This window comes from Camellia sinensis, chromosome 2 (assembly GCF_055761805.1).
Source record: "Camellia sinensis isolate YWXY chromosome 2, ASM5576180v1, whole genome shotgun sequence".
NCBI classification, from domain to species: Eukaryota; Viridiplantae; Streptophyta; class Magnoliopsida; order Ericales; family Theaceae; genus Camellia; species Camellia sinensis.
Window position 1 is genome coordinate 38,320,542 of NC_138962.1, and position 66,304 is coordinate 38,386,845.

Consider the following 66,304-nt stretch of genomic DNA (forward strand, 5'->3'; position numbering starts at 1 on the left):
CTTTCGATAGAAACTACGCCAGAACAGCTAGTAGGCTTAGTTTTTCCGGGAGGAGCTACCCCGATGTTGACTTTTTCTGACAAAGAACTGCCACCAGAGGGTGCGAACCACAACAAGCCACTCTACATCTTCGTGGAGTGCAGAAACAAATGGGTACCAGTGGTGCTTGTCGACACAGGGTCCGCCATCAATGTATGTCCAGCAAGGACTGCCTATGCAATTGGCTTGAAGACCGCGGACTTTGTGCCAACAGCCCAGGTGATTCGGGCATATGATAACACAAGTAGAGAGGTCATGGGGATGCTGAAAATTCAGACTAAAGTTGGGCCAGGACAGCATGAGATAGATTTCCATGTCTTAGAGGTGCCGGCAACTTTCAACCTGCTTTTGGGGAGGCCGTGGCTGCATCGAGTGAAGGCCGTCTCGTCCACTCTGCATCAGATGGTGAAATACCCCTATGAAAAGGGAGTAGCCATTGTTTTCGAAAATTCATCGATCCACCCACCTCCAGAAGTATCTACACCAGTCTTAGAAATTGAACACGGCATGGAGGACGTGTTTATGTCAGGTTTCACCCTTGCTGAGGCTCGGGTTGTACAAAACATCATGGCTGCTAACGAGGGGGTATATGTCAGTGCTCAAGCGGTATACCTCATGAACAAGCTTCAACATATCCTCGGGATGGGATTGGGAAAGAGCGGCTGGAAGGGTGTCGCAGCATTGGCCGAAGTGCTACATAACCCTCATACCTTTGGCCTGGGTTATCTGCCCACCAAGGAGGATTGGGTAAGGAAAGGAAAGGAAATGGCTGGAAGAGTCAGAGCGAAACAGATGGGGAAGCCTTTTGACTTAATGCACCAGCCTATTCAAGGTACCCTAAACGGACGCTTCATCCGAGAGGGGAAAGATTTTCCATTCTGTGGTTTTCCGGAGCCGTGGCTGAACGCGGAGAGGAAGAGCGTACCAGGGTTCGAGATTTTCTTTGACCTACAATTATCTGGGGACGATGTTGCCGAAGAGCAGACAGACCCGACAGTCGAGACTGAGCATAGTGGGGAAATGGAATCTGAGGACACCGAACTTGAAATGGGGGTAGCACTGACATGTCTACTTTCAGATCCTCCGATCGAACAGAAGTGCTTGGGGGATAACTTCTCGGTGTCCATGATCGGGAATAAAACGGCTGCGGGCCTACCATCAACTATTTTGGATGCATCCATCGCACCCTCTCTCGTTTGGCAATATGAAGAGGGATTTTTATCAAGCAGCACCGGGTCAGGTAGTGAGCCGGAATCTGATTCCATCGAGTCTTGTGAGTCGGAATCAAGTTCCAGCTCGACTGAGTCTGAGTCCGGTATTCCTGGGGTGACAACCCGGATGCCACAGTCCTATCCAGGTCTCCTTTTTCTTTCTCCTTTGAGTCTATTGTAACAGAAGAATCGGATGGTTTGGAAGTACTTAATGAGAATAAAGTGGATGTGGTTCCGAGTATTTTTCTGTGCCTCTGATATATTGCTTAAATCAGGACTTTCAAAATTTTGACGAAAACGATGAGGAAGAAATTCCTCCGGTTTTGCAACTATTAATTGATCAAGAGCGGGAAAGATTTGTAAAACCTTTAGTTGATGAAATCACTACTGTGAATATTGGTACTGAGAAGGACCCGCGGCTGGTCCAGATCGGGTCCACATTGTCTTCGGAGGAATGCAAGCGCTTAGTTGCTTTATTAAAAGATTTCAAAGATGTTTTCGCGTGGTCCTACGAAGACATGTCTGGAATCGATCCTGAGATTGTACAGCACTGGATCTCTCTTGACCCCGAGGCCCGACCTGTCAAACAGAAACTCAGAAGGATTCGTCCAGACTAGGCCATCAAGATTAAGGAAGAGGTCACCAAACAAATCGATGCAGGCTTTCTGCTGGTATCCGAATACCCGACTTGGTTGGCCAACATTGTTCCAGTGCCGAAGAAAGATGGCAGAATCCGAGTATGCGTGGATTTTAGGGATTTAAACAGAGCTAGTCCAAAGGACGACTTCCCCCTGCAACATATTGATAAGTTGGTGGATTTCACGGCAGGGTATGCTCTGCTTTCGTTTATGGATGGCTTCTCGGGTTACAATCAGATAGTGATGGCACCTGAAGACAGGGAAAAGACTGCCTTCACCACCCCGTGGGGGACATACTGCTACAGAGTGATGCCGTTTGGGTTGAAGAATGCCGGAGCTACATATCAACGGGCCGCGACCACAATATTGCATGACATGATCCACAAAGAGGTTGAGGTGTACGTGGACGACATGATTGTCCAGTCCAAAGAAAGGGAGGGCCACTACACCGCCTTGCAAAAGTTCTTTCAAAGGATCACAGAATTCCGATTGCGGCTGAATCCTCAGAAGTGTACGTTTGGTGTCACAGTAGGGAAAATGTTGGGATTTCTTATTACACAGAGAGGTATCGAAGTCGACCCTTCCAAAATCAAGGCTATCCTAGAAATGCCACCACCAAGGACTGAAAAGGAGGTGTGAGGCTTTCTGGGTAAAGTGTAATTCATAAGACGGTTTGTCTCAAAATTAACCTTGACTTGTGAACCACTTTTTGGTCTCCTGAAGAAAGGAAAGAAATTCCAATGGGATGGCCGATGCCAGGCTGCTTTTGAACAGATCAAGGAATACTTACAGAACCCGCCTGTGTTGTCACCACCAGAGCTGGGGAGACCATTGATATTATACCTTTTAGTGACTGAGACTACAATGGGCTGCATGCTCGCGCAAGAATCAGAGGACAAGGTGGAAAGAGCCATCTACTATCTGAGCAAGAAGATGCTAGAATATGAGACTCGCTACACACCGTTGGAGAAGGCCTGCTTAGCTTTGGTATGGGCTACCAGGAAGCTGCGGCACTACCTGTTAGCTCACTCCGTAATGTTGGTTTCACGACTCGATCCCATCAAATATCTTTTCGAGAAACCGGCACTTACGGGTAGACTAGCTCGTTGGTTGCTGTTGCTTTCCGAATTCGATCTAAAATATGTGACGCGCAAGTCAGTCAAAGGAAGAGCAGTGGCAGAGTTCTTTGCCGATCATCCAGTGGAAGGGGGTGAAGCAGTTGAGTTCTTATTCCCAGATGAGGCCATTTGGCACATCGAAGATGAAACTTGGACGATATACTTTGACGGAGCGTCAAACCAGTACGGGTATGGGATAGGGGTGTTGCTAATAGCACCCGATAACTCCCGTATCCCTCTAGCATTCAAACTCCGATTCAAAATCTCGAACAACGAAACAGAATATGAGGCATGCATTGCCGGTCTAGAAGCAGCCCTGGAACTAGGGGCAAGACGGTTGGACGTCATCGGGGACTCGAACCTTGTTGTGTCTCAAGCAAAAGGAGACTGGAAAGTCAAAGAAGAAAAGATGATGATGTATCACCGGACCTTGGACTTGTTAATTCCTCAGTTTGAGAAGCTAAATTTTGCTCATCTACTAAGAGAGAACAACAGGTTTGCAGATTCTTTAGCAACTCTATCTTCCATGATAGACATCTCATCCGGAGTCCGGATGCGTCCTGTCATCATTGACCAGAAATTTGCGCCAGCCTACTAGTCAATTGCTGCTATAGATGAGGTTCAAGACGAAAACCCCTGGTATTACGACATTTGGAATTTCCTGGAGAAGGAAGCATACCCGCCAGGGGTAAATGCCAAGGATAAAAGGGGAAATTTTCAGTACCATAACCTTCAAAGTTCAAATTAATCTTTTTACAACTAAGACCATCTCTAGACCAAAACGGAAAATTTTCAGTACCATAACCTTCAAAGTTCATTGATTTCAGTACAGAGTCCTCCTGCTCTTGCATACAAATTAAAGCTGCTGTTTATTACATTCATAAGGAACTTGAAAGTACTAATAAAGCAATAAATCCGGGGCATAGCCAAGTCAGGTGTTCCTGTGCCCCCTCCCAGAGCTGGTCGAAACCCTCGGTGCCAAGCTGGGCCCGATCTGTGCCTCCTCATTAAGCCAATCTATGCACTCATCAGATAAAGTACAACTGAAAGTAGGAGCGGGGGCCAGGAGTTCTCTTGTCCTCCACGCTGTGGCCTGCCGAACAAGCTGCGCACCTCAAAACGGAAAGGCAGCTGGATACTCTATCCCCTCTGGCGGGCAAATCTGGTCGTGGCCAAACTGGCGTTGGAATTGGAACGGAAAGTAGAACACACAGTGAGTCAGACCAATCAATTGAATCCCAATTTATTGGGACATGCTGTAGCCCATTGCCGGTAGATTGAGCCAAGGGCACCGCCAAGCAATGCGGTCTGCGGACAGGCTGCACATCCAATCAAACCACCATCCCTCGTCAAGGGCATTGACTAGACGTTGCCTGAAGAAGTAGCCGCGAGCTGAGTATGCTGGGCAAGAGTCCACAACCTGCAACTTATCCATCAACCACACCTGGGAAGGGATGAAAAATGAGAGAATAAAGAATAGAGAGAAGTACGATGAGAGAAAAGTGAGAAAAGGGATTTTGTGAGAAAAACCGAGCTTGAGGGTCGAGTGATGTGAGCAATACATATGTAAGATTGGGTGGGAAACATTACCTGCAGCAGTAGTGGACTCCCCGCAAATCTGGTCATCTCTTGATGATAAAAGGCGTCTAAGCCCATCAACGTCTCTGCCAAAGTCATGGCAATGCAGCTCTTGCCCTCCTTTAAGCCTAGGGCAACCTCGATCAATTGGACGCTAGATCCCCTGGAGCCTGAGGAAAACAGAAAATGAGATAACATGCATAAACAGAGGGCATGTCGCCGGAAGCCTTGCCAATGATGGTCGCCGCGGTCACTGGTATCCGAAAACCGATGAATCAAACTCGGAATATCTAGCATTCCGTCACAAATCAGAGATCGAGCGTCATACATAGTGAGTCCACACATTCGCCCTAAGGTCTGAACATGACCAAAGTTAAGCTGGGGTAAGATCTCCTCGTCACGCTCGAATTCCATTAAAGCTTGAAAATCTTTGAAGGTAGGGCATACTTCTTGCCCGCTAAAGCTAAAGACATGAGTCACCGGGTTCCAAAACCTCGCTGCGGCATGAAGAAACGGAAAGTGCAGCGAAGTGCGACTCAGAGTGAATAGTGCATTTATGCCGAAACCCCGAAAATTTAGTTTTTCCGAGCCATCCAAGTTGTTAATCCAGGACGAGAGATTCTGGGTAAGAAATCCCTCCATTTCGAGCAAATCAGTGTTGAATTGAGTAGAATTACGAAGCTGGGGCCTTTTGTAGGAGGATAAGATTGAGTGGAGGACAGGTGTCAACATTCTGGTGATTCTTTCATTAATGGCCGGCCGGCCAAATATAGTGCCGACCGACCACCACTTTTGGCCGATCGATCAAAGATTCTGGCCAATGGACGTTTCTTGAGGCCGGTGGCTTTCTCTCGTGGCCGGTGGTCTTCCTGTTTGTTCCCTAATCTGTTTATATGTTGAAACATGCTGGGAATTTGGAGAATGCCACCACTTCCAAGGCCCTCCGATGATGGATTCTGCGGCGTCACGCCCATTTGCTTATCGAGTTGTTGTAAATTTGCTTATCGAGTTGTATTTCACTCTTTTCAAGTCTTTGTTGCTTGTCGAGTTATACTCGCACTTGGCTAGCTTATTGAGTTTCCTTGCTTTGCTTATCGAGTTGTAAGTCAGTTCATTACCTGATTATTACGATGTGAATGCTCAATTTTCAAACCAAGTTCAATTTCATTCACATTGTTATGTGATACCATGCGATGCGATGCATAGGAAGCACAAATGCAACATCATTTTGAATAAAATGGTTGTTTCATTTCCCTCATGTGTTTTGCAAAATACACATTTTTGAAAAGGTAAAACCTGCCTAAGGCAGTGCAATGTGTTTAAACTACTAGTAAAAAGGAAAGTAAAGCAAAAAGAAGAACGGGGCAGCAAAGTATCAGAATTGATACTGGTAACCTCCCCTTGTGGTCAATGCACCTCCCGTGCCCTTGTTCGGGTCAACTATGTGGTTTGGCGCCTTCATTACTCGAGACAGTGCAAGAAAGTGCATTTTCGGAACATTAGTAGGCCTTCGAGTTGACCTCAAGAGCGATGCTCGGTACGCGTAAGGAACGTCCCTTCCCGTATCCTTTTCGTATCTTGTGAATTCCACAAATCACTTCAATTATACCATGTTACAGTGCTTGGCATTTCAACATCATGAATAACTGGTCCTTATCATATTTCAAGTTCTTTTTATACGCATTGCTTGCGTAGACCGCATGTTTTACTTACATGTGTTCAATTTCAAGTTCCTTTTATACACATTGCATGCGTTGCCGCGTTATGCTTTACTTACATGTGTTCAAGTTCCTTTTATACACATTGCTTGCGTAGACCGCATGCTTTACTTACATGTGTTCAATTTCAAGTTCCTTTTATACACATTGCTTGCGTAGACCGCATGCTTTACTTACATGTGTTCAATTTCAAGTTTCTATACACATTGCATGCGTTGTTGCGTTATGCTTTACTTACATGTGTTCAATTTCAAGTTTCTATACACATTGCATGCGTTGTCGTGTTATGCTTTACTTACATGTGTTCAAGTTCCTTTTATACACATTGCTTGCGTAGACCGCATGCTTTACTTACATGTGTTCAATTTCAAGTTCCTTTTATACACATTGCATGCGTTGTTGCATTATGCTTTACTTATATGTGTTCAAGTTCCTTTTATATACATTGCTTGCGTAGACTGCATGCTTTACTTACATGTGTTCAATTTCAAGTTCCTTTTATACACATTGCTTGCGTAGACCGCATGCTTTACTTACATGTGTTCAATTTCAAGTTCCTTGTATACACATTGCATGCGTTGTCGCGTTATGCTTTACTTACATGTGTTCAAGTTCCTTTTATACACATTGCTTGCGTAGACCGCATGCTTTACTTACATGTGTTCAATTTCAAGTTCCTTTTATACACATTGCTTGCGTAGACCGCATGCTTTACTTACATGTGTTCAATTTCAAGTTCCTTGTATACACATTGCATGCGTTGTTGCGTTATGCTTTACTTACATGTGTTCAAGTTCCTTTTATACACATTGCTTGCGTAGACCGCATGCTTTACTTACATGTGTTCAATTTCAAGTTCATTTTATACACATTGCTTGCGTAGACCGCATGCTTTACTTACATGTGTTCAATTTCAAGTTTTTATACACATTGCATGCGTTGTTGCGTTATGCTTTACTTACATGTGTTCAATTTCAAGTTTCAATACACATTGCATGCGTTGTCGCGTTATGCTTTACTTACATGTGTTCAAGTTCCTTTTATACACATTGCTTGCGTAGACCGCATGCTTTACTTACATGTGTTCAATTTCAAGTTCCTTTTTATACACATTGCTTGCGTAGACCGCATGCTTTACTTACATGTGTTCAATTTCAAGTTCCTTTTTATACACATTGCTTGCGTAGACCGCATGCTTTACTTACATGTGTTCAATTTCAAGTTTCTATACACATTGCATGCGCTGTCGCGTTATGCTTTGCTTACATGTGTTCAATTTCAAGTTTCTATACACATTGCTTGCGTAGACCGCCTGCTTTACTTACATGTGTTCAATTTCAAGTTTCTATACACATTGCTTGTGTAGACCGCCTGCTTTACTTACATGTGTTCAATTTCAAGTTTCTATACACATTGCTTGCGTAGACCGCATACTTTGCTTACATGTGTTCAAATCTCTTTATACACATTGTGCACGTTGTCACGTGTTCTTTACTTACATGTGTTTGTACCTTCACAGCATTGTTATGCGTCCCACTCAACTTGCGTTGTCACGCACTTTCGATTGCATGTTATACATATTGCTAACGATATCTGTACCTGTTAAGTTTTCTTTCTCTTTCAGGCACGATATTGTATGTATGGTTCATTTGAAGCTGGTGCAACCAGACGAACCGCGCAAGTATTGTATTCTTCGAGTGAGACGTATCGAGAATTACATAATTCTCTTACATCCTTTCTGCATTGTAGTGCAGTTTGGTGTATACTAGCTTAAAACTGTCGCACGTTATGTTTCGTTACAGCTTTCTTCACATGATCATAAGTTATGTTCAGCTTGCATCTTTTGCATTTTGCCCCAGTCTGCGGGCGAATACCTTTGCCGTTTTGTATGTTTGTCTATGTCTTCGGCCTTTTCAAAAATGGGTCGTCTCCGGGCTTTGACATTCACTCCCGTCATCTTATGACTTTCGAGTTCTGTCAAAGAGGGGCAATTGTAGACACCCCATTTTTGACCGTCCTCAAGACTTGGACGTCACCGTTTGAACACTCGGTGATCCTCCTTGTTTGTGTTCATCTTGAGTTCCCGGAGGCCTCGGCTGCGCGCCTTGCCTCAGAATCTCTCTGCTCGACTGCTTTGTGTCTGGTTTTACACCAAGAGCTTGTGGATGTGTTCCTGAGCGAAGGGGGGGCCTGTCGACCAAGTCTCCTGCCCACCAGCCGCCTTGATTTTCAATCGGCCAAATGTGATGGCCGGCCGGCCAAGTGTGGTTTTCAACAGATATTTCTGTAGACAGCTGGCAGCTGTCATTCCAGGCCATACCCCAGCCCATGCCTGGACGTGGGAGTTCTGAGGGGGGCTGCAGATTGATATATCTATATCAATCAAGCTCTCTCAAAAGAAAACACAAGGAGAAGAAAAAGCGAGATACAACTTGAAAGAAAAAAAACATTTTCCTCTCTAAAATTCTCAACTCTTTCCCTATCTCTCTCTTCCAAACCCTTTAAACCTTAAGGTTCTCCCCCCCTTTTTACACTACCACTCATAGCCTACAACCTCCATACTCCATTCCAATAACTTGAGGCTGATTTCCAGAGGCTAGAAGCTCATTTCCTTGGACCAAAAGCTGCTGTGTTGTTGTTCTACAAGGGTAAGCTCCTATGTTCCCCTTTTTTGTACTATTTTGCTCTATATTTTAGCTCATTTTGCTTACATTTTTGGGCTTTGACCCGAACTAGAAATAGTCATATTTTGAGCTCATCTTCATGTTTGATTAAGGGTTTTTCTCTGTTTGAAGCCACCTGCTACCCCTTTCCCTTTATCCCTCTTTTGTGGCTATTTCTTGCATGATATGTTAGCCCTGTTTGTAAGCATTTCTGGGCTTTGAGATGAACTGTAAAGTACCTTATTTTGAGCCCTTCTTAAACTTTGTTGAAGGGCTCTTCACTGTTTGAGGCCAGATTCTGTCCCTTGTCTCTATTCTCTCTTTTAGGGCCATCTTTGCATGATAGTTTAGCCCTATTTGTGTTTGTTTTTGAGATTTGTTATAAACTAGAAAAAGGTTTTTTTTGAGGCCCTCTTGATGTTTGATTAAGGTCATTTTCTTGTTTGAGGTCATCTCCTTCCTTGCCTGCCTTATTTCTTCATGTTTTGAGCCATACATGTGAGCATTTGCATTGGCCTTGTTTTGGCCTTCTAGCCACTGAAATCCAATGGATTTTCAGTGGCTGGAACACTATTTGAGAGCCAAGATTAGAGGGGGGTGACCCCCTCTCTTCTTCTCTTGTTTGGTGGCCTTTTTGGCCTTCCAAAGAGACCCTACCTTGCATGCTTCGAAGTCACTTTCCAGGGTCAATTTGGTGAGTTTTGGGACTATCATATTTGATTTTCAGAGTTGATTTGGCTATGCTAAGTGTCCATCTTGTATGTGCTTAAGAATCCCTTGCATAACCCTCTAAAGGAGCTCATCATTTTTGCATGTGTTGGCTTTATTTCAGTGGTTATTTGGGCCTATTTTCACATGTTTTGTTCACTGATTTTTGCTGTTTTGGTGAGACTCCATATGCTTCACACACTTTCCATGTAAACCACGTTTGCTAGTCAAAGTTGCATACTATTTTAGTCCACCATGCTAGCATCTTTTGGCCATGCTTTGAACTGAAAATGTTCATATTTTGGGACTGCCTTGGTTCTGTCTTCATGCTTCATGATCAAATAATGCATGCTTTGTATAGCTATAAGTCATTCCGCGTGCCTAGTTTCGAGTTTCGAGGTTCATTTCATGCATCGGGTGCCATTTTTTCATGTTTCGAGGCTGTTTAGCATCATACTTCAGTGCTGGAACATATGCCATTGTATGCCATAATTCATCCTTTCAATGCCTTTGTGGAGTTGTGTTTTGTGCCTTAGACTCGGGGCCATTGCATTGTGCATGTTTGCATACATCTTGGTTGCCTCATTTTCATCACATGGCCACTGATTTTGGCATGCTTGCGAGCTATCCATATTAGTTTAAGTCCATCATCGCATGTTGTTGCATGCCATGCTTGCTTACATGTTTAGGTTGCTTTCCTAGTATACATTGCTCATTTGCATGTTCATGTTGCATACTTAGCCTCCATGCCTAGGTTGCATTTCATTGAGCATGCATCCCTTGCCTCTTGATCAACCATGATAAGGGTTGGGGCCCTCATGCATTGAAATGCGTGATTGATGGCCCGAGGGTCGAGGGCTATGCTCCCTCGAGTCCATTGCATGATAGGGGATGCGGCCATGCATATATTTGCCTGAAAATTCCATGCCACACACTGCTTGCCCTCTGCTGCTGCCAGCTGCAGGTTTCAGCAGGAAGAATTGGCCAGCCGACAGAGTTGGGTGCCGACCGGCAAAACATGTTTGGCCGATAGCTAATTCAGTGGCCGGTGATCATCTCCTCCGGCCGGTGGCGTTTCTACTTGGTCGGTGATACCCCCCAGCATCCAAAGAGCATATCCTTGGACTTTGGCAGTCCTCGGAGGAGCAAGGCAATGTTAACAGAGGCAACAGTAGCATGGTACGGATTTTCGGACAAGACGAGTCAAGCATGCATCATTCACGCATCCCGAGGCGGGGCTGTGGCCACCTTCTTTCTGCTTTTAATTTGTTAATTAATTAGAAATTCTGTAATAATTAATTTAGCATTATTTATTCGTACTGTATTATTCTTTCGGACCCTCCGAGCGAGGGCAATTGTGTAATAAGTGTGCGTGTGTGTGTGTATGTCTTCCAACCACACGTCTTTCTTCCCTTTTATTTTACCCACTTATGATGGTAGACTAGGGCATATTTAAATTAGCATACCTTATGTTATGCATGTGTGCATTCATACATTTGTCTTGCATGCACCAGGCTCGGCACATCATGCTAACTGCATTGTGTTTCAATTCCAAATTGAATACGTGTTAGTTGTAGCATTTCACATGCCATGTTTAGAACAGCCGAGCCCATTCCTAGTTGCATTTCGCATGTGTTGCATTAGCCATTTTAAACTAGGATCATGCATATGATTACTAACTAGTTTCTGTTTTGGCTTGGAGTACTCGGTAAACATTTATGCTTTAGCATACCGCATGCGTGTGAGTGTTGCCATAACAGCATGATTACCATGAGGCTAGCTGCTTATGTGATATAACTGCTTGAATGCCTATGGATGGAGGTTGAATTACTTAAATTGGGATAATGCATTAAAACTGTGAGTTTTAAGCCCACTAGATAGTGGCAAAACCATCTTTTCTAAAGCCCACTCGAGGGTGGCAAAACCTACATTTCAGCCTACTTGCGAGTAGCAAACCACTTTCAAAACAAGCATGAAATGTTTTGTTCCAATTTAGGCAATTTGGTCTATACTTGTTTGTTGCGCGCATAACATAGTAATTCTAAGCTAATAAATGGAATAAGAACACATAATGTTTTCAAAACTGGATATCATGGTTAGTAGAGGCCGATCTTCGGATCGGGCGAGAGGGGGTGCTCATAGCTGACCTTTCCCAATCGTACCCAAGTCCCAAGCCGAGATAACTTTGGTGATGACGGACACGTGGCCTTTGGCACTGAGTCAAGGTTTCCTAAATTCTCCCATAAAAAATATTTAGGTGGCGACTCTGTATCTGGAAAAGCAGTCCATGTTTGGCACTTCTTTTCAAAAATCTGTTTCTCAAAACGATTTGCTAGATTTGGACTCTTTGGTTCAGATTAAGGACCGTGACAATTTGAGAGTCCTGAACTGTAGTAGACTCGCAAAACGAACAGAACGGGACTCATCCTCCCGGGGCGTTCGGGGACGTCTACAAGGCCCTAGAAAAATGTTTTCCTCTGTCAAAGGTAGTACTAGAGATCATGGAGGACATGTCGCAAGTTTGTGTGAAGTGCTGGAGAAAGATGAAGAAGCAGTTGTAGCAGTTGGGAAAGAATTGGCCAGCAAATTTCAAGGCCCTGTCAGCAGGTGGTCCAGTCAATTGAAGACACGTGGCTAAGTCTAGGTTGGATAGTTGGCATCAAAAAACAAGGGTCATCAGGGTTTGTGCCTATGTGTTAATATTTGATGGTGGAGCAGTTACTAGCAGTGTTTATACACTTAATAGGCAGTCCTTCAAGAGGAAGTATGAACAAAGTGGGAGTCTTTCTCTGTCGAGGAAAGGTTAGAAGGGCTTGTAGGCAAATGATAACTTGAAGAAGGGGCAGTTCGACAAACAGAGTGAATGTCTAATGTGATTGGAAGGCTTAGAAGTCAGGAAGCAGTTATAGCAGTTACACAGCAGCAGTTGCAGATTGAGGAGATCATGGGAGCGTAGAAAAGAAGATGTATAAAGACTAGAAATTTGCAAAGAGGGGACATTAACAACAATATAACAACTTAGCTTTTAGACTTAGTGTTGGTGAAAATACCAGAATTTTTTTTTATTATTGATAAATGATGCAAAGAAAATGAGATACAAATAGATCAAGCTGAGACACAGATATCTCGTTTTGTTTAAGGAGATCAAGCCCACTGTGGTACGAAGAACCCCAATACCGATGCAGTAGTCACAAAACTATGACTTGTCCCCTCCAGGATACAATAGCCCGACCACTTGTCGTATAGTTCAGGCCAACTCTGCACAAGATGGTGAACCCAAAGCTCCACCAATAAAACACCCTTCTTTGCTAGTAATCTCTTGTATAGAAAATAGTTGATGTGTTAGTGGTGTAGAAAAGAGTAGATGAGAGAGACTATTTATAGGCCACTAGGACCTTATAGTTACACCAAAAAATAATGACCATTAAATAAGAGAAAATGGTTACACCAAAATAATGACCATTAACCAAGTTCATGAATTCTATTTAACCTCTATTTATGACCAAGAGGTTACCAAAGTAATGAGATCTCATTTATGAAAAAGATAAATCAATAAATAAATATAAGATATTAAAATAATCCCCCACTCATTTTAATATCAAAAAATAAAAATAAGAGAGATTACCAAACAAAGGTAGACTAGTATGCATCATGAAGGTGTGCTCTGCATTGAACCTTCATTAGTGAAACAGCAACCTCTACTCCAGAGTCAGTAGTGGTCTCAGACTTGAACTATGACTGCTTAGGGGAAATAAAGTATTACTGCTCACACATAATAATCCAAGTGTTGACATAAGCTTTAATAGCCAACACATTACGGCCTTGTGCTAATCCTAGTTTTCATGAGCATATTTGAGAATAAGCTTTGTTCTCATAGAAAGCGGCCCCACTTTCATGCTCATATAGGTGAAATCTGTCAAGGATGTTCCTATAATTTACACACCCCACTCAACAAGAGCAACAGAATTTCATTAAGAGTATAAAAACTCAACCCTCTAACATTACAGGACAAATGCACTTACATCATAGGGATGGATAACAAAATATTAAAGAGTGCATTTTTTACAACCACCATATGATTCGTTCTTCCCATTGAACCTAGTTACAGGATCTCTGGTCCCTAGGTTGGGTATCCTCATACATGGTTTATGATTTTATAGGCTTCAAACCCATCCCCCTCGATGTATTCCAGACCCTATCTCTCGCCAAGGCCTTGGTTAACGGATTCGCAAGATTATCACAAGATCTTACATAATTCACAGTTATGATGCCATTACTAAAATAGGATCTCACATTATTGTGTTTCCTTCGAATAGGTCTGGATTTCCCATTATAAAAATGATTGTTCACTCTACCAATAACAACAGTGCTATCACAACGAATTAACACAGGAGGAATTGATTTTTCCCAAAAAGGAATTTCATGTAACAAATCTCTTAACCAATTCGCTTCCTCACATGCTGAAGCTAACGCTATAAGCTCAGCTTCCATTGTAGAATTAGCAATTATCGTCTGTTTTTTAGACTTCCAGCATATAGCACCACCACCCAAGGTAAAAATAAAACCTGAGGTAGAGAGAGAATCACCTAACAAAGTGTTCCAATCGGTATCACTTTATCCCTCAAGTACCGCAGGATACTTATTATAAAACAAACCATAATTTTTTGTTCCAGATAAATATCTCATAATTCTTCCCATGGCTAGCCAATGATCTCGACTTGGCTTGCTAGTAAACCTGCTAAGTACTCCAACAGCATATGTAATGTTAGGTCTAGTACAGTCAGTAGCATATCTCAAACTACCAATCATGCTAGCATATTCCTTTTGATTAATCACTTCTTTTTCATTTGTTACAATAGACAAATGTATAATTGCATCAAAAGGAGTAGCAACATGTTTATAGTCTAGAAAATTATATTTCCTTAACATTTTCTCAACATAATGCGACTGATCAAGAAAAATACCATCATTAGTCTTGGTAATTTTAATTCCCAAAATAAATTTGGCTTCACCAAGATCTTTCATATCAAAATGGCTATTGAGCATATTTTTAGTCTCATTTATAATATGCAAATTAGAACCAAAGATAAGTAAATCATCCACATATAGGCTAATAATCATATGTGCATTTTCACAAGTTTTATAATATATGCACTTATCACATTCATTCGTCTTATAGCCATTCTCAAGCATGCAGGAATCAAATTTCTCATGCCACTGTTTAGGAGCTTGTTTTAAACCATAAAGGGATTTAGTTAGCTTACACACCTTGCTTTCTTGGCCAGGCTCCACAAAGCCTTCGGGTTGGTCCATGTAAATCTCCTCATCTAGATCTCCATTTAAAAATGCTGTTTTTACATCTATTTGATGAATTTTTAAATCATGAATTGCAGCCACTGCAATCAACAGTCTAATGGATGTAACTCTAGTAACTGGAGAAAAAGTATCAAAGAAATCAAGATTAACTTGTTGCTTAAAACCTTTAGCGACAAGCCTCACTTTATATTTATCTATAGTTCCATCCGGTTTATGTTTTTTACGAAGGACCCATTTACACCCAATAGTTTTACAACCTGGAGGTAAATCCACTAGCTTCCATGTTTTATTTGAAAGTAGTGAGTCTATCTCGTCATTTACAGCCTCTCTCCAGAAAATAGCATCAGGTGATGATAAAACTTCTTGCACCGTAAGAGGAATTTCTTCCACATTGTAAAGATAATAGTCAGGGCCAAATTTTTTTTCAACTCTAGCTCGTTTACTTCTTCTTGGTTGGATTTGAAAATTTTCTTTTTCTTGAAAAACTTGAGAAGAAGTAGAAGAGCTAGGCATAGATAAAATATTTTCAGAAATTATTTGACTCCCACTATTTTTAGATTTGAAAGGAAATTTATTTTCATGAAAAATAGCATCACCTGATTCAAAAATAATATTATTTTCCATATCAAAAAATCTATAAGTTGTACTATGCAATGCATACCCAAGAAAAGCACAGGTGGTAGCTCGTTCACCAAATTTAGGTCGTTTAGGATCTGCAAGCCTCACAAAAGCTAAACAACCCCAAACCCTCAAATAACCTAGATTTGGTTTATGTCCCCGCCACAACTCATAAGGTACAATTTTAGTCTTTTTGTGTGGCACTCTATTTATCACATGGCAAGCTGTCAAAATAGTCTCGCCCCAAAGATTTGAGGGAGCACCTGAATCAATAAGCATAGCATTCGTCAAGTCAATTAACGTTCTATTTTTCCTTTCAGCTACGCCATTAGATGAAGGTGAATATGGTGGAGTAGTCTCATGAATAATTCCCAAAGACTGAACAAAAGAGTTGAATCCAAGAGATTCATACTCTCGGCCTCTATCACTTCTAATTCTTTTAATCTTTTTAAAGAATTGATTTTCCACTTCAAGAAGGAATTCTTTAAATTTCTCAAAAGCATCACTTTTATTTTTTAATAAATATACGTTTGTGTATTTTGAAAAATCATCAATAAAAGTGATAAAATATCGGTTACCACCCCGAGTTAAAATTCCTTCAAACTCACACAAATCAGTATGAAATAATTTTAACAATTCGGTATTTTTTTCAACACTTTTATGAGGCCTCTTGGTAATTTTTTCTTTACTACAAACTTCACATTTCTCAAAATTTTTTGTCACTTTAGGAATTAATCATAAACTACTCATGATTCCCACATATTTATTATTAATATGACACAAGCGAGCATGCCAAAAATTAATAAAAGACAACATGTAAACCGAATTGGTAGATGGTTTATTCATCTCAACATTCAATTTGAACATCCCATCACAAGCATAACCCTTACCCACAAAAATACCCTTCTTGGTAATCACATATTGATTAGATTCCATAGTTTGCTTAAAACCAGCCTTATTCAACAAATAACTTCATATCAAATTTTTCCTCATGGACGGTGTATAAAGCACATCTTTTAAAGTACGCAGCCTTAAGGTCAACCTCACCACTCCTAAGTATCTTGGTTTGACTAGAGTCACCAAGCATAATTGTTTTCTCATCATCAAAGGGAGTATACACTTTGAACCAAATTTGATCATAACATACATGTCTATTAGCACCAGAATCTGTCCACCAACCGTCCACATAATTAACCATGAAATGTCTGTAATCATTGTCACAAATGGCTCCTCGATAACGTTAGCCTTTGGGACAGGTGCACGTTTTCGGAATTTGCAAGTTTGAGCAATATGCCCACTTTTGCCATAGACAAAGCATGTAAAATTTTGTGAAGGTGATGGACCTTGGTTCTTATCTGGATTAATCCATTTATTGTGAGGTTTACCATAACTCTTCATATTCTTTTTATAAGGCTTCAAATAAGCATTCTTGGAATTGTGACCTTTGGGTAAGTTATTATTTGCTGAAACAAAGTTTACCTTTGTGGTAGAATTGCCATTACCCGCTTATGTTATTAATGCATCTTGGCCTCTAGCCTCCTCTTCTACTCGCACTATAAGAAAATCCAGCTTTGGCGACTAAAAAATGAATTTTCGTCGCTGAAAGTAGGACAATCGGCGACTAAAATGCAATTAGTCGCCAAAAGTATTCACTTTTGGCGACTAAGACAATTTAGTAGCCAAATGCATAGTTATTGGCGACTAAAATCAATTTCGTAGCCAAAAGTAGGGGTTTTGGCGACTAAAATTCAGTTTAGTCGCCAAAAGTGCAGATTTTTTGCTACTACAAAAATTAGTAGCTAAAAAGGAGGGGTTTTGCCGACTAAACCCGACTTTAGTCGCCAAAAGTGCTGTTTTTGGCTACTAAAAAAAAATTAGTAGCTAAAAGGAGGGGTTTTGCCGACTAAACCTGACTTTAGTCGCCAAAAGTGCTGTTTTTGGCTACTAAAAAAAAATTAGTAGCTAAAAGGAGGAGTTTTGGCTACTAAACCTGACTTTAGTCGCCAAAAGTGGCTGTTTTTGGCTACTAAAAAAAAATTAGTAGCTAAAAGTAGGGGTTTTGCCGACTAAAACTGACTTTAGTCGCCAAAAGTGGCCTAAATTTTTTTTAGTAAATAATTTATTTTTTAAATAATTATATTGAATTAAAATAATTATATTTGTATATATTATTATTTTGTATTAATCCGGTTAATATACTATATAAATAATATATATTGCATATATATTCATGTGAAGTTGTAGTGGCATAGTGGAGGGAGTGTTGTGCAAAAAGGCTGGGAATATGGGATGGTTAGGGTTCGAAACTCAGGAAAAGCAAAAAAAAAGTCGGTTTTTTTTTTTCGCTGGAAACACCTTTGGCGACTAAAATTTTAGTCGCCAAAAGTCTTTATTTTGGCTACTAAACCGTTTAGTCGGCGATTTAGTGACTATTGGCGACTAAATATTTAGTCGGTAAATGTATTATTTCCAAAAGTGAAAAACACTATTGGCGACTAATTTATTAGTCGGTAAACACCTATTTTTGGCGACTAAAAAAGGTTTAGTCGCCAATACCGTCCGCGACCACAGATACGCGACAAATGTGGCGACTAAAAAATTTTGTCGGGAAAAGTCAAAAACTGACTTTCGGCGACTAAAAACAGACTTTTGGCGACTAAAAATTTAGTCGCCAAAAGTGATTTTTTTTGTAGTGTCAGATGCGAGTGATCAACGCCTCTAAGGAAGTCTCCTTTTGTTTGTGGCGCATGCTCTTTTGGAATTCTCTCCAGGATGGCGGTAGTTTGTCAACAAGTCCTGCAACTACCAAGTTGTCACCAATCTTGATGCCTTCAGATCTTACTTCTGCAACTATCATTTGGAAATCTTGTGCTTGCTCCACAACAGATTTTCCATCCACCATTTGGAAGCGAAAAAAACGGCTAGCTGCATACTTTTTTGCTCCTGCCTCTTTAGTATCATATTTAGGCCTCGTTTGGCAACCGAACTTTTTAGCAAAAAAGTTAAAAAGCTACTAAATTAGCCAAAAAGCCAACAATCCATACCAAAAAGTCAAATATTCTCTTTTCTCTCTACTTTTTGCATATTTTTTCATAAAAAGTCAAAAACTCATCCCAAACATACTAGTTTTTTTTAGCTCATATTTTAGCCAAATAGCCAAAAAGTTACTAAATTAGCCTGTTCCCAAACGAGGCCTTAGTCTGCAAAGCTTTCCAAATTTTCTTTGTGGAAGTGTAAGTGGTGTCATACAAATCATAAAATTGATCAGCAAGGCAATTTAAGAGATAAAAGAGACATTTGTACTCATCTGTATTATAGGAAGCCACTTTTGCTTCATGTGCCTCGTAGTCTTCATCATTCATCTCCTCGGTTGGGATTTTGTTTGGATTCTTTTCGGTAAGAACATATGCAACTTTCAAAAGGCTAAGGTAAAAAAGAACTTTTCCTTTCCACCTCTTAAAATGAACTCCCTTGAACTTGAAAGGCTTATTGAGATCTCCAATTCCATCATTGATTTTTTCTGGTACTTGTTCCATGTTTGATCTCCTTAAAATTGTTGGTGAAAATACCAGAAAAAATTATATTTTATTGATAAATGATGCAAAAAAAAATGAGATACAAATAGATCAGGCTGAGGTACGGATATCTCGTTTTCTTTAAGGAGATCAAGCCCACTGCGGTAGGAAGAACCCAATACCGATGCAGCAGTTACAAAACTATGACTTGTCCCCTCCAGGATACAACAGCCCAACCACTTGTCGTATGGTTTAGGCCAACTCTGCACAAGATGGTGAACCTAAAGCTCCACCAATAAAACACCCTTCTTTGCTAGTAATCTCTCTTGTATAGAAAATAGTTGATGTGTTAGTGGTGTAGAAAAGAGTAGATGCGAGGGACTATTTATAGGCCACTAGGACCTTACAGTTACACCAAAAAATAATGACCATTAAATAAGAGAAAATGGTTACACCAAAATAATGACCATTAACCAAGTTCATGAATTCTATTTAACCTCCATTTATGACCAAGAGGTTACCAAAGTAATGAAATCCCATTTATGAAAAAGATAAATCAATAAATAAATATAAGATATTAAAATGGTCCAACACTTAGGAGTAGTTCAGGTTGTAACTTAGGAGTAGTTTCTTTCATTGTAATTCGTACTTGTTGAATGAACATAGGTGATTTCAAATTGAAATTGCTTTTTCTGTTTGTTTAATCTACCTTGTTACTATCAGTTGATATAAAACAGTTTGTTTTTCTCTGATTTACTTTGTTACCATTAGTTGATCCAAAGAAGTTTTCATTCTTTTGAGGCATTAGAACCAAAATCACAATTGCTTGATTTTTTCCTATTTAAGTTGTTCAGTTTGAATTAATGCTTGATTGCTGTCGATGTAGACCCAGCATAATTTTTATTAACAATATCATATATGCATATGTGTGTTTTTGTGTATGTGGTGATTTTTTTTATTTTTTTTGGCTCTTCCGATAATGAAATCTTAGTTCCGTCCCTGTGTATACATAAAATCCTCCTATGGGTGAAGTGAAAAGAGAAAGAAATTAAAGAAGAACGAAAATATATATTCAATCAAATAATAAGGATCTGAACTTGAAAATCTTAGCTAACAAAAAGGAGCACTATATATAGAAATTAGCTACCAACCTAATGACTATATGAAGTATTGAATTACATGAAATAAATGAATATATATTTAAAATAAAAATTAAAAAAACAGATTATTTTCATGGCTGCTTTTTCTGGGTGTATATATAATCAACATGGGCTGCTAGTGTTCTTCTCATCAAGCACTCTTCTTCTCCAACTCCTTCACAACTCTCTTCCATCTGATCAACTCTAGCATCCTTTGAAAAAAAAAAAAAAAACATAAATAAAATTAGCAAAAGATCAATTTAAGAGAAACCCACACATATTTTAGTATAAAAACCGATAAATATGAGTAGTTTAGGAAATTAGCGTACCCTATGTTGTGTTTTCATCGGAGTAATGTGGTGAAATGCAGGCTCTGGCCGAGCGGTGCATGTTAGCGTGAAGAAGAGGAGGAGGGCTAATATGCAAAATGTGCTGACCTTTGACATCTTGTTTGATCTCATGAAATGGTTTTAGAAGAGAGAGACATGGACGAGGATGGAGTGTGTGTATTTATATAGCCAATTGCCATTGAGAGGGGCAAATATGGAATTATAACATAGTTTTATCACTTTTGCACAAATAATAAAAAATGCTAGAAAAATAATCAGACGGGCTCATAAGTTGGGTTACTCTTCTTGGGACATCCTTGTCGTTGAAAATTATGAAAATCTTCTAGAAATGTCATTGCAATGGATTTGTCCAGTTGACTAGAATTTTTTTAAGGACGTCAAATGTTACACTCCTCTGTGTTATAAGGGCCATGAGGGACCTCCCTAGTCAGCAATTGCCTTGGTGAGGTTTTCTCGTTTACACTCCTCTCTCTCTCTCACTTCTAGAATTATATATATATATATATATATATGTATTATACCCAAAAAAGCAAAAAGTATATATATATATTAGAAGTATTATCAGATAAATAAGATTGTGAAATATTAATAAATAAATAAAAAAGATATGAAATATATGATTGAATTCAAAATTTAAAAACTAAAATTTTTTATAAATCTTGAATTTATAACTAACCACGTAACTGACGCAAAAAAAATAAAATAAATAAATAAATAAAAATAAAACAAAACAAAACTAAATGTAGCAATTGGGGTATTTGAAAAAATTAAAAATATAAGACATAAACACCAATAAAAGACTTCTTTTTATAATAATATAGATATATTATTTCTTTCTAATGTATCAAAAAAAAAAAAAAATGCTAATGACCCACAAAAATGTAGTAATCAAAAGTGAAGAGGATTTTTTTATGAGTCTCAAATATTTTCAGTAAATATAAATTGACAAAAGGTTCAAGTTAAGTGTGCATCATATTGTTTATTGTTAATAATTATAGAATAGAAAAGGAAAAAAGAAACGTAAATGATGAATTCCATTAGAAGGCATTTGTATCACCATGATGATTTTGTTGTCATGCTTATAGGTCCATATACAAATTAAATGAATTATGAAGGACCACAGGCAGGCATGATAATAATGCACGGGACAGGTTCATGAAAATTGAATGAGACTTGTATTCAATGATACACCTTCTCTTTGGATGAGTAGTGAAATAATCATGATATATTATTCTGAGAATAATCGTCCATAACTCATCAAATTTATATTTATATTATACACTTCACTTTTAAAATAATTTTTGAAATAAAAAATCATGATAAAACCCTATTGTTTCAAATATTCACAATAGCTTCTTCTTCTTCTTCTTCCTTAAGGACAACTGTGCCCATTATATCGTCATCTTTAGAAATGCAGTTGAGGATTTGTTGGGCCTGTAACTACTCCATAATCGCTCATGGGTGGTCACGTATGTAAATTTTATTAGTTTAATTGTTAGATTAGTCCGTGCTCCCGTGTGTAAATTTTATTAGTTTGATTGTTAGATTAGTCCATAAACGCATGTAGATTTTTCACATAATGAAATACAAATATGTAACAAAGGATAGATTTCATATAAAATGGATTCCACATATAATACTCACTTTTGAAATTATTCACTACTAGCCATAGATAAATCTGGGTCATTTATTTATGTGCAGCAAATTTGTCCCTAGTTGATTGGTCAAAGTGGGACATTACCTAAGTTTGGGATAATTAAATAATTCGTATCCTTCGATTATTTTTCTCCATTCATGTAATGGTTAGGAATAATCATTCAAATTTTATTTTTTTATGAATAATATATATTCCCATTAATTATCAACAAAAAAAACCCTCCACTTTTTTTTTTTTTTTGGGATAGTTTTATTCACAAGTAATTGATTTTTCGCAATTGTGACTTGTGAGATATGTATACTAGGTGAAGGTTGATTACAAAGAAATTGGTAGTTAGGAGGTGCCCCTACTTTCTTCAAAAACATTACTCTAAACATTGTGGTTTGGATCATTAGCAAAATAAATTGCTTCAACAAATAAACAGATTCAAATAATGCATCCTGGGTATTGACCGACCTAAAGATTCTTCCATTGTGAATTGATGATGTTGAACAATCTCAAAAGTCAATAATCCCAAATGGCAAACAATAGTACAACATTAAGATGATCAGCTAGTGTCTATTCAAAGTCAAAATAGTAGTTAATTCTTATCTCATTGCTAGTGTCGATCCTCTTTGTATTATCTCATTCCCCTGCTAACTCTATTAATATATAAGTAACTAGACCTAATTTAGTTGGTCATCACGATTTTTTTAAACATTTAGTCTCAAGAGAAGGTCATCGGTTCAACTCTTCTTAAGTAGAAGTTGAATTAATGAGACAAGTATTTGGTACTTTGCAAGGGTGAAAAGGTTAACTCCCACAATGACCTCTAATGAGATAGAAGAGACAGATAGAGAGAGGATGATAAGGAGTGTGGTATCTCCTTTCACATGGTCTATTTCATATCATTAGAAGTGAGTTGAGTAGGGGTGGTCGCGATTCGGTTTTGGACGGTTTGTGGATCGGTTTGGACCCGCCTGAGTGTATGCAATTTCGGAAAAATTTAACCCACAACCGCCCGCAGTGTAGGTTATGATTTGTGCGATAGGATTCGTGGATGTGCGAGCGGTTATGAACGATTTGCAAATTAGACTTTGTTCCTTAAAAATTTATTTTGAAACTTTTTTTTTCTCATTTTGTAAATATTTATCTTGGGCCCTTTTTCCTCCATCTTCTAAAATACTCGAACATTAATAATTAATGAATTAAAACTTATAAAATTAAAAACACAACAAAATTAATTCCAAATACAAACAAATCATTCAAAATCCTAATCTTTTAAATTAATTCATAAACTAACATAAGCATATCTTTCAAAATCCTAAATTAGATCAACAATCTCATGCACTATCTACTACCCAACAATACAATTAAAGTAAAATCATTCAGAATTCTAAGCTTACTTACAAGTAATTCTTCATTAACTTTTACATTCATTCAAAATGTAATAATAAAATAACAACGAACCGAGTTTTTTTTTTTTTTTTGAAGTTTAAGTACGGGCTGGTTCTTGCAGAAGCAGGTTAAACCCGCAATCCGCAATCATATCATATTCCAAACTGTATTTGCTCGCATTGTGTCTGTGAAATTGTCTATTTGTATGCGGGTTGATTCAGGTTAGGCGGTTCGGATAATCTTATAGCCAGGCCTAGAATTGAGGATGCTCAATTAGAACTCCCAAATATTTTTCTTTAAAAATTTATATATAAAAAAAAAAAAAAAACTCTACTAATGTATACAGAATGACAAAAAAAATTAAAAAAAATCCATATTGGATCTTTCCTGCAATGGAAATAAATTAGTCTTTTACAAAGGAGTAAGGCTTTTCTAGTACATCATCATATAAGAGGTCTAATTCAGTTCACTGTGCGCCCATTTAGACGATCCATCAGTGAAAAAAATTAAAGGGTTGTTTAAGATGATTTAAATTAGTGTATTTTTTAATTTTTAATATATATATATATATATATGAATAATATAATTTAAATAAATGTATTTATCTAAATACGTGTATTAAGATGTTAAATAAAAAAGAGTTATGTTAGGGATTCCAAATAAATTACCAAATATATTACCAAAACTGTGAGACTCACACAAATCACATGTGTGTGGGTCCTATAGAGGTTTGATAATTTATTTGGGGTCTATAGCATTTTTCAACAAAAAAATTGATGAAATATCGAAAATGGATACTGAATATCCCACATGGTCCCACAATAAACTAGAGAGAAAGCTTGTTATTTACGAAATTTACTTAGTTTTCGTTTAGCATTGGCTTTTTTAATTGATTTTTTTGCATTAGGACTATTTTAGTCTAATTTTTTTAGTCTCGTTTAGTTAGATTTTTTTAATTTTTTTTGATTTTTGTGAGAGAAAAAGTGTAATAATTATGATTTAAATATGATATTTTGTCTTATTAATTTATGTAACTAATTTTATCTTTTTATACTTTTTAACCAAAAATTTAAACCAAACGAAGCTTTAATTGGGCTTCAGTTGCAACAAGTAAGGCACCATTAACCTCGGGGATTGTAGGGGTGTTCTATTCGAATTAAAAAAATATCTCAGTAGGTTTAATTTAAAATTTAGGATAAATTATAAACATACCCTTAAGGTTTACTTAAATTACAAATTATTTTTTATAATTTTAGAAATTATATTATGTTCCTTAATGTTTCTAATTTCATAACAAATACGTCATTTTATTAATAAATCATCAAGTTAATTAATAGTTTTTAATAATATTAAATTTTTATGTCAGTTAATAATTCAGATAATTTTATAATTGTCTAGGTAAATAATTAGAAATTTCACTTTTTTAATTAATTCTATTAAATAAAAAATTCTGACAGGAAGGTATTTGTAATTTTCCAAACTACAAAGGCAATTCGTATTTTAAGAAAACCTCAGGGGTGTATTTGTAATTTATCCTAAAATTTAAAATTTTAATTTTTATTATATTTTAATGTGAATTTACTAATAAAGACAACACATTTTAAATCTTAAAATAATTTTTTTATCATAGTACACCCTAATCAATTATACGTATTCTTCCTATTCAAATCTCTGCTTATTCTTCCCTAAATCAAAATTATTTTCTCTTCTTTTTCTTCCTCCTCACTCCAAAACTCTAATCCATCCCACCAAAACTCACCATTATTATCAACACCATTGTTTTTTATTATTTTGAGACCCTAATTCCTAAAAGAAAGTTTGAACAACATCAAACAATGGATGAGAGTAATAATCAAAATAATTTTTTAAAACAACCTATCAAACATGAGATAAGTATTCAGACAAAAATTAAAATACAATTATTAATTTCTATAAATTTTTTTACATGTCCCACTAGTCACATTAGCCTTCATTGGCGTTACATGTGAATATCCTTCATAAAAGAAACACATGTATAATTATAAAAAGTAACAACATATAGCATTAAATCTAACTAATTATACAGTAGAGATGCATTGATGAATTTGAATGACTGGTAATATAACTTAGAGACTAAGTGCTGTTTTGGGAACAAAATAAAAAGTCACGTTTTTGGATAAAATATCCAAAAATGTAAGTGTAAAATTACAAATTATGGCTTATGACAAAAAAATAAAAAAAATAAATTTCTTATGTTAGGTAAGGGTATTTTGGTCATTTTAATTTGATTTGACGCCATAAATAAATATTAAACTAAAAAGTCAAAAGCTAACTTTTTACCAACTTCCCAAATTACTTTCCAAAAAGCTAAAAAAACTTAGTAAAAAGTCAAAAGTTAATTTTTTACCAACTTCCCAAAACACTCCTAAGATAAACAAGGAACTTGGAGTTCTGCTTAACTTTATGTTCTTTCTACGCACACGCGCACAAAAAAAAAAAAAAAAAAACTTTGTCTTCTTTCTATTATTTTCTTCAGCATTGATAGAGACCCTCTCCAATCACTACCCCCACCACCCCATACACACGTGGTGGGTGGTGATTGAAAAAAAAAAAAAAAAAAAAAAAAAATAGGAAGGAAAAGGGGTCAAAAGAGGTGAAAACATTTTTCTATTTTCTTATTGCGTATTCCTCCATTATTTTCTTTTGCGGCAAATGTTTTCATTCACCAAAGATTCATTTCCGCTCTCCGTTTCCATCTACCATTGATAACGGAAAGTAAAGGTATATTTTTCAAATTATATTGATACAATTAAATATTGAAGACAAAAATAAAACAAGAAAAATGCTTGGGAGCACTAATTAGTGCTCCCACTAATTAGGTGGCAGTGGGTCTCGCCATTAATGATGTGATGTTTTGGTCTTGGAGTTGTGTTTTTTTTTTTTTTTTTTACTTTTTTAATGCATTAGTGCTATTAGTGGTGATGTTTTTAGTGGGATGAATCATTGTTGATAAAACAAATCACCTACTTTTGATTTTTTTATTTTTTCATTTTTCTAATATGTAAATGTGATTTGATGAGAATATTTTTACTATATAAAGACTATTTAATAATGAAATTAATAAGTTAGGAACTAAATTAACATACTTGAAACATTAAATAAGGACTAAAATGACACGTAATGAACCTTTGTGACTATGGCCAAGAAATGCAAACTTGAGCAGCTTGGTTCCATTTTTTTAAAAACACTTTTCAAAAAATTTTACGTTCTTATTTTTTATATTTTTTTTTAATTTTTACTAAATTTTTTAAATATTGTCAGTAATTTTTTTTTATTTTTTAGACACACCTAACATAAATACACCTAAAAAGTAAAAAAAAAAGTATAAAAAAAATCTTTTAAAAATTCCCTAAATATCAAAATAAAAAAAAAACAAGAATTCAGGACATTTTTTAAATATTTTTATGTATTTATTAATTTTTTAAAATATTTTTTCATAATTTTTACTTTTTAGATACATCTAAGTGAAGTGTATCTAAAAAAGTAAAAAAAAAAAAAATTAAAATTTAAAAAATATTCACTAAAAAAAAAATACAAAAATCTGAAAACTCAATTTTTAAAAAACTTAATCCAGTTATTGATTACATCAAAATATCTTTAATTATTAATAAACACTTTATTCATTTTAACTATTAATTTGTACAAATTGACCCATTCAACTGTGAAGAAGTGAAAAGAACACATTTTTCTAGTTGACAGGGTTAAAATATATAAATTTATAAATGAAAAAATAAAGTAACCAATAGTTGAAAAGATGTTGGTAACTGATATTTTTTTAAGAGAGATTTATGTGTAGGTCTTAATAGGTGGACTTATTATTCAATAAGGCCTATGATAATTAATGATATTTTTTATTAAACACTATTAAAAAAGGTCACTAATTGTTAATTTTCAGCGACTACTTGAAAATTGTCACAAAATATGCCACCAATCATAAGTTTTAGTGATAGTTTAAAAAATCATCACACAAAAATGTCACTAATTTTTAATTTTCAAAGACAGTTTGAAAAATCCATCACGAAAAAAGTCACTAATTGCAAGTTTTAGCGATAATTTATAAAACTACAACAAAAAAAAAGTCGTTAATTGTTAATTTTTAGCGACATATAAAAAATAATCATAAAAAATTATTTTTAATGACGATTTGGCTAAAATTTATTTTCAATAAAATTTAATAAAAATTAAATTTAACTATTAGGATTGATTAGTAATTTATTATTTTTTTAAAACACATCAAAGAGAATGGTAGAAAGATAATGATAGAAGAACTGTAAATTGTAATAATGTTAGTCACACACCCACTTCACTCACAATTAAACAAGTTAGCCAAAACATTGGACCCACCCACATGCATAAATTCTAGCAATGTATGACACCAAAATTGATTATATGGTGTCGTATGGAAAGGGACATAGAAGGGTCATAAGCATACAAACTTTCTAGATGCATGCATATTTTTAGGAATATGACATGTATATCCAGTATCGATACATAATTCATGACTCTCCCAACCATACAATCTCATCCAAATAAACATGTACAACATTTAATTTGCTTTCTAATCCCATTAGGGTTGTCATGTACATTTTTCAACACACAGACAATAAAATTGAGGGGACCATATATGACATGATAGAAACTTTCAAGATAATATGTATGATATGACCACCAGGGGTGGTGACATATTGATAAGGTGTGTTACATAGATTCTTATATTTACACTAGGTATTTTGTTTATTAGATATAATATAATTAAGAATGTTAGATATAACTTGATTGTTGCCTCGGTTAGTTTGAGGTGATTTGTTTACTAAATGAGAATCTAATTAATCATTTTAACAGTCTTCGATTGTTATATATGAGTATCTAAAATAAGAACGAAGTGGGTGTTTGTTGTTCTAATCATTTGGGATCGTCTGATATTTTGGATACTTAGACCTTCTAATTTTATATGATATTCAACGAAAAAATGCACATTTTCACTAATAAAGAAACCTTTCACACTTCTCACATGAATGGAGTATATGTAATGGATATAATTGTTTAAGGCATTTTTCTATACTCGTATCTAACTTTTGAATTCATATGTTATATCTTAATATTTTGATTTAAAAATATCTAACTTTTGATACTCATACCTAAGTCCATATAATATGACAACGGCTTAGGAGGACACATGTTTTAATCTCTAAGACAACACTTGGGGTGAATGGACCACCAGCTTTGCCAATATGCATGCCCTCGATGGATTCATAATTTGTTTTTATCGAGCGCCTGCAAATTCGCAGCATAGGCCATCCTGTATAACTCCCCGTGGTAGGTTGGTTGTGTACAGTCAATTACAAGATTGCCTGGACAAAAATTTGCCTTCGCAAATATTTTATTTGTACCCTCCAACATTCTTAGATTCGTTCCCAACTTTAAGCTGTCTTCTATCATTTATAAGATTGCCTGCACACAAGGGTGATATCTACTCTCTCTCTCTCTCTCTCTCTACAAGCGTTCAAACTTCTATCAGCTAGCTCAAATTGCCAGATGTGTAGTTACTATTCCATTTATTACTATTGCAACTCTGCAAACCTCATCTCTTCCTTGTTTGAGCTTGCAACCATATATGCTCAATCCCTTAATCTCTTAAGCTCCAATCCAGACGTTGTTTTTAGATTTGATGACTGCTCTTTCTAAATCAAAACCAGTGGTGTCTATGGCACGGCTTGCTCAACTTCTTGAAGAGCGACAAGAGCCTTTTAAACTTGAAGTTTACCTCTCAGAAAGGAGATACACGAAGAAGAGCTTCGACAGAATAGGTAGTCGTAAGGTTAAGTGGAGAATTGCAATCCCAAATGGCTCAAAGATCCTGAAATCGGCTATCAACAAGCTCGTTTCCTACAAAAATTGCCAGAAAAGTGTGCATTGCAAAGATAGAGGCATACCAGCTTTTGGGAGGGGAAATAAACAGCAGCATAATTCAGTGAGAAATTTCGCATCCTTGGGTTTTCCTTTGCCTTGTCAGAGCACTTTTCTAGCCTCGAAACTCCACAACCTGAGAGAATTAGAGGTAGAAAACAGAACTTACTTTGAATTTACATGGTTGGTCACCAAGAAAACAAAACATTTCAAGTTTTACTTGATTTCTAGCTTTAAATAGTTCAAATCTACTTAAATATACTTGTATGAAGCTAGCTACAACAATGTTTAACAGGTAGCTACAAATACAAAAGACAGCAAACAGCTCAGTCCAGTGTCTGTACTAGAAGAACTGTCATCCAATGAAGGTTCTCCAGTTAATTTCTTATTTCAATGAATGTTAATTTTTTTTTTTTTTTTTTTTTTTTTTTTTTTTTTTTTTTTTTTAAATCTGAAATTTCTTCATTATGTAAAATGAAACCCTTCTTTCTGATAAAACAGCTCAACACTTTCTTGCAGCAAAAAAAGAAGAAATCAAACCAATTTCTGGTTTCAATTATCCAAGAAAAGCTAAATCAACATACCTCTGCGAATTCCTTATACAATCATTGACTGAGAAGCACAATTGTGTTAGCAAAACAGAATTACAAGATGTCAAGTACAGTTCAGATCAGCACTTGAAGCCCAAACAGGTCTCAATGCAAACGAAGCAGCTTTTGTTCAACTGTGTGACGGAAGCGATGGACACTTATGGAAAGCAAGGAAGAAGGCAGAGGAGTGGTAGAGAAGGCTTAGGACCGGAGGAGTTTGGAAAAGTAATTTGTGAGCAAATTTCCTTATTGGAAGAGCAATACGGAGATGTTAAATATATAAACCAATTGATAGATTTGAATGGCACGACAGAGGAATGGAGAAATTTCCAACGATGGAACAAGGAAATTGGAAAAGTTATAGCCGATGCTGTGTTGGATGATATTATCACAGAAACAATTAACTTTGAGGTATATGATAATTGAGCTATTCAGAGAGTCAGATTTACCTATTCTGTCCAATGATTTGTTTTGTCTTCTCTCTTGTTCTACACTATCATGAATTAAAAAGAAAAAAAGAGATCTATAAACTACCAAAATTTCCAATTTTCCAAATTAATGCATTAGTTTAACAGCTTCATCAAGTTCAGCAAAGTTAATTAAATTTTAAAAGTGAATTGACATTAAATTTTTGAGACATAGTTCAAACCCATGACTGTGAGGTCATTCACGCCAAAATCAAGGTCTGCAAAATTCAGCTAGTGTGCCGTTTTACTACGTTTCTTATGCAAAAATTATATAAGTTTGATATGTGCACAGCGGAACTAAAAATAACTGCCATAATGCCTTTAGCTACAAACATAATCAGGCACACCAATACTATACTGTATTTATCACCAAGAGAGGAGAAAAATAATCATAGCTTTATTCTTTAGCAGTGTCAAACCAAAAAGACAAAAATAATTGTTAAAGGCTAATAGCCCAAGAAACACAAACCATTGTTCACACGTAAACAAGAAGAAATAACCCAGAGAGTCGGCCCAGGTGCTGAAGCGGCTTGCCTTGGGATAAACTGTAAATCTGGACATCCTAATTCAACTCCTCATGTTGCGCCCATCTTAATTGATATACATAGTTTGCATGAGACGGCTGGCAATCGGGATTTACTCTGAAAGGGTGAATCAATAGCTTGAGAGTTCCTCCTCCGAACATAAAAATAAACAAGAAGAAATTGTTCACATACAAACAAGGAGAAATCAAGAGACTGACCTTTCTCATTTTCATCAGTGTACCCAAAGCATGAAACAGTTGTATGAGGGAAAAAAATTATGTAAAAATATTTGTGTAAAACAAATATGGATTAAATATTTTTGTTTTGTTGCTAACTTGAGAAAAACAGACTTCTGACAAGGCGACCAAAAAGCCCAATACTCCAATTTTGACACAAACATTCACACAGGCATTTCATCAAACATTTGTGAGCATATTTTCCATCAGACTCAAACCAAGGATCTATAACAAGAAACCAACCATACTGATTTTTGGCTCAAAGTCCCCTAGATTTATGTGATTTTTTTATGTCATCCAATAAATTTCACTGTTTTTTTTTTTTTTTTTTTTCAATTCATATAACATAGTACTTGCAAATTTATACATACAAATGTAAACACGAGCAAAAGATAGGCACCACAAAATTTAGGATTGGGATTTTCTTGTGGGGTTATATTAATCTCTTGTCCGTATTTCCACAACCAAATCCACCTGTAAAACTTCTACAAATTTCTAGATCAGTCTCCCACTTTCTCTCTTCTCAATTAAAATTCACTCCTACTGCTGTAACCCATCATGCTCTCCCTCAACTTCAATCCAATTCTTCATCTACTCCTTCAATGGCCACCCTTTTCACTACTTCTTGTTCATTCTCTTCTTCTCCCTCATGGGTTCTCAAGAAAAACCCAAGCCCATCTTGTCTGCCTTCTCTTTCCAAACACCCATTTGGCCAAAACACTCAACTCTTATTTTCTCTCTTCTCCACCCCCAATTCCAAAAGACTTGTCAAGTTTTTGGTCAAAGCTGAGCAAGAAAATGAACCCTCTTCTTCTTCTTCCTCATCATCATCATCCTCTGTTGCTGTAGTTTCAGAAAAGCCTGAAATTGAGGATACCCAAAAGGGAGGTGTGTCTGGAGAGGATGAATTGAGGGAGTCAGAGGCTGAGGAGAGAGAGAAACAGCAAGAACTGGACTGGAAGACTGACGAGGAGTTCAAGAAATTCATGGGTAATCCTTCGATTGAGGCCGCGATTAAGCTTGAGAAGAAGAGGGCAGATAGGAAGCTCAAAGAGCTTGACAGAGAAAGCAGTGATAACCCAATTGTGGGGTTGTTTAACAAACTGGTTCGTGACAATTTGGCCAGAGAGAAAGAAATGTTGGAGCAAGCAGAGGAAACTTTCAAGGCTCTTGATCTTAACAAGGTGTTTGTTTCTCTCAATTGGGTTTATTGTTAATATATGACATGTATATCTGCATATGAGTGTGTACACATGTATGTATTTGTTTAAATGAGAAAAGCTAGAAAAATGTGTAATTCTTGTGAGGATTTTGAAATGGCAGTTGAGAAGCTGTTTCGGGTTTGATACATTTTTCGCAACAGATGTGAGGAGATTTGGAGATGGGGGAATTTTCATTGGAAATTTGAGGAAACCAGTTGAAGAAGCCATACCCAAATTGGAGCGAAAACTATCAGAAGCAGCAGGGACGGAGGTTGTGTTATGGCTCATGGAGGAAAAATCTAATGACATTACAAAACAGGTAATTGAAGATTAGGACATATCTAATTGTGTTATTTTTTTTGAAGATTGGAAATTGAAATGTGTTTGTATATGTGTTTTTTTATTTATTTAGTTGGAAATCACAACCTAATTTAAGTGATTCATTTCCTATAGACTGCACTTGTATCTCTATAATTTGTCCTTGATGACTAATATTACTAGCATCACAGAACTTCAAAAAAGTTTAAACAATTTATTGCATAGGCTAGAAGGATTAAAATCCAAGGGCCTATTTGGTTGTGATTCAGTTTTTTGTTTTCTGTTTTCAATTTCTGTATAACACAAAAAACTTGTTGGGGAATTGTTTCTGAAAACGATTTTCAGGGAAATTTTATGAAAACAATCCACTTTTAGGAAACACTGAGGTTGTTTTCAAATTATTGAGAACTATTTACTCACAAAAATGAAAAGGAGATGAAAGTGATGGGTGATTTTGAACTTTTGATTGTTTTGTTTTGTTTTCAAAAACATGAAAAATGAAGAGGGAAAAACTAAAACAGAACCATACAGGAGTAGTGTTGAAGGTTATTTTCTTGTAGTTTGGAACTATTCCCATGTAATTTTCAGATTATGACATCCTTTTTCTGTGTTTTATTTTATTGAAATTCATCTTTTATGATCCTATCATTTATAAATATTGTTTTTGAAGGTTTGTATGGTGCAACCCAAAGCAGAGATGGATCTCCAGTTTGAATCGACAAAGTTGAGCACTCCTTGGGGTTATGTTAGTGCAATAACTTTATGTGTTGCAACTTTTGGGACAATAGCTTTGATGAGTGGTTTCTTCCTCAAGCCTAATGCTACATTTGATGATTACGTATCTGACGTTGTGCCTCTCTTTGGCGGCTTCCTTTCCATCTTAGGAGTTTCTGAGGTATGCACATTTGCATTAGGTGGAGTTTGGCGATTGGTTTTTTAGTTTTTTTTAGAATCTTAAAAAGCTGATGCACTTGGTAGTTGCTAAAAAAGTTTTTTTTTTTGTCATTAGTGGGAAGTCAATTTTTTTATACTTTTTTAGTTGCTTTTTTAGCTCAAGACAAACAGGCTTTTGCGTTTTGCCTTAATAAGCAGCTTTTTAGCCCATGCTAAACAGGGCCTAAGTATGTCAAACTTGTCAGCTCACGAGTAGAAACTAGTTCTAAAGTCCTGAGGATAATTTTTATTACTCTATATAAGGTAAAGATGGGCGTGCGTATGAATATTGCAAAGCTATTACATAAGCAAGGACTTGGCCAAAAACTTGTCAATTTGTGTCATAATGCTTTCAAGCAACTCGCATCCTTCGCATAATGAGTACTGGAAGTTTGTCTCTCGTGTTCTGAAGGTTTGTTATCATTTATGTTTTGCAGATAGCAACAAGGGTCACAGCAGCTCGATATGGTGTTAAACTCAGCCCATCTTTTCTTGTGCCGTCTAATTGGACAGGATGCTTGGGAGTGATGAATAACTACGAGTCTCTGCTGCCAAATAAAAAGGCACTTTTTGATATTCCCGTGGCACGCACGGCTAGTTCATATCTAACATCTCTAGTACTTGCAATTGCTGCGTTTGTGGCCGATGGAAGCTTTAATGGTGGTGACAATGCCTTGTAAGTTTTCTTCAATGCCTTGTGAGATCAAAGTACTTCTTGCTAAAAACAACGCCCAATTAGTACACACTAATGTGTATTTGAGAGGAGAAAAAATACAATCATTGGTCTCTAGAAAGAGAATAGACGTAAAACCAATAATATAATGCTAATCTAAGAAGCACAGACACGGTCACGATGACACGGAAATTTTTCAAAAAATATAACACATCATGTGGTGGACACATTCAAAATATATAATTTTATATATTTATTATATCATGTCATGCATATGAATATTTAACTCATATATAATAACCTATGAAGCATGGACACGGCAGATTTCATGCCGTGGCAGTGTCTGACACGGGGACACGTCGGGGACACGGGGACACGTATGGGACACGCCGGGTGGCGTGTCCCTTTAATTTAATTATTTTTTTGCAGGGGACACGGTGGAGACACGGCGGAGACACGCGTGTCCACCAAATCTGGACACAGAGAGCAAAAAAGAAGAGTAAAGGGGAAGAGTAAAAGTCTTGAAACAAACCTGGACTTCGATCCAGTCCAGTCGACTCGCCGGTGACCTCCATCCCCTTCGACTTCGACGATCCAGTCGCCCTTCGACTTCGACGAGCTCTCTCTCTCACCTTCTCTCCCTCGCGATCGCGATCGATTGCTTCTTCCTCTCTCTCTCTCAGTCGCATCTTTATCTTCTTTAATCTGCTGGATTCATATATGTATATAATATATAACTATTATTATTACATTATAATAATAAATGAAGGTATTATTATTATAATAGTTATAAAGGATGCCGCCAGTTATTATTATATAACTATTATATTATATATACTTATACATATTAATAAAAATAAATAAACATGTATATAAAATAAAATAAAAAAATTAATTAGAACATATTACTTAAAAAATATAATAAATAAATAAAATAATTAATATGTATTAAAATAAAAATATTTATAAAAAAATTAAAAAATATGCCGTGTCCCCTGCCGTGTCTGTGTCCCCATTTTTTAAAAATTGGCGTGTCCCGTGTCCGTGTCCGTGTCCGTATGCGTGTCCGTGTCCGTGCTTCATAGATAATAACTTTTTGGAATCTAGAGGAGAATATATATAAATTTACATTGTTTTTATTTTATCATTGAATTCTAATGTTTTTTTATTCAAAATTGGAATATATTTCTTGTGTGGCCAAATGTTGAAAGTGTTCAACAAATGCCCTATTGGACATGACACGTTAGAAGTGTCCGTACTTTTTAGATGCCAACGTATGTGGATAATATGCACATTTGCGTGTTTGTTTGTGTGCTTATTGATTTGATTAAGACAAGTAATGTAATTTCTGGCGTTTGCACTTCAGAGCTATTCGGTTGTTGTTTAATTTTCATTTCTTGTTTTGCAGGTATATAAGGCCTCAATTCTTTTACAATAACCCACTGCTTTCTTTCGTACAATATGTCATTGGACCATATGCAGATGATCTTGGGAATGTATTGCCTTACGCAGTTGAAGGTGTGGGAGTCCCTGTTGACCCCCTTGCTTTTGCTGGACTCTTAGGTGAGTTTGCCGATTGTATAAAATGAATAAAATGTCTTTTTAACGTATAGCACTATTTTATCACGCAATAGATTAAAAATATAGAAATATGGCCATTTCTTGTTGAGCCGGTGTACCTGTAAATTTGAGGTTTGATGGATCCGACCTTTAGATATGCACCCACACCCAATATCCGTATTTGAGTTCATGTGACATAACTTGTAAGTATCTTTCTCTGTAAAATAAAAAAAATAAAAAGAGGACAAAAGCATCAAGTAGCTAAGACGAGATTCTTGATTGCCTCAATCTCACTTTTCTGCAGGAATGGTGGTGACATCCTTGAACTTGCTGCCATGTGGAAGGCTTGAAGGAGGTCGCATTGCGCAAGCTATGTTTGGTAGAAGCACTGCAACTTTGCTATCTTTTGCGACCTCACTTCTTCTAGGTATCGGAGGCTTGAGTGGTAGTGTCCTCTGTTTGGCATGGGGACTTTTCGCAACCTTCTTCAGAGGTGGAGAGGAAGTACCTGCAAAGGACGAGATCACCCCATTGGGAGACGACAGGTATGCTTGGGGTTTCATACTCGGCCTCATTTGTTTCCTTACTCTTTTCCCGAATGGTGGGGGAATGTTCTCTAGTTCGTTCTTCAGTGATCCATTTTTCAGGGGTGATTTGTAAATAGACCTTTTTCTGTGTAGGCAATACTTTGTGTTCTTATGTATAAAACTTTAAATTTTACTTAGAAAAACATTATAATGATGTGTACTGTATTTCATGTAGCTGGAGCTTGGTGTATCTAGGGGTGGCTAATTTCGTGTGGGTATTTCATTTTTATGATATTTCTTCCATTCCATATTCTAGTTTTGTTGCAAACAAACATAGGCTTTCGAGATTTGATTCTTCGCTTTAGCTGATGTTTTGACGGTGGATTTAGAGTATCTCCAATAAGGATAGTCAAAATAGCTATTTAAAATTTTACTTTATTATTTTAGCTTAGTCATTTTTTTAATATACACTACTATCTACTTTAGTTATCTTCTATTAAAATATTCTTATACTTTAAATACTTTTTTTTTCCATCTAAAAATGAAATAAAAAATAAAAAACTTCTTTCAAATTATTATTTTTTTCATTCTTTTAAATATAATTATATTTTTTTGAAAGTTACATTTTTCTACTGTCGTATTTTTCAAATAGTCATATTTTTCTGTAGTCATTTTTTTTTTAATATAAATTTTATGTATAAAAATTGTATTTTAAAGTTATTTTATGAGAAAGAGCTGAGAGATTTCAAATTAAGAAAACAAATAGAATGGAGAAAGAGTGTGCCATAAAAAGAGAGACAAAAGTTTGAATTAAAAAAAGATAAAAATAAATAAAAACTAGTGTACATTATCTCGTCTTTCCTGGCGAGATACTGTAACAAAATGTTAGTTTAGCTTCACATTAGTTAGGCTCTTGAAGAAGAAATTTAAGCTTTTGACTTGCTATTGGAGAATTTTTGGTGAAATAGAGAGGTTGCTGGATATGCTCTTATAAACACTTTCCGTGAGTAAACTGTCTTTCTTTCTTGGGTTGAAAACTCTCTTGTGCTTCTTTCTGAGTCTTTCATGTACCATGTAAAATTTTGTTTTAGGTGGAAAAAAGTCAAAGTAGGGTAAATTACACCGGCTTTTTTGAAATTTAAAAAAAAAAAAACAAAAAATATACAGTAAATTTTATGATTTTAATATAATTATACTAACTTTTTTTTTTAGCAATGTTAAAAAATTTAATATAATTATATTAATTTTTTTAATAACATTAAACGAGAGCAAAATTAGTGCAGATAGTATGAATACATGAATATATATAAGGGAAAATATACATTTTAATATAAAAAAATAATAACACTATGTTTTCATTCATACAATTAACGAATTTTTAATAAAAATAAGATTAGGTGTTGTTTGGGAAGTGGGTTGGCTTTTTGGCTTTTTAGTTTTTTTGACTATTTTAGCCTGGGCTAAAAAGTTTGGTTTGGGAAGGATTTTTTGACTTTTTGGCTTTTTTAACTTTTTTTGTGGGAGAAGAGTGTAATGATTATGGGTTGAATGTGATGTTTTGTTTGTTGTGGCTAAAATAACATATTTTGTCTTTTATGGTTAAAATAGCCAAAAAAAACTTCCAACCCACCTTTCCAAACGGTGCCTAAGAGTTATATGAATTAAAATTTTGAAAAAGGTCAAATAATTATTGTAATTTTTGTGAAATGCCATGGGTGTCAATGTAATTCATCAAAAAACCAATTATTTCCCCGCTGTGTGCAATATTTGAAATTTTGAAGCTTTCATGAAGAGTTCTCTGTACAAGGGTTTGTTAAAAACTTGACAATCAAGTGGCTACTTTAAATCCAGATCCAAAAAAAAAAAAAAAAGTGCACCTTTAAGAAAATTAAGACCCTGCTTGGTTTTTTTTTTTAGAAAAAAAATAGAAACTAATTTGATAAAAATAAATGAGAAATTTATTTATAAATCTCATTTAGACGACTTATAGTCCAATAACTTCACAAAGTATTCATGTGTTCCATCTAATTTCATACATTAGAACTTTGGAAAAAAAATTTTAAGGTCCCTAATAATAGTAATTTAAAGGATAGAGGATACCAAAAAGAGAGGTGATGCATCAGGTCCCTCAACTATACTGCGCGCATTTTTAATTATTTTATGGATCAAAATACCCTTCACAAATCAATACAGAAACTAAACTGGATTTTAACGACTGAGTTCCATTCCAAACATCCAACCATCTTCACGAGCAAGAGAATAGCATAATTAGGGTTTCAATATCATCATCATCATCGACATTAGAGTTTCATTATCTTCTGTAAAAATCTTTCACATTCCTTTCTCACAAATTTCACTAACCCCGTTTTCACTATTCATCGTCATCTCAGTTCATCTTTGTCACATTGCATCTTCATCTCAGGGCATATCAGTTCGTAATCAACATTTCATCCTAACTCTGGTAAGTTTTTCTACAATTCAACGAGTTTTTCTCTGAAAACACAGTTAATTGCATTTTATATTAACCTTCCATTAATTAGGGTTTCAATTTCGTAATAAAAAGCTACATGAATTTGAAAAAAAGTTATTTCTCTGTGTTTTGAACTTATTCTTGAACATGTTTGTGTGATTTTATCTATAAATTTCTTTGGCATTTGAATTTCTCTGGTATTTGCTCGATGTATGTTTCTTCTTTGAATTTTCTCTGGCATGTTTATTTTGAAAAAAAGTTATTTCTCTGTGTTTTGATCTTATTCTTGAACATGTTTGTGTGATTTTATCTATAAATTTCTCTGCTCTGTAAATTTCTCTAGTATGTCTATTTTTCTTTGGAATGTTTAATTTTCTCAAGCATTTCATTTTATGTACCTGCTAAATTTATGTTTCCTTTTTGAATTTTCTCTGGCTATATTTTACATTTATATGTAATATTACTCTCTTGTCTATGTCTAAGTTTCTCTGGTATTTATAATTTTCTCTGGCCACATCATTTTTTACCCTTGTGTGTCTCTATCATGTTTAATTTTCTCTGGTTATGTATGTAAATTTCTATGGCATTTTAATATTACGGACTGGAAATTTTCTCTAGAATGTGTAATTTTCTCTAGCATTTTCATTTTCTGTGCTTGCTAGGTTTATGTTTCTTTCTTGAATTTTCTTTGGCTATATTTTACATCTATATGTAATTTGTAACAATTTTTGAAAATTTCTCTGTCATGTTTATGTTGCTTTGGTTATTTTCTCTGGGAATGAAAATTAGTTGTGGCCACATGTATTTCACACGAAAACACCTATATTGTTAGTGTCTAAGTTTCTCTGGAATTTATAATTTTCTCTGGCCACATTAGTTTTCTCCCTTGTGTCTGTTTGCCATGTTCAATTTTCTCTGGTTGTGTCTGTAAATTTATCTGGCATTTTAATATTATGTGGCTTGCTAGATTTATGTTTCTTTTTTGCAAATTTCTCTGGTATGTTTATTCTGTTCAATTCTTGGTTTCAATATTGTGTAATTTTCTGTGTCATGTTTACGTTGCTTTGTTTATTTTATCCTGCTAATTGTGGAATGGAAATTTTCTCTAACTTGCCATGTTTACTTTTCTCTGTCATATTCATTTTTTGTGCTTGCTAGATATATGTTTTTTTTTTTGAATTTTCTCTGGCTATATTTTACTTCTATATGTAATTTTAACAATTATTGAAAATTTCGTTAGCATGTTTATATAGCTTTGTTGATTTCTCAAGGAATAGAAATTTTCTGTGGTTAGATATATTTCACAAGAAAACAATTAGTACTCTGACATTTAATTTCCAGTGTCTAACTTTCTCTGACATTTATAATTTTACTTGGCCACCTTAGTTTTCTCCCTTATGCGTAATTTTCTCTGACATGTTCAATTTTCTCTAGCATGTTCAATTTTCTCTAGGATTTAATGTTGACATTTTTATGTTTTCATCATTGTCTATAAATGGTAAAACGTAAAAGCAGCAAAACACCAAAAACACCGAGCAAGAAATAGAAACTCTCTTAGTTTTCTTATGATCTTAGATCAAAAAGCAGCAAAACACCACAAACTCCTCACCAAAACACACAAGTCCAAGGTAATGAAGCAACTAAAATCAAGATGAATATCCCAACTTCAAAAGACTCCAGCTCAAGGGGGAAAAAACTTGTTAAGCTCCAAAGAAAGAGAGCTCATTACAACATTCAATATCGATCCAACCTCTCATTTGTTGTCTCTTTTTTTCAAACACTTAAATTCAATTCAAACCAACTTAAAGAGCTTCAGAAGACCTCATTCTGGCATTTGATCCAAGCTCTAACCACTGGAAGGATGGATCCAAGGAAGTCTAGGAAATTTGATGATGATGTAGTTGCAATAATCCAACGTTACAATGAAAAAATGAAAGCATTCACAGTTGGTAAAAAGAACTTGACCTTTACAACCAATGGCATGACCTTGATTTTTGGTTTGCAAAGAGGTAAAGGAGCCATGTCATTAAGATACTCAAAAAAACCAAAAACTACATTCCTAAGGAGAAGATTCCTAAAGGACACAAGGTTCACTGGTCATGTTCTTAAAAATGCCTTGGTCAAAGTAATGAAAGGCAAACAACTAACTGACTTCAAAGATGTAATAATCATTGATACCTTGTACTTGTGTCTCATCTTATTTTTTGCAACAAGTGAGAATTTAATATGGTGGGTTTTTATAAAGTACGTGAAACCTCTTGAATCAATGAAGCTGTATGATTGGCCAGAAGCAATCATATCAACATTAATCGATTTTATCACAACATTGCACAAAACTCCAGAAAAAGTTACGAGGTGTGTCATTACATTGCTGATAAATATAATTTCCATTCAAATTTACAATTATGATACTTACAAATTTGTGTGTTTAGCAAAATTTAATTACTTTAATTTCCATCACAGTATTGGCTATGTGAACATGCAAATATCATTGACTCGGAAGACAGTAACACAACTGACTTCCCAAGATGTGCCAAATGGAACCTACAAAGCTTGACCAAACAGCTGTAGAAGACACCAGTCCACTCTCTTGCACCTCGACAGGTTATATTTCTATCGCCACTGAAATCTTAGTAAAATTCCAAAATTTCTCTGACCACTAGTTTGTTTCCCTCCTTGTGCCTTGATTGATTGAGATCAATTTTCTCTGAACTTTCAATTTATGTTTCTTCTTTGATTACCACTGGTTTATTTCTGCCCTTGTAATGAATTTTCTCTAGAATCCAAATTTCTCTGACCACAATTGTAACACATTAACTTATATGTCCTGATTGATTTTCTCTGATATCTGAATTATGTTAGTTGTTTCATAATTTTTTCTGGCCCATAAAATTATTTCTCCTTGTGTGTAATTTTCTCTGGCCCATAACTTATGTGCCTTGACTGATTGAGATCAATTTTCTCTGAAATTTCAATTTATGTTACTTCTTTGATTAACATTGTTTATTTCTGCCCTTGTAATGAATTTTCTCTGGAATCCAAATTTCTCTAATCACAATTATAGTGACATTAACTTATCTGCTTTGATTGATTTTCCTCTGATATCTAAATTATGTTACTTGTTTCATAATTTTCTCTGACCCATAAAATTAATTGTCCTTGTGTGTAATTTTCTCTAGTCCATAAAATTTTCTCTGAAATTTGTATCCCATTAGTATGATTTAGATGAATTTTATCTGGCCCATAACTTATGTTCTTTGACTGATTGAGATCAATTTTCTTTGAAATTTCAATTTATGTTGCTTTGATTACCACTGTTTATTTCTGCCCTTGTAATGAATTTTCTCTGAAATCCAAATTTCTCTGACACAATTATAGTAACATTAACTTATATGCCCTGATTGATTTTCTCTAATATCTAAATTATGTTACTTGTTTCATAATTTTCTCTGACTCATAAATTATCTTCTTGTCCGTAATTTTCTTTGGCCCATACAATTTTCTCTGAAGTTTGTTTCCCATTAGTATGATTTAGATGAATTTTATTTGCCTTATTTGAATTTTTTCTCTCAATTAATTTTTAACATTTCTCTAATAAAAGAGCCTCCTATTACAGATAGATAACAAGGAGCTAGTTAAAAACCCATCAGAGGAGTTTTTGTCTTGGTAAAAAAAAGAAGAAATAATCAAAAAAGGCAATTGTCAAATTCAAGGAGACATTAGAAGATTCATCTGAAGAAGAATGAGGGAATGTAACACAGAAGAACAAGAAGTAAGCAGTGGAGAAGAAGATCAAGTAAGCAGTACAGAAGCGAAAGTCAAAAAAGAAAATGAAGAAGTAGAAGTAGAAGACAAAAAAGAAAATGAACAAAAAGAAGAAGACAATAAAGAAAAAGATAAAGGCACTGAATCTAAAGAGGAAGAAGAAAACAATGAGGAAAGTGATGAAGAAGAACATAATGAGCCGATGGACCAACATCATGATAGGATTTGTGGCTCAGCAATGCATCAGCCTCAAGAATCTGAAGAATCAAAGGATGCTCAAATTGCTGATCTACATCAAAGACTAAAGGCACTTTCTAAATCCAAAATAGAAAAAGAGAAAAATTGGAATGAATTACTTGCAGAAAAAGACATTGCAATAAGAACCTTGGCATCAAATAACTCAGAATTTCAAGAAAGAGATAGCACAAACCAAATGAAACAAGGATGTTAGAGGTTTAAAAACAAGATGATACAAAACAATTCAACAGTTAAGGTATTCAGTTTCAGAGCTTGAAACTAAAATGCTGGATTGCATGAACAAATTAAAGAACTATCCGTCCAACTAGCAACACAACCTTACCGAACACCAACACAAGTTTAACCCCAAGGTCAGTGAAAATCTTGAGCCACAAAAATTTTTGTCCCTGTGTCAACATAACTCAGAGAAATTTCTATTTATTATAATTTTCTCTGGAAGTTAAATTTCTTTGTCCACATTAGTTTGGCCAGTTTGATTTTCTCTGTCTATTTGCTTATTTGATTTTTGGGGCTTGTTTGATTTTCACTGTGTATAGTTGGAATATAAGTAGAACAATAACCAGCAACCCAGCAAGAACAAGGGGCACACAAACAACAACCAAAGCAAAAGATAAAAGTCTATGGTAATTGGAAAATACTGAATCAAACATATTGAAATATGATCTGTTACTTCAGAGAAATTTAACTTTTATTGATATTTTCACTGTCTACAATGAAAAAAGATCCTACATTAATGATAAAGAATTTAAAGGCAAAAGAAAGGAAAGAAAAGCAGCAAGATCCAGAATTTTAATATCCCAAAGTTGCGAAAGTGACTAGAGGTTCAAAGTAAGCTGCAAAGCAAACAGAGCAAACCACCAAAGACAAAGAAGTACTTGATGCCAATGAGTACGTCTTGCCTCAACCAACAAGCATCAGAAAATCTTGGGTTTTTCCACAACCTCTACCGGTTTCAAAATTGGTAAAAGAACATGTAAAAGACATCTTGCAGCACAAATCAAATGTGTCTGAACTCAAATAAGTACAACAAATAAAATAGAAGATAACAAACAACAATTTACTAACTTATATTGCATTAACAACTGTTAAATCCCTTCTTTGTCATCTTGTAGGGCTTTAATCTGGACAAGTGAGTTAAATCTCATTACCTTTGAAGATATTGGAAACCTAATAAAGGAAAAAAAATTTGCCAACAATGTAAGTCTTTCATCAAAATTTCTCTGTAATGTTTCATTAGCCTTTATAAACCAATATTACAATTATAAATGATATTTTTTAGGTCATTGATGGCTATGGAGAGATCCTATTTGCTGATCAAAGGAGAAAAGGACAACAACCAACTTCATTTTTTTTCACATGCACGAGCTTGGTATGTTACTACTCTTTTATTTGATTTTCTCTAGAATTTATTTACTACTTTCTCTTGTTAAAATACTTCTTGAAACCAATTGTGTCACTAGTCTAATTTTCTCTAGCTAATTGTGTGCATTTAAAATTTCTCTGTGTGTATATTTCTTAAATTCCTGTCATTTCAACTTTCTCATAACCATTTTTTGATTTTCTCTTAACGCAGAACTTCATCAAGATAATGGAAAATCAAACTTTCCGAGTCTCATTATTTGACAAGCATCTTGAAACAACATGGAGAAACTACAGGTTCCTCCATTTCCTAATAAAGACCAGAGGCAATGAGAAGCCAACAGATGGAAATCATTAAACCTTGCTAGTCTTGGACAAACAACACAAGTTATGGAGGTACTACAACTCACTAAGGCCAAGGAGGGATGATGCACAAGACAAATATATCAAAGATGCAAAACAATTGGTAACGAGTGTAAATTTCTCTAATCCATGATAATATTTATGTGACGATAATTTTCATAAAATCCCATTAATTTGTGTGTAAATTTCTCTGTTATTTAAAAATTATTTTTTTGCAGCAAGATTATGTGGAGAATTTTTTGAAAGCTTGCCTTGAAAAAGAGACACAATCACAACCCTCTTTCAAATTGATAGACTCACAAAACACAAATTATGACTTTGAATATGTCAACAATGCTCCACAACAAGACAGTAACTCGCAAGTTTCATACAGCATCTATAAATAAGATAATCTAATTTGAATGTTTCTTAAAACTAACTATACCTATAATTTGTATGCAGTGTGGATTGTGGCCTCTTTGTATGCTACATAATGAGACAATATAGCAACCATGAACCTATTAGCTCGAAATTGTCAACACGAGACTTAAGGTTGATGAGGGCAGAAATCATAGAGAGATTTGTGACCGAAGTTGGCCGGTCATGGACAGAACTAATTCAAATATCACCAGAAGAAAAACCAAAAGTCTAATAGTGAAAGCACACTAGCGAAAAGAAGACAATGCGCACAATATAATTAGAAATAACCCTTCAATTTGTTTTTTCATACATTGAAGGAATGATGATGTTTAACATATATGTATATATCTTTTTTTGACTAATGTAAATTTCATACCTATCAATAGTTAAATATATATATATATATATATATATATATTTTATAATGCATGCTAATTGGTGATTATCAACACAATCCACATAGAGAAAATTGTCTGCAGAAATTTCTCTAGTGTGATGTTATCAAAAATTCACAGAGAAATTTAACTCGTATCGTGCCAAGAGGGTGCCTATATGATCATGTAATTTGTAATGCACTGTGTTGGTACAAAACAATCATAAAATTTAAAAAACACAAAACTCACAGTAATTTTCTCTTCTATTGGCAAATTTCTTTGGATGAATTTGAAGCTTCAAAACATAATGCACAGAGAATTTTCTCTGCTAATGGCAAATTTCTCTAGATGAATTTGACTGGTATTATAAAAACACTACTTATAGTATGTTTCAACAAACACGATGCACACTGTAATTTTCTATGCTATTGGCAAATTTCTCTAGATGAATTTGACCTCACAAAACACAATGTACATTTCAACAAACATAATACCCATAGTAAATTTCTCTTCTATTGGCAAATTTCTTTGGATGAATTTGACTGGTATGAAGTTATCAGAAATTCATAGAGAAATTTAAATCGTATCGTGCCAAGAGGGTACCTATATGATCATGTAATCTGCAATGTACTATATGGTACAAAACAATCATCAAATTCAAAAAACACAATGCACACAGTAATTTTCTCTGCTATTGGCAAATTTCTCTAGATGAATTTAACCTCACAAAACACAATGCACAGAGAATTTTCTCTGCTAGCGGAAAATTTCTTTGGATGAATTTGACTGGTATTATAAATACACTGCCTATAGTATGTTTCAACAAACACAATGCACACAGTAATTTTCTCTACTATTGGCAAATTTCTCTAGATGAATTTGACTTCAAAAACACAATGCACATTTCAACAAAAACAATGTCCATAGTAAATTTCTCTACTTTTGGAAAATTTCTCTGAATGAATTTGACTGGTATTATAAAGGCACTCCCAAAGTATGTTTCTAAAAACACAATACAAAAAGTAAATTTCACTGCTATTGAAAAATTTCTCTAAATGAATTTGATTGGTATTATTATATACACACTGTCCAAAAAATACATTTCACAAAACAAAATACACAAAGTAATCATCAAATGTATTATTCAATCAATAAAGTGTATTATCCTCAACTATTTAACAAAGGTTTCTTGCATGTCCTCTTATTATGGAGACCAATACTCTCACATCGACTACACTTCATCACCCTTTTAAACTCTCAAGTAGAAGCAATTCTGTTCTTCTTTGGTCTCCCAACTGGTATCTTACTCAATGGAGGTAAAATCATAGCATCATCAATGCTACACGCAGGTTTTTCAACAGTTGGAACTGGGCCAATCGAAAACGGGTATGCTTGACGATACATATCAGCATGAAAAAATAGTTCAACAAATGAATTCAAATTCTTTCCACTCCTAAAAATTGTAGCAATAGCATGTTGACATGGATACCCATTTATTTCCTATTTTCGACATAAACAAGTTCTCAACCCAAGATCAACCATAACCGAAGGAAAACAATGCACTTCAAACACATTATCAGATGATAAACTCACATTCCATGTCTTCCCATCCATGAAAGCATTCTCCAATTGTAACGCCCCAAATTTCTAACCCAAATGATAATACAACAATCATGGCTCTCTTAAAGGAAAACCAAATATAACTTCCCATAATTGCATTACATAATAATGATAGTTCCTCATGCGATATTACATTGATTCAACAACAAATAAATAACCAAATAAGCACCCCCAAAGGTTTACAATCTTCCAAGGTGAAAGCCCGGTTACACAAAATGGTTATTCAAACCCACACATACATAGCCCTTGGTTTACAAATAGGATCACAGCAAATGAGAACTTTAGTGCTTTCAACACATACATTTCCACGCCCTCAATTAGGCGGATTCACCACGTCTTTTCCTGCACAAAAATCTGGTAGGGTGAGCATAAAGCCCAGTAGGAAATCCTTAACAAAGTATATACATTTTATACACGTCTCAAGAGATGAATGCACATGCCATGCCTTTTGAAAATAAAACACATCTTCATCTTTTGAAAACTATCATGCTCAATGATGTTATGCAACTTCAATTGTTCAAAATTTATTAATTTAATTCAAGGGGTGGTAAATACAACTCTGGTAATCCCTCAATCGGTGTCTGCAAGTAGACTATACGAGTACTACCAATTGTCATTTTTACCGGTATTAACCGGAAGGCTCGACACCTATCCGCGTGACTTTCTGGTCTTTCACCAAGGACACTCGGCCAACTTAAACAATTTCATCTACACCACCTATTAAGACTTACCACCGTATTTACTGCAAAAGCATTTCATGAAAACCCATTTCCCAACATTCTTTTTTCAATGCAAATTTCCAAAGCGTAACATAGTCCAATGAATTGATATGCCAATGTATGATTAATAATGCAATGCAACATTACTTCCATATTCAATTGTTCCACACAATATACCATTGTGATCAAAATTCCCAATCCTCCTTTCAACGCAATTCCACAAGATGGATATATATATATATATATATATATATACTTTTATATCCAATTCATGCAAGAGAATAACATAATTTCCACATTTCGAGCAATCTCAACAATTTAGTTAATTCAAGACTAAATCAACATTTTGACAACAATTTCCAAAATAAACAACATTTCTCATTTTTTTCACAAAACTCGTTATTTATATATAAATAAACAATTTTCAAACATCTATTTATTTTGGTACACAAAATAAATATGACAACATCTTTCAAAAAAGACCCAATTTCTAGGTTTTCTTACCAAAACCATTCATCTCAAAAATATTTAAAAGGATCACCCCAAAATCATCTTTCTTCAATCAATATGGTTCAAAACCCTCAATTTCTATTTTAAAAGGAAAAGAAAATAAACTCTCTTTCAAAATCACTCATCTTCTTGAAATCAACAATCAATTTCTCAAAGCTAGTCAAATGATGATTTTGAAAATCATCTAGATCTTGCAAAAACATATATATAACTCAAAGCAAATCTCTACCTCAAGTTTAAAGAAGAAACGAGTTGAAAACCCCAAAATCAATGACGATGAAATTCGATCTCCACCGCACACAATGTAGCCCTCGCCTAGATAACCGACTTTGATGAGGAACTTGGATCTAAATCCCAATGGATTTGGAGAAATCAAGGATCTTGTGAGGTTTTTGGTAGGAAATGTAGAGAGAAGAAAGAGGAAATATTTTTAGAGAGAGAGAGAGACATACAAAAAGTGACACTCAATCAGCCCAAAGATGAGAAAATACAACATTTTCAGATCCACCTACCTCTGTACGTGCGGAGCCTCTTCCCGCACGTGCAGAGTGTGCCTCCCACACGTGTGGCCTTTATCCCCACGTGCGGCCCCTTCCCTGCACCTCACTTCTGCACATGCATTTTTAGCAGTGTACTGGTTGTTTCCCTCCCTGAATTCCGCACATACAGCTAAACCTCCTGCACGTATGGCCCAAGGCCCCGCATGTGCGGCCTTGGTCCTCAGCTCGGAAATGTCTCGGCTCAATTCCCAATACTCCGGACTGACCTTGGACCCTCCGTAACAAACGAAACTCCACGCCGGAATAAATAAGAACAAGAATTTTTTAGAAGAACTTCCGAACATAACAAACTCAAATGATTAACAAGACTCCAAGTCTAAACTGTCACTCTAACAAGGTAAGTCCAAAGGTAACAAGGAGAAACAAGACGAAAGACAAACCCGGTCATCACACTAATACACTATCCATATGAGGACTGAGAACTTTGAACTTTATTCCATTTACTAGAGAGCAACCTCCTATCAGACCTCATATTCATGATTTGCAACCGTATCATGTCTACCAAATTTGTTATTGGCAAGTGTCGAGCTTCTCGTATCCACAAATTAAATTACTCAGCAATATTTGAATACATCTCACTATAACGTTTCCCCTCAAAATATGCATCACTCCAATTTTCATATGGTGAACTTCTCAAGAAAACACTCACAATGTCTCCTCCCTTACTTTTTAATTTATTTAACTTGAAATGGAATGTGTAGACACCCCATTTTTTACTGTTCTCAAGGCTTGGACGTCATCATTTGTGCACTCATGATTGTGTTTGTTTATGTTCATTTTGAGCGCCCGAAGTCCTCAGCGGAATGCCTTGTGTAGACACCCCATTTTTGACCGTCCTAAAGACTTGGATGTCATCGATTGAGTGCTCGATGATTGCGCATGTTCACGCTCGTTTGGAGTCCCTGAGGTTTTCAGCTGTGCGCTTTGCCTCTGAGTCTCTGAACTTTCTTGGTTTTGTGCTTGTTTTAAGCTAACCCTTGGTCCCCTCCCTTTTGCCTAGGGAGAGAAACAGTGGTGTAGACCAGTTTTCTCCCATGCCAGCCAGTTTTCTCCCCTGTAGACCACTTTTCTTCCCTGTAGACCACTTTTGGTGGTCAGTCAGCTAGGGTGGGTGGTCGGTCAACCAGCCTAAGTGGTCTGCAGCCTACCACCACCTTCTTCTCTCTTTGTAGTCCCTGTTTCTCCCCTGCCAGCCAGTTGTTTTCCCTTATCGACCACCTGAGGTGGTCGGTCGACTAGGGGGGGTGGTTGGTCGACCACTTTAAGTGATCTACGGCCTTTTTTCTGCTTTTGCAGATATTTTTGGTGCCAGTTGTTAGGCACATAATGCATCCTCCCTAGGGAGGGATTCAAGCAAGCTTTAGCTTGCATATTCTATATAAGGGGAGTTCTCTTCCCCTTCCAAGGGGTTCAGAATTTTGAGAAGCCAAAAATATCTACTATTTCTCTAGATTTCTCTCTCTATATATTGTTGTGCCTTATAGTGCTTAGAATTGCATTTTCTTCACACTTTTGCACACAACCTCTTAGCCAAACACTCCTACTTTGTTGCTGAAGTGCTGGAGGGTCTTAAGGGAGCTTCAAAACTCAAGAAGTTGCTGTTCTTGTTGTTCTTCAAGGGTGAGTCCTATTCCCTCTTTAAAGCTTTGTTTTGGTTGCATATTTGGCCACCTTTACATGCTACTTTTGGCTTAACTCTCAACTACAAAAACCTTTGTTTTGAAGTGTTTAAAATGTTTGTTTAAGGCCTAGTTTGAGTTAGGGGTGGTTTACCCCCTTTGATGGCTTGTTTTGTTTTGCTTTGCTTTGCTTTGTGCCATCCCTTAAGGCCTTCGGGACCATCTCTTTTTGGCCTTCTTACCACTGAAACTTAGAGGAATTTTAGTGGTAGAAATGTGGTTTTGAGGTCCCAAATGGGTGGGGGTTGTCCCCCCTTCTCTTCTCTTATTTGCATGTGTTGATGGCCCATCAAAAGAGCATGTGTTTCTACTTCTTAGTGGCTTTGTTTAGGCTCATTTTTGTGACTTTTCAGACCTACCATAACTCTGTTTTTGGCTGTCTTGGTCACCTCTTGCATGCTTATTGCACTTGTAGTGTAATCCTACTTATAGCCTTGCAAAGTGGCATGTCTTTGTACCTTGAATTTTCTTAGTTCAAGTATGTTTTTAGCCATTATTTGCCATGTCATAACTCTATTTTGGGTTGGTTCGGTTGCCTCTTGCATGCTCCTTGCACTTATAGTGCAATTTGGTTCACTAGCCTAGTGTATTTGGTGTTTTAGCCCATTGATCTAACATGTGTATCCTCTACTCCAGAATATTTTTGGCTATGTTTTAGCATTCTCTAGGTTTGATTTGAGTGGTTTTGGTCATGCATGCTTGGCTTTGCATAGCTATAGTGTATTTGGCTTTGCTAGCCTTGCACTTTAAGACCTCTAACATGTCATATTTGAGCTTTTTGCATAGCATAGCATCATTTGGCATGTTATTTTAGACCATGTACCTCTACCATATTCTTGCATTTATCATCCCTTTGTTGTGTTTGAGGGTTGAGCCTTATGCTTCACTTATGAGCCAATATGTATGCATGCTTGCCTAAGCTTTTGGGCTACCATCTCAGCATATTTTTGGTGTTATTTTACCATGTTACAACTCTGATTTTTGTGGGTGAAGTCACCTCATGCTTGGTTTTGGTATGTGTAGTGTAATCCCACTCATTGGCCTTCCATGCGTCATGCTTTATGCCTCCCATTCTAGCATGTGTTAGCTCTACTCCATGCATGTTTTGGCATTGTTTTGACCTGCCTTGGGACTGTTTTAAGTCATCTTGGCCCTTTGGGGCTTGCTTGATATGGCTATGGTGCAAGTACCTTAGCTAGTCTTGAGTTTTGAGCACCCTACTATGCTATATTTGTGATGGTTGCATGTTTGGGTATCATTTAACATGTTATTTCAGAGCATGTACGTGTGTCATGTTCTCACTTCTTTCATTCCTTGAGAGCTTTTGAGAGTTATGTCTTTGTGCATTGTTAATGAGCCATCAAATGAGCATGTTCTCCTTGTGTTGTATGCCTTGATCTTAACATATTTCAACCACTGTTTTGGCATGTTTGACCTCTGTCTGGGGTTGGTTTGACTATTTGAGATTGATAGTGCATGCTTCATGTGTAATATGTTTCATTAGCTTTGATGCCTTAGCTTTTAAACGTGCCATGCATGCATTGCTTACATGATAAAGTCTTGTGCATGTCACTTTAGCATTGAAGGTTGATCATCTTGTTTGCGTTGCATGTGTTTGGATTGGACGTTAATCCAAACATGAGGAATGTCGCACGTTTCATACTCAAAGTGATGAAACGTGTAGCATTTCTTAGTCGCCGACCTTCTTGATCAATCATGATAGAGGTGGAGGCCCTTATGTGTTATTTGTGCATTCATTGACATTGACTTGTACAAATTGGCTTCTCGGTCATCGTGCATTGCGATGCTTGGTTGGTGGCCCGAGAGCGAGTACCTCACTCCCTTGAGCTTGAGAAATGATAGGAAGGGTGGTTGTGCACACATATCTTGCAAATACACTGTTATACCCCTTGTTGTTCTCTGTTGTAGCAAAACTAGAGCTTGGCAAATCAACTGGTCGATCGACCAGTAGGGGTGGTCGACTGACCACTTTTTCTGGTCTACAGCCCCCTTTTCTAGTCGGCAGCCCACTAGGGGGTCCCCATGTTGGAGCAGAAGCAATCTGGAAGTTAGTGCACTTTTCAGAGATCAAATCAAATGCAAACAAAGGCAATTCTGGGCATAGCAATGGATTTCCGAGTGAGGCGATCGAGCATGCATGCACCCCTCGTCCCGAGGACCTCTTTTAACTGTTTTAGCTGTTTTACTTAGTTAGCTAATTTGTCGGTTTTGTACTTAATTAGTTAATGTGCTTAATTAATCGATTTGTTTTGTAACAATTAGTTAACTAGGAATAGTTAATTAATTTTGGTTTGTTATAATTAGTTTAATTAGCGTAGCTAGTTAGCTTATTATTCGGACCCTCCTTCGAGAGAGCACAATGTTGTAATAAGTGTGTGTGTGTGTGATGCATATCTTCCAACCCCATTTCTTTCTCCCTTTTACTTATCCACTTTCGATGGTTAGTTTAGGGCATATCTCAATTAGCATACCTTATGCTATGCATGCGTGCACCATTCATCTATCTTGCATGCACCGGGCTCGGCGCATCATACAAACCGCATTGTATTTCAATATACTTACTTGAATACGTGTTTCAAAGCATGTTATCGAGTGTTGCATTCATATGCCATCTTAGAATAGTCGAGCCTTTTAGCTGCATTTTTGCATGTGTTGCATTAGGCATCTTAACATAGCTAGGATCATGCATTGATTTCTAACTTGCTTCTTTTTTTGCTCGGAGTACACTATGAGTGTTTATGCTTTAGCATCCTTGCATAAGTGTGAGTGTTGCCATGACAGCATGCTTGCCATGAGGCTATTTGCTTAACTGATATAACTGCATGAATGCCTGTGGATGAAGGTTTCATCGCTTGAATTGGAACAATTCATCAAAATGTGAGGTTTAAGCCCACTTGAAGTGGCAAATCATCATGTTTTAAGCCCACCTTGTTTGGTGGCAAATCCGCGCTTTAGCTTACTTGCGAGTAGCACTTTCAAACCATTTCCCAAAAACAAACATGAGATGTTTTGTTTCAAATCGAGTGATTTAATCCATACTTGTATGCTGTGCGCATCACATAGTAAGTTTAGCTAATAAACCGGAATAAGAACACATGTGTTTCCAAAAACAACATATCATGTTAGTAAAGGCCGATCTTTGATCGGGTGAGCGGGGGTGCTCATTTCAGGACCTTCCTCTCTCGTACCCAAGTTCCCGAGCTGAGGCAACTTTGGTGATGACGGACATGTGGCCTTAGGCATGAGTCAGGGTTTCGTAAATTTCCTAAAACAAAATATTTAGGTGGCGACTCTGAAATCTGGCAAAGCAGTCCATGTTTGGCACTTCTTGATTAAAATCGATTTTCCAAAATGATTTGCCGGATTTGGACTATTTGGTGATTTATCAGTCTTACATTGCACGTTGTGAGATTAGATTCAAAACCATGACAGGAGTCCGAACTGTAGTAGCTAGAACCCAATTTGCGCCCTCGCGCATGAAGAGAGTTCGGGCAGTCTATACCTTGTCTTTAAGCCTCTAAACCTTATCTGTTTTGTGCATGTTTTTGGACCAAGAGCTTGTTGCCTCTAGCCTGGAAGAGTGGGTGACCTGTCGGCCAGCCCCAGAGTCTATCGTCCATGGCTGTGCTTGTCGATTACCAGTGCTGGCCGATGGCCATTGGTGTCTTTTTCCAGATATTTGTTGCCAGCTGTGCCAGTTGTTGCTCACTGAGCTGCATCTCCATACACGTGTATGGTGAGATGTTTCTAAGCTCAAGACTTGTTTTTCTATACATAGAGGGGTTCCTCTCCCATTTTAGGAGGTTAGCATTTTTAGAACAAAAATATCTCTCTCTAGAATTCTCTCTCCCTCTTGTTATTTTGCACACATTTGCCTAGTTTCTCTTAGCTTTTGCATACCAACCCTTAACCAAATACTCTCACCTTTGAGCTGAGATAACTTGGGACCTTCTTTGAGCTCTAGAAGGTGGTTTGAGCTTGGATTATTGGCTATTTTGTGCTTTGCTTCAAAGGTATAACACTTGCCTTGTTTCTACTTGCTTTATATACTTGTTTTTCCATCCTTTTAAATTGTTTGAAGGCTGGTTTTGAAGTGTAAAAACCTCTGTTTTTGTGACCTAAAAATGGTGGCTTAAGGCTATTTTGAGTTAAGGGGTTGTCTACCTTTTTTGCTTCTTAGCTTTTTAAGCTTTTGTGCTATTATTCACCACTTTCAAAACAGCTTTTTTGGACCTTTTAATTACTAAATCTCATAGGTTTTTCAGTAGTAAAAATCAACTTTTGAAGTCCAAAATTGGAGAAGTTAGCCTCCCCTCCTTTTGCCTTGTTTGCATGCCTAGTTAACTTCATGAGTTAGCATGTTTTTCTAACTTAACTTAACTCTAGTCCAGCATGTTTTTGCCTCTGTTTTGACCTGTTTTGGCTCTGTTTTGGGTTGGTTATTTCATTTGAGCCATGTATTACGTAGTTGTAGTGTTAATTCCTTCACTAGCTTGGTGTTTTAAGGTATTTACTATCATTGTTTTGAGTTAATAACATGTTTTAGTGTTGTTTTGCACTTCATTTCATCACTTAAAATCTCTGCAATCTCCCTCCATTCTTCACTCTTTTGTTTGCTTTGAAAGTGGTTTCAAACCACTTGTTTGCCTAAGTGTGAAATGGAGGTGTTGCACCTAATGGTTTAATCCCTTAGGGGGTTCATTACCAACAGTGTAATGCCTCTTTCATGCCCAAAGAAACTTGTTTTTTGAGTCATCTTTCCATTAGAAGACACTAACTAATGGACAAATCAATTAAAGAATGGTTTTGGTAATTAAAATGAGTAAACAAAATTGGACAAGTAAAAGAGGCAAGATAAGCATCTTTCGTGTTGCATTGCATGTGTTCGAATCGAACGTTAATTCGAACATAAGGAAAATGGGACATTTCATACTCAAAAGTGATGAAATGTGCCACTTTCCTTGGTCACCACCATCCTTGATCATGCATGATAGGGTGGTGGTCTTTTTGAGTCTTGTTTTGCACTCATTAACTTGTATAAACTTGGTTCCTTAGCCATCATGCATGGAAATTACTTGATTGATGGTTTGAGGGCCAAGAGTTACACTCCTGTGAACTTGTTTGATAATAAGGAGGGTAACAGTACAAACAACCCTTGAGAATATAATGCTTTGCCTCTATTTGCCCTCTGTTGCAGCAAGAGGAAATTCAGGTCAACAATGGCCGACGGCCACCAGCAGTAGCCAATCGACCATCAATGGTAGCCAACGGCCACCATTGGTAGCCTACCGGCCATTAATGAAATTTGCATAGTATGTTGGTAAGGTGGAGCAAAGGTATTCTGGAAGTTAGCAGCACTGTTGGTGTTCAAATGTGCAAACAGAGGCATTCAGTGGCAAGGTGGTGGCTTTTCAGGTGGAGAAACTAAGCATGCATGCATCCCTCACTTCCTGAGACCTTCTAGTTGCTTTGTAATTAGTTAGTTAAGTGTTTAGCTAATTAATTTGATTTGTAATATTTAATTAGCTTAGAATAGTTAATTAATTCGTTTTGTAATAATTAGTTAACTTAATTAGCATAGCTAGTTAGCTTATTCATTCGAACCCTCCTTCGCGAGGGCGTAATGTTGTAAATAAGTGTGTGTGCGTGTGTGTGTATGTCTTCCAACCCCATATCTTTCACCCTTTTATTTACCTGCTTTCGATGGTTAGTTTAGGGACATGTTTTAAATTAGCATACCTGATGCTTGCATCCATTCATTCGTATTGCATGCACTGAGACTCGGCGCATCATTCAAACTACATTGTTATTTCAATATTTCCTTGAATACGTGTTTAATCGCATGTTGTTCAAATCGATTCATATGCCATATTAGTAGCCGAGCCTATTAATTGTATTATCGTATGTGTTGTATTAGGCATCTTGTATAGTTAGGATCATGCATTTTTTCTAACTAGTTTTTGTTTTGGCTTGGAGTACTCAGTGAGTTTTATGCTTTAGCATACTTGCATGAGTGTGATTGCCATGTTTCCATGTTTCGCATGCTTGCCATGAGGCTATGTTCTTACTTGATAAACTGCATGAATGCCTGTAGACGAAGGCTTATTGTTTGAATTGAAACAATTCAACAAATGTGCATTTTAAGCCCACTTTGTTGAGTGGAAAATCATGTTTTAAGTCCACTATGTTTGGTGGAAAATCTGCATTTTTAAGCCCACTTGAGGTTGCAAATTCAAACCATTTTCAAAAACAAACATGAGTTGAATTGTTCCAAGTCTTGCGACTAGTCTACATTTGTTTGTGCGCGTCACATAATAAAGCTAGTTTAATAACCAGAATAAAAGCACATAATGTTTATAAAATATCATATCATAATTAGTAGAGGCCGATTCTGGATCGAGTGAGCGGGGGTGCTTATTTCAGGACCTTCCCCTCTCGTACCCAAGTTCCTAAGCCGAGGCAACTTTGGTGATGACGAACACGTGGCCTTTGGCACGAGTCAGGGTTTCTTAAATTTTCTAAAAATAAAATATTTAGGTGGCAACTCTGTATCTGGCAAAGCAGTCCAATTTTGACATTATTTGATTTAAAATCAATTTTCCAAAAAGGTTTGCCAGATTTGGACTCTTTAGTGTTTATCAATTTCACATTGCACTTTGTGAGATTAGATTCAGAACCGCGGGAGTCCGAACTGTGAGACCTTCTTTTCAAACCCTTTCTGAAAGGCGGGGCGCAGAAAAAGGCGAGTCCACAGTTTCTGGCGACTCTATTGGGGATTTAGAGAACTTGGCTCGAACTCATGATATGTTGTTTTATCTACACTTATGTGTTTCTTTGCATTTGCATCGGTGCACCTAAGTCACAGTGTTTGTCATCTGCTATTCCTGAACGGTTTGCCGAAGGCTTGCTTGGAAAAGCTTGCCAAAAGGTTGACTGGTTGCGGGCTCTGCCACGATGGGAACACAATCCTTGGATCTAGACTACCGTTGTACCGTTTGATCCTCCTTTCACTTCTCGATGTTAGGTGTGAGAGGTATATTAGGTAGTCTTGCTGAAGTACCCTTTTTGACCAATCGACCTAGTCACATGTCGGAGACCATAGAGACTGTTCCAAACTAGGACATGTTGCTCACTCGAATGCAGGAATTATGTGAAACCGCTTGTTTTGCGTAGTGAATCCCTAGCTCCTGACGAAATTAGGATAGGGTAATCCTACCCCACTATAGGGGTGTTTTGGCTCTCACTTGCTTGATACGTGCTTTTAGAGTGAAACTCTGCAGGAATGTATGTATCAATTCCAAGTTTGGGTATCAGTTTTGGGGCAAAAATCAGTGTTTGAGTACAGTTCTCCAGCTTGTGATTGCAACTGCGTGTTGTTTCTGTCTGAGCCGAGGTGCTGTGCGGTTTTTGATTTTTGTTTCTTTTTGCTTTATTTTCTCTTTGTAAGGTAGTCTTTCACCATTGCTTCAGATGATTTTGTTACCCCCCAAGCACTCTGCACCCGAGTTAAAAGGATTTGTAGATCTGGAGATCTAGTTAAGGGACAACCAGTGTTTGCTTCACTCCCACCGGTTACTAGACGGAGGAGGATTCAGCAGAATTCACCAATTTAGCAGTCACCGTTTACCTCGCATGTGTCCAGTCAAGCCCACTCATCTACTTCCACTCCAGACAGAGAGTATTCGCCGGTTCCGGCAGTTCAAAGTCCTCCAGTCAACATGGAAGACATGCATCGTCAACTCCAGCAGACTATTGAAAACATGCAGCTAGATGCTGCCCGACAAGCTGAGACCACAGCTCGCCAAGCCGAGGTTGTAGCCTACCAAGCAGAGGTAATAGAAAGGCTTCAACAATAGTAGCCGTAACCTACAGTAGCCTCAGCATCCCATGTACCCCCAGCAGGAATTCCAGCACCCGGAGTCACAATTAATGTCCAAGAAAATGCAGGCATTCAGGCTAATCCTATCCCACCTCAGACCTCCAAGGCACTGGTTTACCCGACAGAGACGTCGTTTGAATTCGAGGTCGACTCCACTGCACTGAAAGTGAGCAAGCTAGAAAAGCTCTTTAAACGGGCACAGGGCGTGAATTCGATCCCTGACAGAGAGGATGGCTATACTGATTCGGTAGTGACATTGCCAGATAGATTCAAGATACTGCATATAAACCAGTTTGACGATTCTGGGGATCCTATGGTCCATCTACGGCTATTCTCTGATATCCTACGACCCATGGGTCTCACCAGATTGTAGAAGTTGTCGCTCTTTGGCCGGACCCTGTCTCGTATAGCGGCCATCTAGTATGCCAAACTTGAAGACTCTATGAAAAGAAACTTGGAGGAAATGGCCGAGGCCTTCATAGCGCAATACTCCTACAATACTCAGATCGAGGTCACAACTCGTGACCTCAAAGCAACTCGCCAAGAGTCGAATGAGGGTTTCTTGGATTTTGTGACCTAGTGAAGGGCCAAGGCCTCTATGATGACTGTCTGGCCATCTGAAAAGGACCAGATCAGAATGGTGGTTTGTTACTTGCAAGGAAGATTATTACAGAAAATGATAGTCTTGCCTTTGTCTACTTTTGCTGACCTCCACGAAATAAGAGTACAAATTGAGGATGCAATGAAGCAGGGTCTTATAGACCACGAAAAAGAGCAGCCCAAGAGGGCTTTCACACGCAATTCCAATGCGACTACTAGCGATAGCGCAGTTGCATGGCCTTTAGATGTGAATACAGTCACTACCACACCCAAGACCGCCAACCCCTTTGCTGATACATCCAATACAACTTCCCAAACCTCCAGCCATCAGGCCCGATGCCAGAGGGTCTTCACACTGCTCTATATGTCCTTATCCGTAGCCTTGAGGGTCCTAATAAAAAAAAGACATCTTAAGCTGTTAGAACAACGCCCACTACCCGATCATCTCCCTCCGAAACATAACCCGGCCAAATATTGTGTTTTCCACCAACAACATGGTCATGATACTGATCAATGCTTTAGATTATGTCATGAGATTTAAGATCTCATTGACAATAAGGTGATAGCACCTCCTGAAAAACCTAATGTCACTACAAATCCTTTCCCACCACATAACCAAACCCCTCCACCCTGGAAAATAAACATCATCCTTACACTGGTCATTCCTTACGACCCCAGTATATACATCACCCCCTCCCACCTGCCTAAGCTGGTGTTGTTCATACCTGAGAGCACAGACTTGTGCATGATGAACACATCAATAATCCAAATTGAACTCGTGGTGGTAATAGTGGAAGATGGAGGGAGATCAGCTTTGGTGGAGAATACCAGTCCAGTGCCTGAGGGCCCCGTGGATTTTTCTGAGGAGGAATACAACCCGAGCTGCTATATTGCGCTGACCAATCAGGCCAAACCAAAGGTGAAGTTGCCAACAGGAGTGGAGGTCAGTGTAGTCTGGGAGGATGGCCCAAGCCAGGGATTAGATGATCTAGCCGACCTGGAGAAAGACATCGACAATCTGCAGTTCTTCAATGAGCAAGATTCGGGAGATGTGCACATTAATTGGTTCGATCTGAACGGGTCGACAGACAACTCTGGGTGGCTCAGTGATGAACTTGATGTGGATGAGGGACTTCAACCAAAGCTGGAATAGCTAGAAGCAAGAACTGCTATAAGGGCCAGAACGGCCGAGGACAAGGAAAAACTGTCGAAGAGCACCCATATTAAGAATTCAGCTCAGGAATTGGGCATTGTTAGTACTGCTGATACGGAACAAGAAGCCACACTGAAGCGATTTGAACAGGAAAGGGATAAGAATAGTCAGAAAGCTGGGAAAGCCAAACACCCTGCAGGGGATAACTATGATGTAAAAGTAATTACAACAGAACCAGACAATTGTCTGTCGGTTACTGGAGGAGTATGGTGGGAAGATAATGATCTGCATCTTGCCCACACCAACGAGGATTGGGGCCAGGACTTGTCAGACGACACTTGGTATTCTGAGGAGATGGATCATATGACTAGAAGCGGGTGGTGCTTCAAGCCCCCACACTTAGACCAATGCGAAGCATCTGGAAAGGACAAGGAAGTTGAAAAACAGAGGAAAAAACTGTTAAAGGAAGAGGCTATGCTAAAACAGTTAAAGAAGATTCAAGCAGACATCTATCTGGGGGTTACTTATGGCTTCGCGCGTGCACCGACAAGCTATACTATCAACGATGGATAAAGCAAAGTTGTCTGTCGACACCACCCTGGAGCAACTAGTGGGACTTGTCTTCCCAGAAGGTGTTGCGCCAGCTTTGACCTTCTCAGATAAGGAATTGCTGCCCGAAGGCTCCACACATAACAAACCGCTATACATCTCAGTTGAGTGTAGAGAGAAGTGGGTGCCGGTTGTATTGGTTGACACCAGGTCTGCAATCAATGTTTGTCCATGCCACACAGCCTATGTTAGTGCATGGTGACGAGGATGTTTTCTTGTCTAGTTTTACCTTGGCTGAGGCTCAGGTGGTGCAAAATGTCTTAGCTGTTGATGAGGGCTTGTATGTTAGTGCTCAATCAGTGTATCTCATGAACAAGCTACAGCATATACCCAGGATGGGATTAGAAAAGAGCGGCCAAAAGGGCGTTACTACACCGGCCGAAGTGCCACATAACCCTCATACCTTTGGCTTGGGCTATACACCCACCAAAGAGGACTGGGTGAGGAAAGGGAAGGAAATGGCTGGAAGAGCCAAAGCAAAGCAAAGTGGGAAGCACTATGAGCTTGTGCACAGGCCAATTCAGGGAACTCTGAACGGCCGCTTTGTCCGGGAAGGGGAAGACTTCCCATTTTGTGGCTTTTCTGAGCCCTAGTTGAACTCCGAGAAGCAGCGTCTACCCGGCTTTGAGATTTTCTTCGACTTACAACAGCAAGAGGGTGAAGCCACAGAGGAACAGACTGACTTAGCTACTGAGGCTGAACAAAGCACAGAAAGTGAGTCTAATAGCAATGAACTTGAGGTAGGAGTAACACTGGCATGTCTCTTTTCGAATCCTTAGATCAGTCCGAAGAGCTTAGGAGATGACATAACTGTTTTCATGATCGGAGACCAGTCAGCTGTGGACCCTTCCAGTGGTATCCTAGATGCATCCGATGCACCGTCCCTCACTTGGCAGCTGGAGAAGGGTTTTCTGTCCAATAGTTCTGAATCAGGTAGTGAGCCGAAATCTGATTCCATAGAGTTTGTGGAGTCGAAATCAGATTCTAGTTCTTCTGAATCGGAGTCGGTTATAACCGAGGAATTGGATGAGCTGAATCTTTTGAATGAGAATTCTATGGCAGATTCTGAGTACTTCTCTGTGCCACTTGTATATTGCATTGATCATGACTTTCAAAATTTTGATAAAAATGACGAGGAAGGAATTCCTCTAGTTTTGAAACATTTGGTTGATCGAGAAGATGAGAGGTTTGTAAAACCCCTGGTTGATGAAATGATTCCAATTAATGTGGGTACTGAGAAGGATCTGTGTCTGGTCCAGATCGGGTCGACGTTGTCTTCGGAGGAACGCGAGCGCTTAGTCGCTTTATTAAAAGATTTCAAAGATGTTTTCGTGTGGTCCTACGAAGACATGCCTAGAATCGATCCTGAGATTGTACAGCATCGGATCCCTCTTGACCCCGAGGCCTGACCCGTTAAGCAAAAGCTACAGAGAATACGCCCGGATTGGGCTTTGAAGATTAAAGAAGAGGTCACCATGCAGATAGACGCAGGGTTTTTGCTAGTATATGAGTATCTGACTTGGTTGGCCAACACTGTTCCAGTGCCGAAACACGATGGCAGCATTCGGATGTGTGTGGATTTCAAAGATCTGAACAAAGCTAGTCTGAAGAATGACTTTCCTCTACCGCACATCGATGAATTGGTGAACTTCACAGCAGGCCATGCGTTGCTCTCCTTCATTGACGGACTTTCAAGGTATAACCAGATTCTGATGGCACCCGAGGATAGAGAGAAGACTGCCTTCACCACGCCGTGGGGAACCTACTACTATAGGGTGATGCCGTTTGGGTTGAAGAATGTTGGGGGCCACCTATCAATGGGCTGCAACCACAATTCCACATGATATGATCCACAAACAGGTCGAGGTGTATGTGGACGACATGATTGTCAAGTCCAAGGAACGAGAGGGCCACTACATCACTTTGAAGAAATTCTTTCAACGGATTAGAGAATATCGGTTGAGGCTGAATCCACAGAAGTGCACTTTTGACGTAACAGCAGAGAAAATGCTAGGTTTCTTGATCACACAGAGGAGCATCAAGGTTGGTCCTTCTAAAATCAAGGCCATCCTAGAAATGCCACCACCAATGACAGAAAAGGAGGTGCGAGGCTTTCTGGGTAAAGTGCAATTCATAAGACGGTTTATTGCAAAATTAACCTTGACTTGTAAACCACTTTTTGGTCTCCTGAAGAAATGAAGGAAATTTCAATGGGATGACCGATGCCAGTTTGCTTTTGAGCAGATCAAGTAGTACCTTCAGAACCCGCCCGTGTTGTTGCCGCCAAAGCCGGGGAAGCCGTTGATTCTGTATCTGTCAGTAACGGAGACAACGATGGGATGCATGCTTGCTTAGGAGTCTAAGGATAGAGTGAAGAAGGCCATCTATTACTTGAGTAAGAAAATGTTGGACTATGAGACCCGTTACACCCCACTGGAGAAGGCTTACTTAGCCTTGGTATGGGCCACCAGGAAATTGAGGCATTACCTGTTAGCTCACTCTGTAATTCTGGTTTCGAGATTGGATCGCATCAAATATCTCTTTGAGAAACCAGCACTTACAGGTAGGCTAGCCCGTTGGTTGCTTCTTCTTTCCAAATTTGATTTGAAGTATGTGACTCGCAAGACTGTCAAGGGAAGAGCAGTAGCAGAGTTTCTGGCAGATCACCCAGTGGAAGGGGACGAAGCAGTGGAATACCTATTCCCGGATGAAGCTATTCTGCAAGTCGAAGAAGAAACTTGGACAATGTACTTTGACGATGCGTCTAACCAGTACGGCTATGGAATAAAGGTGTTGCTGATAGCACCCGACACTTCCCACATACCTTTAGCCTTCAAAATCCAGTTCAAAGTATCCAATAATGAGGCAGAATATGAAGCGTGTATCACTGGATTGGAAGCCACCCTAGAACTAGGGGAAAAAAGGTTGGACGTCATTAGGGACTCGAACTTAGTTATGTCTCAAGCAAAAGGAGACTGGAAGGTCAAGGAAGAAAGGATGAAAATCTATCACCAAACCCTGGATGTTCTGATTCCTAGGTTTGTGAAGCTAACCTTCACGCATCTGTTAAGAGAGAACAACAGGTTTGCTGATGCCTTATCAACTCTATCTTCCATGATAGACATCCCGTTAGGAGTCTGGATGCGTCCGATCATTATTGAACAGAGATATGCGCCGGCCTATGAGTTTATCGTTACAATAGATGAAGTGCAAGATCAAAACCCCTGGTATTATGATATCTGGAACTTCTTGGAAAATGAGGTTTATCCACTAGGGGAAAATGCCAAAGATAAAAGGGCAATATGGCGAATGGTCGTTCAGTTTATCATCTGTGGGGGTAAGTTGTATAAGAGGGGTCATCTGGGAATGCATAAGCTGTGTGTTGACGCAGAAGAGTCAAAGCGCCTGATGGAGGCTATCCATCGGGGAGAGTGTGGAGCACACATGAGCAGAGTAATACTAGTCCGAAAGATTCTCAGGCAAAGTTACTACTAGTCTACCATGGAAAATGATTGTATTGGTTTTGTTTGGCGATGCCACAAATGCCAAATTCATGCAAATCGCATGAATATCCTGCCGTCGAAGCTGTATAACATAAGTTCACCATGGCCTTTCTCAGTCTGGGAAATTGACGTCATTGGGGCAGTTACACCGACAGGGTAAAATGGGCATGAGTACATTCTGGTGGCAATTGATTATTTCACGAAGTGGGTGGAAGCTCAGCCTTATGCAGTGTTGAAAACAGCGCATGTGGCTAAGTTCATCCGCAACAACATTGTTTGCCATTATGGAGTCCCGAGCGAGATCATTTCAGATAATGGCTCCCATTTCAAGAAAGAAGTGATCGACTTATTGGAGAAATACAATGTGGCTTTTCATAAGTAATCCACATATCGGCCGCAAACCAACGAAGCTGTTGAGGCTGACAACAAGAACATCAAGCACATTTTGTAGAAAATGGTTGAGGCTTACAAGGACTGGCAAGACAAATTGCATTTTCTCTCTGGGGCTATAGGACTTCAATTTGGACATCTACTGGGGCAACTCTATATTCTCTGGTTTATGGGATGGAAGTTATTCTTCCGATTGAAATAGAAGTTCAGTTGCTGCGGGTTATGGCTGAGTGCCAGATAGCAGAAGTGGATTGACAATAGAGCAGGTTCGAGAAACTAATGCTATTCGATGAGAAGAGGCTGAAAGTGCTGTACCATGTTCAGGGTTATCAACATAGGATTGTCCGGGCTTTTAACAAGAAAATTAAGTTTCGGAATCTTAAGGAAGGGGATTTGGTACTGAAAGATAACCAAGTTTCCATCCATGACCCTAGGGATAAGTTCAGACCCAATTGGACTGGTCCTTACTTTATCAAATCAATTTGGTCGGGTGAAGCTGTCATTCTTATGGACCTGGACAGCCTAGAATTCTCTCAACCAATCAACATGGAGAAATTGAAGAAATACTATCCTTGAGTGGCTCACTAGGCCGAAAACCCGGAAGGGCGACCTAGGCAAAAGTTAGAGCACAATCAATTGGAAAAAAGAAAAACTAAGCTTGCAAGGTTGAAAACCCAGAATGGGCGGCCTTGGCAAAAGTTAGAGCATAAAAGGGGAGTGTTAATACCCGAGTGAACCCGAACCGAACTACGTAAGGCCTGATTCCCATATTCGGGATACGTAGGCAACTTCATTCCGAAGTCCAGCCGCAAACACCTCCAAATCAACTGTGTCCATGCGTTTGATCAAGGCATCCTTGTCTGTTCGTTATTTGAAAGATCGGTTGTGATCCTTATCCTGAGAGAAGAGCTGATTACAGTATTGAGCAATGCTATTCAGTCTAGGGGCAATTTTCCAATTTCTGGATTCGGGGTTGTACATCTCGAGGATAGATTCCAAGTGTGTCCAGTTGTGATCCTTATCGAAAATAGTTTTGAAAAGTTTTAATAAAAGTTAATTTTGTTCAAATTAATCTTTTTACAACTTAGACCATTTTTAGACCAAAAGGAAAATTTTCAATGCCCACAACTTCAATTTCATTGATTTCAATACAAAGTTCTCCAACTCTCGATACAAATTAAAGTTGTTTTTATTACATTCAAAAAGAAAACTTGAAAAGTTAGATCAAAGCAATAAACTGGGGCACAGATGAGTTAGGTGTTCCTGCGTCCCCTCCCTGCGCTTGTGGAAGCTTCCAATGCTAAAGCAGTCCCGGTCTGTGCTTCATCTTCAAGCCAAGTCAAGCACTCACCAGAAAGTGTGCAACTGAAATTGGGAGCGGGAGCCAAAAGTTCTTTTGTCCTCCAAGCATTGGGGTATCAAGCCAACTGTGAACCTCGAATTGGGAATGAA

At 37.3% G+C, this 66,304-nt stretch overlaps 1 protein-coding gene and 1 long non-coding RNA gene across 2 annotated transcripts; both read left to right on the forward strand.

Moving 5' to 3' along the window:
- Positions 1–31,705: 31,705 nt before the first annotated feature.
- Positions 31,706–36,931, forward strand: EGY3 (ethylene-dependent gravitropism-deficient and yellow-green-like 3). The gene is made up of 6 exons (XM_028226970.2): positions 31,706–32,592; positions 32,732–32,929; positions 33,599–33,823; positions 34,299–34,537; positions 35,943–36,097; positions 36,399–36,931. Exons 1-6 carry the CDS (start codon positions 32,011–32,013, stop codon positions 36,752–36,754), a joined length of 1,755 nt encoding a protein of 584 aa, XP_028082771.2. The 5' UTR covers positions 31,706–32,010; the 3' UTR covers positions 36,755–36,931.
- Positions 36,932–41,097: 4,166 nt separating this feature from the next.
- Positions 41,098–43,005, forward strand: LOC145819972 (uncharacterized). Its single transcript, XR_014360813.1, has 3 exons — positions 41,098–41,446; positions 41,555–41,695; positions 42,708–43,005. It is a non-coding gene; the product is annotated as an uncharacterized LOC145819972 (long non-coding RNA).
- The last annotated feature ends 23,299 nt before the right edge of the window (positions 43,006–66,304 follow it).

Excerpts from the sequence above, each read along its gene's own strand:
- EGY3 (XM_028226970.2), top strand. The coding sequence starts at position 32,011 with ATGGCCACCCTTTTCACTACTTCTTGTTCATTCTCTTCTTCTCCCTCA. Across the intron at positions 32,930-33,598 it reads CTAATGACATTACAAAACAG|GTTTGTATGGTGCAACCCAA; the intron begins GTAATTGAAGAT and ends TTGTTTTTGAAG. Across the intron at positions 34,538-35,942 it reads AATGGTGGTGACAATGCCTT|GTATATAAGGCCTCAATTCT; the intron begins GTAAGTTTTCTT and ends CTTGTTTTGCAG.